The 72,089-nt window shown below is 32.1% G+C and overlaps 2 protein-coding genes across 3 annotated transcripts; both read right to left on the bottom strand.

Annotated features, from left to right (window-relative positions):
* Positions 1–9,251: 9,251 nt before the first annotated feature.
* LOC127721103 (collagen alpha-1(I) chain-like) lies at positions 9,252–13,111 on the bottom strand. Its single transcript, XM_052227782.1, has 4 exons — positions 13,051–13,111; positions 12,530–12,595; positions 11,562–12,206; positions 9,252–9,262 (listed from the first exon to the last, which is right to left on the bottom strand). Exons 1-4 carry the CDS (start codon positions 13,109–13,111, stop codon positions 9,252–9,254), a joined length of 783 nt encoding a protein of 260 aa, XP_052083742.1.
* Positions 13,112–33,282: 20,171 nt separating this feature from the next.
* LOC127721938 (tropomodulin-2-like) lies at positions 33,283–67,502 on the bottom strand. Of its 2 annotated transcripts, none has more exons than XM_052228785.1 (12): positions 67,462–67,502; positions 62,425–62,520; positions 60,530–60,679; positions 57,952–58,108; positions 54,415–54,537; positions 53,539–53,631; positions 52,355–52,485; positions 49,226–49,333; positions 48,705–48,848; positions 47,415–47,562; positions 35,655–36,987; positions 33,283–35,035 (listed from the first exon to the last, which is right to left on the bottom strand). In XM_052228785.1, the coding sequence occupies exons 3-11, from the start codon at positions 60,668–60,670 to the stop codon at positions 36,959–36,961; spliced, it is 1,074 nt and encodes a 357-aa protein (XP_052084745.1). In that variant the 5' UTR covers positions 60,671–60,679; positions 62,425–62,520; positions 67,462–67,502; the 3' UTR covers positions 33,283–35,035; positions 35,655–36,958. The 2 variants fall into 2 exon arrangements, with proteins under 2 accessions (XP_052084745.1, XP_052084746.1); XM_052228786.1 differs by lacking the exon at positions 67,462–67,502 and adding an exon at positions 63,613–63,648.
* Between the last annotated feature and the right edge of the window lie 4,587 nt (positions 67,503–72,089).

Genomic DNA, 72,089 nt, shown 5'->3' with positions numbered 1-72,089 from the left:
TTAAGTACTTTCTAGAATTCTCCTAGAAAAATGTCTAAATTTTTTCTCTTAAAGAATCAATGAATTTTAAATATTAATCTGTATATATTTTTGGAAATGTAAATTTTTACTTCTTTTAAGGCATTATTGTATTCAACAATGTCAGTTAAACTAACAATAAACATAATACAATTACAATAAATGATGCCATAAATATTGATTGTCTATGGTACAAAGGGAGATAATACAATTACAATAAATGATGCCATAAATATTGATTGTCTATGGTACAAAGGGAGATAATACAGGAAAATATGCATTTTACAAAATCTTTAAACATTTTCTATTTTTCTTTAAATTAAGTGTTCTGCTCTTGATACATCATAAGTGTTTCGATATTTTCTTTCTTTTCATAAAGTAAAATATGAAACAAAGTATACCGAGGTGTAATAAGAGAATGTTTAGACCAAAAATTGTGATTTTTTTTCCTAGGATTCTGTTGGAAAATGTCATAAACTGGCTATTTCTGACAACAAATCAAAAAATTTAAAATATCACTTTGTATATCCATGTAGTTTTCAAGTGTAGTTAAATAAAAGAGCAATAAGCTAGCAAGGTGTAGATATCTAACAAATTACAGTCACCATAACATTGATTTTCATATGACCATGGGGATAATATACTAGTCAACAAAAGAAACGATACAAGGCAATGTATTTTCCATATATGATGAAATTGGATACACTGTACCGACGTAAATAATTGCCCAATTGGTCTAATATTTACAGAGTTTTATTTTATTATCAAAACTATTGATTTAATGCAAATACACAAAATTTTTTGTTTCAATTTTTGTTATTTCAAAAATCGTATTTTCACCCAAAAATTCAAAAATCGATATCAGTACTTAAAACTTTAAACTTAAACATGGTCTGTTTAAAATTTTGAATGCCTTTGCAGATGTTTGAATACTTAATTCTCATCTTCGAAATTAAGTGCCGACTTTTGTCATCATTTTCCGCAAATAAATTTGACCCCTGTGTTCAATAACACGGTATTTTTCTCACTTTCCAATTTGGTCAGATTCTTTTAATCATATGCATTTGCTTTGCAAATGAATGTTTTTTATCTGATAATTTAACAGCTTTTTCTTTTTATTATATTTTATGATAAATTGGTGTTCAAACTTGTGTATCGTTTCTTTTGTTGACTAGTAAACAAAGAAATCCAATTATAAAAACAAACTTCTAAAATAATTTGTGCTGTCATATTTTTACTAGAGTTAACTCATCAAAATTAAACTCATATCATGTATTTGAATGTGTCTTTCTATGTAATAGTTATAAATCAATTTTTTCTTGCTTTTTAAAGTTTTTATATATAGATTGTAAAATTCAAGATATTAGGCAAAAATGCAAAAAATTGTTAAAAGTCTTCTTTAAAAGGCAATAACTTTAATAAGAAGTTGACAGACGATTTCGGGCATGCTGACTTATTTGTAGAACTTTTCTTGCTTATCACTTTTTCTCCTAAAGTCTCGATATATATATATATATATATATATATTACAGTTTTCAAGATAATAGGCAAACCAATAAATGTTTAAAATCATCATTTAAGGACAATAACTCCAATAAGAAGTAAACTGACGAGTTTGGTCATATTGAATTTTTTGTACATCTTGTCATGCTGAAAATTTTATTTCCAACCTGCACTATTTATGTTGCGAATGCAAGACATATAAATCCTAGTTTCCGTCGTTGTCGGCCGCGGTGGCGTCAATATTTAGCTAAAGTTGTTTTTTGTTTTAGACATCAATAACTTTGTCAAACCTTCATGGGATTTTATGAAATTTGAACAGAAGCTTGTTGATGACCAAATAACAGTATCAAGAGCAATTTTGAAATATCTATTTTCATTTTACGTATTTTACTGATAAATGGACTCAGTTTTGTTTTGTTTTTTGTCCCCCACGCAATGATTTGCGGGGGACATAGAAATACCGGACATCCATCCGTCTGTCTTTTCTTTTTAGTTATTACTCTTGTACCTTGGAAAGATAAAATATGTGCATCACGGGGGCATTGTAACTCTGTTCTTTTATACAGTTAACAAGTAGTTACAGTCTGGGTTTAAAATTTGTTTCACATTAATTACTTTCGCAAACCTTCATACAATTTTACAAAACTTAGGCAGAAGCTTTTCTTTTGATTAAGAGATAATATCTGAAGTAAACTTCTGAAAATATATATTTTTTTTCAGTTCATTATTTTTCTGATAGATGAACTTAGTTTTTTGCAGTTTACATTAACAGACAGTCTGGGATTGAATTGTTTTGACATGATAAATTTGTAAACCTTCATGGATTGTTATAAAACTTGGACAGACGATAATCTTCAAGACCAAAAAATAGCATCTAAATAAAAATTTGATTTTTTTTAATTCTGTATTTTACTGATAAACGGAATCACTTTTTAGGTCATCATTACACTGTTACACTGACAGCAGCAATCACAGGCGAGACAGGGTTCCACAGAACCCCTTAAAAACTTTTTATTGTAAAGTTTCTATCTATTGGAGAATTATAAAATAATAGGCAAACATTTCGTCATTTTAGGGCAAAAACTCCAAAACGAGCACGTTTGACAGTTTTGACGTAAATAGACAATAGAGAGATATCAACATTTTGAAAATTCATGCCCCTGTCTGCTCTATCTATGGCAGTTTTAAAGATGATAGAAAAAACTTGCATTTTACCCCCTGAGTTCTATTTTTATCCTTGTCGGCCATTTTGGCTTGAAAAGGGGGTGGGTGTTATCGCACACAATGGTGATTGTAGCCAAGTTTGATTAAATTTATCCCAAAAGTTTCAGACGAGCAGGTTTTTGTAAAAATTAACGCACGACGACAACGGACGACTGACGCCAATTGATGGGTTTAAGCTCACACTAGCCCTTATTTTCAAAATTGTACTTCGAAAAAAATTTCAGAGACTGTATTTTTACTGTTGGGCTATCTGTTCCATTTGATAAAAAGCTGGTGTTTACAAAAATATCTAGACATGATTCTTAGACTGTCAAAATGTAGTCACACTTGGAATTCAACTGCCAGACTGGAATGTACAGTTCATGCTGGATCAAAAGACCAAACACTGAAGAAAATCATTTTGCTACCAAATTGTGACGCAACAATTCAAACAATTCAAAAAATATTGCAATATGAATAACACAAAAGATTTTCAATGTCCCCCGCCTACTAAATTTTTGAACAGGGGTCATGTTCAAACTTGACCGGTTTGTTTGTATAAAGTTTTGTATAAATTTTATCCAAATTAGATAACGATTAATTATGATAGAGAGTTTACAATTTAGACCGATGTTCGGACGAACAGCATTTGTATTTTCCCGGCCACAATGTGATGCTGAGAGGGACAACAAGAACAGATATGGGGTAAATGTCGAGGAGACAATATTTCATCTCAGAAGTTAACTAACCAAAATTGTACACCCAAATGTCGCCACAAGATCTGCAACAAATGGGAAACCCCACACCATGTAGTTAGCCCTATATTGACCAGAATGTGACATGGCCTTAAATGCATTTTCATTTTTTTTTTGTACAATATTTCATTACAGTATAATTTAAATTTGCTTTAATTAATCTCACATTTTTGACGGTCACCAATTTTATTATTATACACATTAAGTTCTGAATTCGCAGTATTTTTAATTTTTCTGAATAAAGTCAGAATTCTACCAAATTGTCTTTGAATTTAATTACAAGTAGGTAGTAGGTCTAATCATGATATATTTATTAAAGTATATGGTTTAGGGGTGATCATCTGAACAGTGTATACAAGGGGCACGAATCCCAGCAAAACCATATATGATGTACTCAAAGGTGTTGTCATGCTGATTGAGAATAAATATATGATTTAGAGGTGGGGATATGAACATATTTCAAGCTATTTTACCATCAATGGTTTGTAGGGTGCAGGACATGTCTCTCATGATGAAATAGAAAGGCAATTAAAATTAAATATGGGTTAGGGATGGGGTTTTGAACCCTTTTTTTGATAAATCTTAATAACAACATTATTAAAAGAGGGGGCGGGGCATGACCCCCAGGGACAAACCCTTAGCTGCACTGAAAAGGTCTTGGCCGTTCTGTGGCCTATTAATTGCTCACTAACACCTTATTTTAGCTTTGTTGGATAGCTGTCTCATTAGCAATCAGTCCAGATCTCCATATTTTCATATTGACATGGCAAGAAAGAATATGTTTGGTTTTAGGGTGACATATTAAAAATTAAATATTTGACCTTGACTTTTTATTTTGCTTTGAAGGTCAAAGATCAACGACATCATCCATGGTACGCGACACATTGTATTGAGGTGCTGCACTTCTGTGTCAAATATTAAAATATTGTAATACACCTTCATGCCAAATCAATAAGTCAGCGTCAAAAGATAAATAAGTGTTCATGATTAAATACACAGATTATTGTGAAAAATACGTGAAAATTACACATGTTTATTCAGTTGCCATGGTAACAGTGAAGAAACCCCAGCTCTAAAATTATAAAATTGGTAGCACACATGTAAACCTTCATAGAAATATTTAAAACATTGAAAAAATCAAAGTACTTTAAAAGATTTCGTGTTTTTTTTTCTATCTATTTAGCAAGTATCCAAAAAATGCACCAAATGCCCTTTTCAGACCGGTCAGCCCAAAAATACAGCTTTACTCAAGCTTTAACATTATTGTCAAGTTTTGAAGGTCAAATGATGCTTGTTATAAAAATCCCAGTTAAACATAACAATACATATAAATACCAGTTAAACATAACAATACATACTGTTAATTCAGAAATTATTGCGAGGTTTTTATTAATGCGAAAAATGCGAATAGGTGAGGATCGCAATAATAAGAACTCGCATTCTGATATCTGATACATATATCTGGATGCAAATTTCCCTTAAATCGCAATAATTAATCTCGCATATTTGTCCATTCTTCAAAAATTGCAGTAATTAATGCACGCAATAATTTCTGAATTTACAGTAGCCTATTCAGAGTAACAGAAATGTGACATTTTAGTGGAAATTTTAAGAAATTTAGCCTTTTCCTGTAGATGGCGCTGCAAAATCTAAAAATAGCCTAAAATCAAATTTTGAAGTTAAAATGTTTTTTCTCTTGACTATCATAACATATGTGTAAAATTTCATTTCATTTGGTTGACATGTCATGTGGACCCACGTATAAGCCTTTTGTATGGTTCTATCAAGGACTGGGTGTTATAAATACAAACAATCTGCTATACCAACATGCGGGCAAACAGTCTCAGAGGAGATAAGATGTCATTATGTTACAATACTAGAAAAATCTATCAAAATTAAAAATAAAAAAACAAAGATTGTCAAGTTAAAATAATAAACAGGATGATCAATACCACAAAATATAAAAACAATGGCGTTCCAGTGTTCGGGTGAACATTGTCATTGGCGAAAGGGTTCATTGAGTTAAAAGTACAATGTCAACTCTAACAAGAGTTGTCAAATCCAAATGACAGTATAGTATGGTTAGCTTCATATAATGATATATAATCATACCATGTACGAATACGAATTCGAAAACTATATTAAACCAATTATCGGCCCATAAAATGCATGCTACGTATAATTACAAATAGACATAAGTTAAAAAAACAAAACAATAATGATAATGATTATGATAATATGGATTTAACTATAGCAGATGTTTTCTTGGTGTAAAACAATAATTATACATAACTAAAAACTAATTGTTCAGAGAACAATTGAAGGTCTTTCCACATTATTTTTAAATAATTGATAAGAAGTTACCTGCAGTTTACTTAAAATTACTATTGGTGTCAAATTATAAGTTTATTTCATACTGATTAAAAAATATATGGTTTCTATTTACTTTTGTCTGAAATAAGGGAGATAATTTGTTTCTTCAGGTTTAGAAAATGTCATTTCCAGTGTCATATGATAGCTTTAGTCAATCTGATTCCAAAAATATATGGTTTCTATGCTTTTACTTTAAATAGGGGAGATAAATTTAACATCAGATTTAAAAAAATCACTTCCGGTACCATCTGATTAAGGTTACTCCACACTGATTCCAAAAATATATGGTTGTTTGTCATTTTAATTGAAATCAGTGTAGGAAGTAATTACTTCCGGTTTTCAAAAGGTCACTTCCGGTTGATCTTTTTAAGGTCGTATATCTACCATCCTAATTTAAAAGAAACAGATCTTTATCCAGTATAAATATTGATTGATTGCAAAGGTCAAAATCTAGAACGTCAAACGTACCCTTTTAACCAAAGTATATGTATTGCGACTTGTCGTCACTAACAATTAAGTAAAATATTGTGTCAATATACTATACGGTTGTTGCGAAATAAATCTTCTCGCAAGAATTAAAAGTGGCGGAAGAAAAAAAAATAAAAACCAGAGAACAATTGAAGGTCTTTCCACATTAAATTTCTAAATAATGAATAAGGTACCTGCAGTTTACTCAAAGTTACTATTGGTGTCAAATACAAATCATAGGTTTCTTCATACTGATTCAAAAACTATATGATTTCTATGTACTTTTGTCTGAACAATAGATATGATATACTACATCAGTTTTAGAAAATGTTACTTTTGGCCTCATATGAAAGCTTTAGTCATACTGATTCCAAAAATATATGGTTTCTATATACCTTTGCTTGAAATAGGGGAGATAAATTGCAACTTCCTGTTTAAAAATTTCACTTCCAGTACCATATGATAGGTCACTTCACACTGATTCCAAAAATATATGGTTTTAGGTACTTTTGAATGAAATCAGTGCAGGAAATGGCTACTTCCGGTTTACAAAAGGTCACTTCCGGCTGAGCATTTCAACGTCATACGTCTACCAAACTAATGCAAAGTTCCCATAGCTTTATCGCGTATTAATATGAATTTTTAGCAAAGGTCAAGATCTATAATGTCAAATTAACCTTTGACCTTGACCTAAATTTCAAAGTCATAAAGCAAGGACCTTAAATCAAATGACTATAAGCCCCTTCTGTATATAGTTAATGAGTTATATCCAAATACAGCTAATTCTAAACATAAGAGGGGAGGGAACTCCCATTTAATGTCGACGCACCTTTTTAACCAAAATATATATGTTACGACATGTTGCAGCTAACAATTTAGTTAAAATATTTTGTCGCTATCTGATATGGTTTCTGAGGAGAAGCAATAATTAACCAAAATCAAAATTTAGAACATGACCTTGTCCTTTGACCTTGAACTCAGTTTCATTTTGGTGGACCTTGGACCTCAAATCAAATGACCCTAGGTGTCTATCACTTATGGTTTATCAGTGACAAATACATTTCAATTATATCAATTTCATAAGGGGAAATAACTCTCTTATGGAGTCTCCGGATCGCTTCGGTCAAAAGTTATTTCGACAACCTGAGGATATAACGAGCAATTTTGAATTTTTTTTCGTTTGCGATCAAAAGAAAAACAGTGTTTGGGGAGATAACTCATACAAAGAAAAGTGTTCTGTTAAACGGGTCAGTTTGAAAGGCGTTTTTTTCTGTATTTAGATTTTTGAAATTATTACATATATTTAAAGCAGAATTTTACATTACTTATCGTTGTTGGTCGAATGCTTGTAAATACCGTGTATTAATTTAAAAGCTCTCTGGCGAACAGTCAAACAGTCATAGACATCATTGAGATTTTGTGATCACAAGGTATCATTGTATTACAAAAGTAATTTCTACAAATATTGTCAAATAAAAAGGAAGTTATAGAATGGGAAACTTGATGTACATACAAATTATATTTAATTTTTAAGCTGTATGGATTGTTGTTGCGGAAAGAACCAAATATTCTACATCAGGAATTTATAACCTTAAATGTATTTGGAAAAACCTTTCGAAACTTTGTTTCTTTAATGCTCTTACTTTATTTGGCCTTTTTTAAATTGTTCATTTTTAATTCGAGAGTCACTAATCCTGGTATCTCTAATGAGTTTATTTATATTCATTTAAAAAGTAATAAACAGTAAGTCTAAATTTACGACATAACGATTTCACAAAGAAATCTTGGCCTTTCACGAATATTACAGTTTTCATCTTGGAGTGGTGTAGTTCTCAATGGCTTTAGTATGCCGCATGAGTTTTCTACTTCCGATGGGTAACCAGCATCGAAATTATTAAGTTGTATCGTAACCCCGTAAATGTTGCTGAAACTTTCACCGGTCAACCATGTTTTATCTTTTAGCCCTATCCATACAGATCCAACGCCTGAATAAACAAAATGAAAATGACAAATTAGTGGGTAATATCGGCGTTCTTTTCTAATTAAAACATGCCGAGTTCATCATAATTATGATTTTTATTTTCGGAAAACCAGTTCAATCAACAGTATAGCCACGGTAACTAAGAATTTCTTGAATCTCCAGTTATTTTCATTAGGAAAGTTTACCATTACGAGATTCGCTGTTACCAAGAAACTTTAGGTGGCGATTAAAACTAGGTTTAGAATAATATTTATCTATAGGACATCATCCAACTTTTCATTTTAACTATATAATGTTTTTCAACATCACATGAACATTTTTGGTTATACATTTATCTATTTTTGTGTTAAAAGCAGAGAGAATAATAAAGACACAGACTTTCCAAAAATAAACAAAAAACAATCGCTAAATACTGAAACTTGATTTTTTTTAAGACTTGAAATACATTTATTGAAAAAACTTATGAATGTAATTCACCTTGGGCCATTATTGCAACCAAATATTTAGCGACAATGAACAGTAAGGGTAGTGCATCATTAACTGTAAATTGATTGAGCTTATCTATGGCTGTAGGCGAGTAACATGTTCCTCATTGTTTTCTTTTCCGTCTAGTGTTTTGTTGACTATTTTTTTAATTTTTTTTTTAAGTATTTCTTAATTCTATTTTAGTCCTTCCTTATTCGATTAACGAGTTTTAAATGTCCTCCAGTATTTTCTTATTTTTACTAAAACTTACTTTTAAAGTTTTCTATGATGAAATCCCATTTTGCCTTTGAAATTATGCTTACTAAGTCACCACCTTCTTGTTCTTGACAATATTTTCTAGCGTTCTTCCATGTAATTTCTCTTGTTGATACTAGCTTTATACAAGTGGTCGTTTCTCCGTAATACTGGAATCCATTTGAGCCACACTCTGTTAAAAGAACTGCGTGTATCAGATACTCATATAATTATAGAAATCCTGAAAATATCCAATGAAGCATTATAATCTTATTTTTGAATATATATACAAATGCGAGGTTAGCTAGCTATAAAACCACGTTTAATCCACACTATTTTTTCCGAAAATGCCTGTTGTTTTCACTTGTTCCGTTGATTAATAGAGTTTGATTTTGTCTGTTTTTTTGGACTGTCCCTTTTTGAATATGCCTTGGGGTTCAGTATGTTTGTGAAACTTCTTTTTCTCATTCATATTCAATGCACTTGATGTTTCAATATCGGCTGTCCTGTATTTGCATTACTCAACCCCACTTCAATTCAATCAGTCAAAAGACTGATTAATAAGAATTTTAGGAAACTTGGTGTCTGATACAATCCTTCCTCATAGTAAATTTCAAAAAAAAAAAGAAGCGTGCTCAGAAGCATTAAGAAACCAGTCAAACATAAACGAACAAGGTAGTAAAAAGAGTGAAATACAAATACGCAAATGACAGGTAACAACAGATGATTCGAATCCATTTCACTGTGACAACTATCCATCAAAGTTCAAACCCATACCGTATAGTCGCCCATGAAAGGCACCGAAATGCAAAACATGAAACAATTCAATGGAGAAATCTGACGGCATAATTTATTACAAAACAATTTACGAAAAACAAAAATAATAGGCAAGAACCAAAAACAACCACTGACGTACAGGCTCCTGACTTGGGACAGGCACATATAGAATATGGCGGGGTTAAACATGTTTAAAGGCGCTAATCCTCCTTTTACCTGGGACAGTGGTGTAACGGCACAACAAAAAATCAAACTATGCAAAACAATAAACATAAAACAAATATGAAAAACAGCAAAAAAAGATAATTCATCTTCCAGGAAAAAGATCAGTAGTTTCTTTATTCACACCCACATTTGCTTTTGGGTTTTTACGAGTTGTAATACTTATAAACTTCACTCAACAATATCTAAGTTTATTTTATGGCCATTTTTATGACTTCTTTCTTAAGTCACCAAAATTGTTTAAGCTTGCTGTTTTTAACTAATGATTCTTTTGAAATGATTAACTTATTTTCCTGCTTTTATATGTACAAGTATTTGCCAATTAGTTTTATCTTTACGTGTTTCGCTTTTTCTGACTTGGGCTCCTTTAACGACAACAAAATCGTTATTAAATATTGTAAGAAAGATTGTGTATGAAGCGATATTTACTTTTTTCTGAAAATTCTTAAAAAATCTTTGTTAAAATTAATTCGTATGAAGGTATGTTTTTAAGAGAATTCTCTAATTCCGAGGTTGGGTTTTGTATAATTTTGATCTGTTTTGGTTTTATAATCTCTTGAACACTTGTATTAGGTTTATAATTTCAAATATTTTGGCCTTGAGGATCACCACTGTGTCGATATCTCGGTTGGTGGATTTTTAGTCCACGATGATATAGTCTGGATAGACATTAACTGTCGAAATGCACATCAATTGTTAGTACCGTTATTGTAATTACTTCCACTGTGTCGGTACCTCTGCTCTGTTGGTGGACTGTTAGTCCACGAAGGTACCACTAGCCCGTTAGCCACTACTTCAATACTAACATCAAAATGCTTAAAAAAATGGCAAATCATTTTTCAGTTTGTTTTTTTTTTTTACTCTGTACTTTCTGGTTTCATCAGCTCTTCAACTTTTCTTTTAAGTTTTGGATTTCAAATATATTTGCAACGAGTACAAAATCTATAACAAAAGAAACATCAATCGTCTAAATGCGCATTTGGTGAAGTAAAACTGGTACCTTATTGGTATTATACTACTGGGTCGATACCATTGCTGATTCAATGTGTGCAATGTAATTCCAAAGGAGTATAAGCAGCCAAGTAGCTAGCACTTCAGTACTTGCGTGAAAATACAGATCAAATGTTTTCGAAATTTAATTGTTAGGAAAATTTTGAAAATCATTTTAAATAATGAAATGTATCTCCTTCATTTACAGTTTTGATTCTTTTTGGTTTTGCTTTACTTTTGGTTCGTGTTTGTTTATCAACTTCTCACTTTTTGTTCATTAAGCTTTGAATTTTCAATTACAGTTTGGCCTCGATCATCACTGGGGATATATTAATTGTCGAAATGTGTATCTAGTGTAGAAAAACTGGTACCTTAATTTCTATTACTACCTGTGATGCCCGAATTTGTTATCCAATTGAACCAGAGTAACACATTTTGGTATAAAATCTTCATTCAGGTGAGGACTTGACAAAATAAGAGAAATTCAGATGTTTCCTCCCCCTCCAAATATCAGTCCCTTTCCTATTATAAATATAATTTTTAATTCTTACCTAGGTGAGGAGTTCCAGATGGTCCCGGTGGTCCTGTGGGACCAGAAGGTCCAAATGGTCCTGGTGATCCTGTGGGACCAGGCGGTCCAGAAGGTCCCGTTTTTCCAATAGGTCCAATTGGTCCAATAGGACCAGATGGTCCGAATGGCCCAGTTGGACCAGGGGGTCCTGATTGTCCTGTTGATCCAGTAGGCCCATTTGGTCCAGAAGCTCCAGTGGGTCCAGTATTACCTTGAGTTCCTTGTATTCCTCTAGGCCCTGTTGGTCCGCTAGGACCAAAAGGTCCAATAGGACCAGAAGGCCCAGGAAGTCCTGTTTTCCCAGTCATTCCTTTTGGACCATACTCTCCAGTTTCTCCTCGAGGTCCTGCAGGTCCAGACAATCCTGTTTGTCCATTTAGCCCTTTTGGTCCAGTTGGTCCAGCATGTCCAGTTGAACCATGAGGACCAGAGACCCCAGAGGAACCAATAGGTCCAATTGGTCCAGCAGGTCCAGCAGGTCCCGTTTCTCCATTTGGTCCTGAAAGTCCAATGTGGCCTCTAGAACCGGTCGGTCCAGTTAACCCTTGAGATCCAGCATGTCCAGGGTACCCCCTATTTCCCTTGGATCCGGGAGGTCCAATTTGTCCAGTATATCCTCTTTTTCCTATAAAATATGAATGAAATTAGTTCAATTCACTAGCTATGAATAAAAGGAAATACCGGTTGCTTGGTTTACTTTTCATATTTTCATGCACCATTCGAAAAATTAAGACAACAAATACGTGCAATATATCGATTCAATTTTCAGCATTTTTTTAAACAAGCGATTTTTTTTCGAAAATATTTCAAAAGTTGGACATGGTGGATTTATAAAAGATAAAAAGTATAATTCCTTAAAGTTAACTCTTACCATAAACATATTGATGGAACACGTAATGCATAAAATATATTTCCGCTCTATACATATTCATTTCTAGTACGTCTTACCTTGAGGACCAGGCATGCCATGTCCAGGCAGTCCAGGCGGTCCAGGCGGTCCAGGAAGTCCTATTTCTAAAATTGATCAATTGAAATTGTTTTATGAAATATTATTCTTTACTTTCCTAAATTGCCATTGTCATGTATAATGTTTATATAAAGTTGTTTTTATTGTCATAAAAATGATCTGGCAAAAGCCCTTTTTAAATTGTGGGATATTGGGTGGTGCTTTAAATTAAACAGGAGGATATCAATAAATACGAAATCCTTTATAAAACTGAATAACAACGTGATACATCTAGGCTGATCAATCAGCATGAGGGCATAGTTCTTCATTTCTGTATGTTTAAGGTAATTTCTGTTATTCTTTATATTTTCCCCTATTATCGTCTATTATTTGAATTTTAGCACACATTATTATTTATTCTTTATTTTTTGCCCTGTTTTTTTTCTATATTCTTAAATATTTTATTGTCCAATTTCCTATAGATTTGACTAATGATTCCTTATTCTGTAAACCCCTTCCAGACCATTGAGTCGTATTACCATTTGCGCTATAAATCCTCCTGAAGGTACAATTGGCCACTCCATATTGATAGTACTAAAAAGCACCAAAGAAACCATTGATCACTCCAAATTATTTGTAACGAAATCGAATCAAAGATAACATTAACCACTCCAAATAATCCATACTTCAACTAATGAAAGATACCATTACCCACTCCAAATTATCCGTACTAAACAATCATCAAATATTCCATGCTTATAATTCGATACCCCAGACGAGCGTTTCGTCTTCATTAGGGTAACCAATGGACGTCGAATCAAAACAACTGAATATGTCAGGGAGACTAAAGGCACACTATTAGCAATATATCTATTATTCATCTATACATATCTTTATATATATAGACATATCTTAGAGAACATCAGTTGTTCGACCTGCTAGTCAAATGCGTCAAATATACTTTTTAACTTTTTTTGGTCTTTTGGAAAATGTTGTTTGTGCTGTTTAGACCCCTCTACCACGAAATTTGTTTTGCATGCACACGTATGAAAATTGCTGTTTTTATCCAACGCAATCATAGGTTTGAACGTTGTTTTCAATTTAGACTTGTTTATATTTTTACGTTTGGGCTTGTATTATATTTGGCTTCGGGTTTATATGATCCGTTCATTCTATTTCGACTCTTCAAAATTCAAGAGTCTATCCTAAATTGAGGTCCATTATATGGTCTTCCAAATACAGTTTCGATTCCTAACATCACTGAAGAGACATTAATTGTCGAAATCCGGATATGGTGTACTAATTTTTCACCTTTTGTTTGCGGTATATCATCTTTTCTGCAAGTTTATTGTTTTCTGTTTGGAATTAAATTAATAGTTAAGATCCATTTTGTTAAATCTGGTGATCCGTTTATTTGGCAATCGCCAATGGCAGTTAGCAGGGTTTAAGACCATCCGTTGTTCGACCTGCTAGTCAAATGCGTTTTGTTTAAATATACTTTTTCACTTTTTTGGTCTTTTGGAAAATGTTAAAATTGAGAATGGAAATGGGGAATGTGTCAAAGAGACAACAACCCGACCATAGAGCAGACAACAGCCGAAGGCCACCAATGGGTCTTCAATGTAGCGAGAAACTCCTGCAACCGGAGGCGTCCTTCAGCTGGCCCCTAAACAAATATGTATACTAGTTCAGTGATAAAGGACGTCATACTAAACTCCAAATTATACACAAGAAACTAAAATTAAAAAAGATACAAGACTAACAAAGGCCAGAGTTGTATTTACACCCTCTACCAAGAAATTTTTTTTCTCAAGAAAGTCGACATTCTAAACCGAGACGATCTATTACAGTACAAACCAAAGAAAGAAAACGACAGAGTACCCTTGGTGATTACTTTTTCCAAAGCGCTTCCAAATATACATTCAATTCTCAGAAAAAATCTTAAAATTCTCCATCAATGTAACGGGCTAAAGAAAATATTCCCCGATCCGCTTATCGTAGCATTTAAACGCGACAACAACATAAAAGACATCTTAGTGCACAAGAAGCACAATTTACTATTGTATAAACAAACTAATGGCTGTGGATCATGCGATAAAAACTGTGCATTATGCTCACACATAAATGAAACCAAGGTATTTTGTGACAACACCGGGAAAGAATATACCATTCAGGGACAAATAAACTGTAAAACCGTGGGCGTATATGCAATTAACTGTACAAAATGCGAAAAACTTATATATGTAGGACAAACGGGTGATACACTTTATCAACGGATGCTATTGAACTTTTCAAAAATACGAACAAACAAAACAGACGATCCGGTAGCAAACCACTTCATTCAGCATAATCATTCGATGAAAAATTTAAAAGTTACCGCCATAGAAAGAGTATTTAGAACAGAAATTTAGAGAAAATCTAAAGAAGCCTTTTCGATAAAAAAAATTAAAAACTTTAGAGCCTGATGGACTCAACACAATGTATGAACGATAGTGAAAATATTTATAAATAAAGAAAAAAAAACGTGGCAAATGAACGTCATAGTAGTTGTTATAACGTAATGTATCCAAGCTATGTAATTGTTGTTTCAATGTTGTAATTTATTCCAATGAAGAAGGCCGTTATGGCCGAAACGTATGGAAAATTGTGTTATAGTTTTAATTATACAATCATTCAGAGACTTTATATATAAACATCAAACAGCATGGAATACACACAATTGCAATCTGTTGGAAACATAGAGAGTTGGAGAAGACTAGTTAAGTTATGTGAAAAGAAATGCCGTTACGGAAGTCACCTTTCATTTTTGGAAATCTGTGATAGACTTAAAATCATACCAAAGGGATTTAATTTAAAGTGTACATTAAATGTAGGTAAAGTGGACGCCAGTCATCATGAAAATGTAAATAATATCTTAGAGAACTCTTCATAGCAGATAATCAAAGAAAGTATAAAGGTATGTGCTACACAACTTCAAGAAGTTGATAACAAATTAACACAAATACACAGCAACATCATAAACATTTTTGGAATTGATATCTTACAAGAAATTCAACAGAATCATGAGAATGAATAGTAAAATAGTAGACAAAATTACAAGAACGAAGAGCAAAAAAATCTCAGCATTAAAATATCAAAGCTACGAATTACACAACAACAAAAGATCAACAACAGATATTCAAACTAGAACTAACCCGATTAAAGAGCAAAATATAGACATAATAAAAGACGGGAATTGCTTTTTTAGATGCATCTCAAAATATTTATTCGACACCCAAGAAAGACATGAAGATATACGTCATCATATTTTGACAACAATTTCAACAAACAAAAACTTTTATACGAAATTTATTGACGGTGGTTATGATACCCATATAAATAACACTTCAAAAACGAATGAATACTCCTCATCATGGGCTACGGAAGCAGAAATTATAGCAGCTAGTGAAACATACAATGTTGATTTTTTTATCAAAACTAAAGTCGGTCTCATAGCTAAATGGAACCAATTTTCAAGAAATAAACATTGCAACCATGGCATGCCGTATATTACAATACTACATGAAAACAACAATTTTTCGCTTGTACAAAATATTCCTAGACCGTGTACACGCAATCCTATTAACAAACCTAATTTAGTAAAAGAAACAAATACAAAATTAAGAGACGAATTAAAAGAGTCAAAAGATAAAATAAATAAACAAAACCGCGACCCAAAATGTGAAGTTACTAAATAAATCATCAAAAGAACTAACGAACGCACAAAAAACATTATTGTCGAAAGGTTTTAAGTTTGTGCCAACTAGAAGAAAATTAGACATGGGAAAACTTATAGCCAATTTGAAAATATGGGAAAGAAGAATGCGTCTTCGCGAATATTTTTTTTAAGAAAACGAGGAAAAAGAAAATTGCCAAAACGAATATTCTAAATTCAAAAAATCAAGTAATTTCAAACCCTCACCCGGAAGAGAACGATGGTTAGACGAATATATTCAGACCGCAAAAGATGAAAATTTACAGTAGATTGAGCCGAAAATTTAATATGAATATTACTACAGAAGAAGAAAAGGCAATGCGAGAACTGTTATATGATACAAGCATCGTGATACGACCGAGCGATAAATCCTCCGGCGTTGTTATAATGAACACAAAAGACTATAAACTAGAAGTCGAAAAAGAATTAAATAACAACGATACTTACAAAGCAATAGATAAAGATCTCACACAGAAAAATGAAAATAAAGTAAAGAAACTTGTAGAAAATTTATGTAAAAGAGAAATAATAGACAAAGACATGAAAAAATATCTACTACCGAAAGGAACATGTCCTGGAAAAGTACAAGCAAATCCAAAATTGCACAAAACAAATCATCCGGTAAGAACAATTATTAATGGGGGGAACCATCCGACAGATAAGATCGCCTCCGGGTGCGGTATTTTCTCGCTGTGTTGAAGACCTAATGGTGGTCTTGGGCTGTTTTCTGCTCTTTGGTCGGGTTGTTGTCTATTTGACGCATTCCCCATTTCCATTCTCAATTTTATGAGAAAGACTGAGAAAGACTGAGAAAGACTTGGAAAAACTAAGAAAGACTAAAAAAGACTTGGAAAGACTGAGAATGAGTAAAAAAAGACTGAGAAAGACTAAAAAAAGTCTGAGAATGACTGAAAAACTCTACTAAATTATTTGATGATATATAACATGAAAGTTAGATATATATAAAGGTTAAAACGTACCGAATATCTTTTTCGTATATCTAGCATCACTTTGTAGAGCAACAAGCTCTGCTAGAAAATACCTTAGGCACATGAATATTGACATCTTTCAGTGTGATTGCGCCTAATGCAGAATACTTCCAATTGATCCGTTTAAATGCTTATTCTCATCAAAAAGATTCTGTTGCAAACATTTATTCGTTTGAAAAAATAATTATGTTTTAAGTTTCCTGCAACATGCTACTCTGTGTTTATTCATTTAGAACACATTTTCTCAATTTAATTTTCATCATATAATATTCAATGAATTATGCACAGCATTTAAACATGTGAAATGTAAAGCCGTTAAAATTTTCAAACGGTATAACATTGAAAAATCATGCTTCAAAAAGAAAAGTAGGTAGTCTGTTTAATGTAATTGATAAATAAATGCGTTATTACTTTTATTGTGGAAAACTAGAGTCTTTGGTGCAGAAAGATTTTATTTGTTCGAATATAGCCATTAAAACTGAAATTAGATCTTAAAATTTTTCCATAAGTTGGCTCTGTAAGAGATATTAGTCTACATATATCGTTTATTTTTCATTGAATAGAATTCATTTACTAAGAGAGTCTATCATTCACATTTCTTCACAATCCTGTTTTACAATATTATCGCTGAGGACTGGAATTTTTATCCAATCCTATAAGAACGGAGTGGAGAACGATTGTTAAAACGGTACATCGCTTACCGTCAGCAGTTTTACGCAACTTTAAAAAAAATCAAAAGCATGAAATGATTGAGTGTTTGTTTGCGTATTTTGTTATCAAATTATTATAAGTTCCATAGCAAGTTTCAAATACCTTCATTTCTATAAGGCTGGTTCAGCTATCTTTTCTATTGTGCATTTTGTGTGGTGATGATAATATCGTTAACATTTAAATCTCATATCAAATTGCTAAAGAGAAAAAAGTAAAATAACAAAAATACAGAACTCCAATAAAAATTCAAAAAGGAAAGTCCTTTATCAAATGACAAAATCAAAAGCTCAAACACATCAAACGAATAGAAAACAACTGTCATATTCCTGACTTGATACGTATGTAGAAAATGGTGGATTAAACCTAGTTTTATATCTAGCTAAACTTCTCACGTGTATGGCAGTCCATCTTAAATTGGCTTCTCAATTATAAATGTTATTTTTAAAAAGTTTTTAGGTTCAAAATTAAGGTGAATAGTTGGAGTTTAGAATGAAATTTGTATATATTTTTATTATGTTTCTTGTAAACCTAAGGACAGACGGCTAAACATACATACAGATCTTGCATGGTCACTAAGTAAAAGATAGAGAAGCACAAGCAGAGGACATGAATAAAGGCAACAGTAGTTTACCGCTGTTCAATAGTCACAAATCGATTTAACTGAAACAAATCCGAGTCACAAACCAAAACCGAGGAAACACATCAACTGTGTAATAATGAAATATATATGCTTTACATGTACACGTATGCAAAGGCATCAAGTTATATCCTACAGCCACAACCATAAGATGGCTTAAACAATAGCAAACAGCACAGCAGAAAAAATTAAAGCCTCATGAATAGGGGTCAAATATGCTGAAACAGCAGCTTAAATCTATGAAGGAAAACCCGTCTTGAAGGTACCATTAATAAAACTGAAATAAAAGTAAATGTGTCGGAACGACACGAATGGCCTCGCTCGCAAAAAAGGTCGAAGCCATTTTTAGGAATGGAAATTTAAGAATGAAATTCCGAATTACTGTTTTCACGAAATTTTGAAAGCCCAAAGCCCTTAATTTCGGCACAAATTAGTGGAGAGGAACCAAAAGTAAACTAGATCTGTAACTTATCATAGTAGACTCACATACTAAAAAACAGCTCAATATGTGAAAGCGTTTAGAAACAAAAAGTCTGTATAACTGTTATTTTCACGACGTTTTCGAAGTCCAAAGCCTGTAATTTCGGCACAAATCAGTAGAACAGAACCAGATGTAAACTCAATCTGTAACTTATCATATTAGACTCACATATTAAAAATCGGCGCCATATGTGAAGGCGTTTACAAAAAAAGTCCGTATAACTGCTATTTTCATGAAATTTGCAAAGTTTAAAGCCCGTAATTTCGGCAAAAATCACTGTAGTAGAACAAATGTAAACTCGATCTGTAACTAAGCATAGTAGACTCACATACTAAAAATCAGATTAATATGTGAAGGTGTTAAGAATAAAGTCCGTATAACTGTTTGTTGCGGAAAGACGGAATGACGGAATAACGGAATGACAGAATGACGGGAAGTCGGAAAAGAGTAAAACCATATCTGACAACTTTGTTGCGAGGCCATAAGAAGGCTAATACAACCATCGAAGTATCTGTTTATAAAAATTCCAGTCCACACCAATAATATTAGACAATGTGATTTTAAAGAAGTTTGAATTATGATACACTCTCCTAGAAACAAAATTATTTTTAATTGAAATTAATAACGTGTTGTTTTCATTTTTTACAGCACTTGGTCAATACCTCTGCTGGTGGACTATCAGTAACCGAGGGTATCATGAGCTCAGTTGTCAGTACTTCGGTACTTACATGATTTATAACAAAACGTTTTTAAAATTGTCCGTTTATAAATTTTGAAAGTATGAAGAAACTAAGGTTTCAATTCCCTCAGGCAAAGTTGACCATGGATGGATTTTGTAGGTCCTTTTTGGCTATATAGCTCTTCAACTGTTTCGATTCTTATTCATCCGTGGCTTTCAAATATTCATCTGTGAGCGTTCCTGGTGAAGGTAAATCCAGAAAAGCGCTTCGGACGCATGACATTGATAACGTGTTGGTTTAAACTTTTCTGCACCAAAAACTCAAGCAACATTAAAGGATTTATTTATCATTTACATCAAACAGACTGCCTACTTTTCTCTTTGATGCATGATTTTTCAATGAGTTCCTTTTTAATCTTTTTGTTAACTGATTTATAATTTTCACGGCTATACATTTCATATATTTAAATGCTCTACATAATTCATTCGATATCATTTAATGAACATTAGTGGTGAAAATGTATTTTTAATGAATAAACAAAGAGAAAAAATGTTGTTGAAAACTTTAAAATTATCATTTTTAAAAGGATAAATGTTATGCAAGAGACTCTTTTTGATAAGAAATATTTGAACGGAGCAATTAGAATTATTCTGCATTAGATACACTGATAGATGTCAATATATATGTGTTTTTGATGCTGCCAAACAGATAAAGGACAGGGAACCAGTCTTGGATTCGCATGAATAGAAATAGACGCTTACTCCGTCGACGCAGCCAGTCTCCCTCCTTTTTGTCTCATCCTCAAGGAGATTTGAACATCTGTAAATTATTATCACCTTAACCCAAACCATATTAAAATATCATACTTGTATTCAAAATAAAGGATGGAAAATAATTAAAATACATAAAATTGAGAATGGAAATGGGGAATGTGTCAAAGAGACAACAACCTGACCAAAGAGCAGAAAACAGCCCAAGGCCACCAATGGGTCTTCAACACAGCTAGAAACTTACAAAAGAGAATATATGGGATATAAATCAAGGTGAGATCAACCCAACCACTAGACATTTTGAGACTATCAAATATCTATTAACACCGAATTGGAAGGAGGGGTATACTATTTTACGTCTGTCTGTCCAGGGAAATTCTGTCTCATTTTTCGCAGGAACTACAAATAAGATATTCCTGAAATTTGCCTTCATTGTTCGTATGAAGATGCTATACCGTGGGATGATTCATTTATCATCAACTTCCTTTTTATCGAATACTTATATACGAGTATTCAAACACATATTAGCCATCTATTAAATTTTCGTTGCATATTTCTAGGTAACTACAAATAAGAGCTTTCTGAAATTTGTTGTCAGGCTTCATTCATATGTGAACATGCTTTACCGTGTGCAATATTTTCAGATTCATTGTTCATCAATTTCCTGTTTACTGAATTCTTAAAGGGGGTATCATTAGCATGATTCGTAAGCAGCCAGTAGCTCAAATTTTTACCTATTTGACATGTTTTAGAAGCAAATATTGATTGATTGATTGATTGTTGGATGATTAACATCCAGTGGCAAATATTCCATGCATGTTCAGGACGAGAACAAATTAACAATACATATAATAAGTAGGTCCTGCAATAGAGGCTGTCCGGAAAGAAGGTCGGGGGAAATTTGGAGTGCCATTGAAAGATGAGGGTATATTGGATAGAGCCAGAAGTTTTTCCTTGCAACAGGCCACCTGCAGATCCCTCATAGAGTTTTTGCAAGGTTTCTTAACGTACAGAGAGCGTGGCACTCTCTGTACATCCAGAAGCACGGCGCTGTAAGGTAAACAATAATTAGAAATCAACCCAAAACATCTATAAACTGCAACATGTTGTCTTTAACAATTGACATGTGTCGATAAAAATATAACAAAATCAAGATATGACATAAACAACCAATGAAAAAGTACATAACATTGGACAGGTTCATGACTGTGTATGTTTCATACGAAAAAGGGTTCAACAAAAAGTTCCCTTGAATTTGACAGTTGTAGGAAATAAACCCTGCATTGCATAGCAGAATAATATTTCTGAGTCATAGCATAGACCTTGGGTGATTCAAAGCACCGTTCCTTTTATTTCATGTTATTTGGTGTTTCTATAAAATATTTTTGGAAACCTGAGGTGACATGGTTACTAAAGCTTGTAAACAGGTAAAAAAAGAGGTGAAAACTTGATTGGTTAACTTCAGTTGATGGTTATCATCTTATATGCAATGAAATGTTATGCAGTCAAATTTTTACTGTAGTACTGGACAGGATAAAAAATTTACGCATGCTTAGAATTTATTAATTTGAAACAAAGATGAATATTGCACAATTTAAAAAAAAAAAAAAAACAATGGTGGTATAACTCCTATTTAGGGAAGCTGCACATGCACCTTTGAGCTTGTAGGTACTCTCATTTTTAAAACTTCATGCTATTTAGCTGAAATATAATACTGCGTATCGTTCGTTCGTATTGTTTTATAGTTATGAATATTGAAAAGTTGCTGGGGGTGATACCGCTTTAGTATTTAAGAGTTTATGAAACATTTCATGAAATTTTAAAATAGTGTTTTTCTCCGTCTTTCAGAAAATAACTCGCACCCCTTTCACTACTACAATATATTTTTCTGAGAGTTTGTACCACCGGTAGATATAGCTTTTAATAGCCATATACTAGTATCTGCAATTTCAATTTGACTCGGCAGTCTTTTTGTTGACATGTTAATAATCTGTTAAGCTAAATGTTTGCTGACGTATAAATGTCTTTTCTTTGCTCTGTTGGTAAGTGGGGAGGTATAGAACTCCGTGAAACTACAATTCCCCTTTCGAATGCCTATATCCATGTATCTTCTGATGAAACCAGGGGGCGGATCCAGGCGGGAGCGTGGCGGGCGTTCGCCCCCCTAAAATTTGCAAAGCATGGGTTGTTTTCAGCTTAATAAAGAATATTTCGATAATTTTACCTCAAAAAAAATTAAGTTTGCGCCCCCCCCCCCCCCCCCCCCCACAACATAAAATCCTGGATCCGCCCCTGGAAACTTTCTTGTTGTATTGTTTATATTTTCATGCTGCAGGACATTGACATATTTGTTCTTTTGAATTGTTGGCAAAGTAAACTTCAGATTTGCTTACTCTTCCAGATCACCTAGTATCCATTACGGCAATGATTGGGAGTTTGTACGAGCTTTATTTTTCTTGTTAGTGATCTATTTATATTTGTATTGTTCTTTTTTGTCTAGTGTATACTGATTGTTCGGTTTTTGTCGAGCCTGCGGAATTTATGTCGCGAAAGCAAGACATAGCGATCCTAGATTCCATGATCGTCGCCGGCGTCAACATTAAGGTTCAGTCTGTGGTTAAAGTTTTTTTTAAAACACGAATAACTTTGTCAAACTTTCATAGAATCAAGTTCAGGAAATTTGGACAGAAGCTTGTTTATGACAAGATAAATTTGTAAACCTTCATGGATTATTATGAAACTAGGACAGAAGCTAATATTCAAGACCATGAAATAGTATCTAAAGAAAACGTTAGATTTTTTTTAATTCTGTATTTTGATGATAAATGGACTCATTTTTTAAGTCAACATTACACTTTTACACTGACAGCAGCAATCGCCGGCGATACACAGGATTCCGCGGAACCCTTTACAAATTTTAAAATTTGTCTCTGATATTGACACTCTAATCATACCTGAGAAAGATGCCCTTGATAGTATCTTAATCGGCAAAATGATTGAATTATGTTCACGTTTATTTCCATATACCATAGGTCAATTTATAGGACAGACAAGGAAATCAATGAAATACATATGCAATTTATTTTATTAATTTGGCCAAGTAAGGACATGTACAATAAAGGGCCCAAGTGGTTGTACAGTCAGTGGCGTAGCAAGGCCATTTTTAAGTGTACGCCCGAACCTCATCGAGGGGATTGAGCTCCCTTAGCTCATCCAACGCAGATGACCTCCTAGTACGGGTTAAAAAAAAACCGGAAGTTCGTGCTCTATTGAGAAAGAGAAACCAATATCTGTCAAACTCTTCAATAGCAACATACTTGGTCTGTTAAGAACACGACAAAAGAGATGATTTCAGCTTCAAATTGTGAACTTCCCTTTTATATGTAGCAACATTACAACAGCACCTGCATATGGAGTATATACCTCCCAGTTTATAAGATATTCCAGAGCTTGCATTTCCTATCATGATTTTCTTGATAGAGGGTTGCTGCTTACCAGGAAGCTACTGAACCAAGGGTTTCAAGTGGTGAAGTGAAATCATCCCTTCGAAATGTTTACTGTCGACATCACGAGTAGGTTGACCGTTATGGAATATCTGTTTCACAGAATGCTAATGACGACTGATATGTTCCAATTGTTGATATTACCACAATCCCGTCCTCTTTTCCCCGAATGTGACCTACCGAATTAGACCTATCACTGGGTTTGTACTTACATGAACAACACGACGGGAGCCATACGTAGAGCAGGATCAATCCAGTTGCTTAGACTGAATATGTTTAGAAGGAGATTTGGGGTAAAAAATCAATCCAAAAAAAAAATCAAAACTTTATAGAGATAATTTAAAATCAAGTCTCCATTTCAATGTTGTCGTTCTATTCATTTGTTTGACCTCATCTAATTTACTCACCTTTTTACATGCAAAAATCATTAATGGACACATGACCTAATTAATTTTCATAGATGGTCAGGTGTAACGTAAAAATAAATATTGAACTGTAACATAAAAATGCAAGTGGCTTAGCCACATCGTATCTCAGCAGATAATGAATTGCTTTGAACACTTATTGTTTAGTAAACTGAGTAGAATTCACAGTAGATTCAGACTTTGACAGAAAATGAACAAATATTTTAATATGACACCATTAGATTGAAAAGTACATTTCCTCACCACCTCTTATCCTCAATTACAAGTCATTGATTAAAGAATAAAAAGGCTCGTGTGCACTTAATAAGTTCTTTTTATTTATTTGGGTTAAAATATTTTTTTCTTCAAAATTTATTGCACGCCAGGGCGTTTTAGCGTAAACGTAGCTACGCGCATTGTATATTAATTGTATAACAAACTGTTATCAGAAGTTCTTTTTTTTTTCTTCAGTTTGTAGATCATGGAACACTTTCTAAGGGAGCTACCATTTGATTTTTATGAGGGGCTAGGATGAAATTTGAAAAAAAATGCAGGAAAGGAGTTTTGAGTAAAAAAAAAAAGGCAGGATGAGCAACTTTGCAAAAAAATAAAGGACTGAATGACAATTTATGTAAAAAAGTCAGGATAAACTAATAAAAAAGGCAGGACCGAATAGAGTGAAAAATAAAAAGGAAGGACAGAGATTACAACTAAAAAAACATGCAGGACAAAATTTGTCATCCTAGCCCGCCCCCTAAGACGAAATAAGGCGATTTTCTAGTGTTGACGTTTTCGTTCATTTGAATTTTTAAACTCCAGTAGGAAATGCTTACTGCTTTCTATGCCACCACAAGAACAGTTTTTACCTTCTGTGAGATTTCAATTAGGGGAGCTACCATTTGATTTTTAGGGGGCGCTAGGATGAAATTTGAAAAAAATGGCAGGATGATAATTTATATAAAAAAATTCAGGCCCGAATAGAGTGAAAAATAAAAGGCAGGACAGAGATTACAACTAAAATGCATGACAAAGTTTTTCATCCTAGCACCCCCCCCCCCCCCCATACAAATCAAATGGTAGCTCCCTTAAACAAATGCAATCCAACTTAAGTCTGTCATAAAGTATCTGTCCTTTCCTTTCAACACAATAATAGAAATCTTGTAAGCTAATAAAATTTTGAGTTTTGAATATCTGGGGGAGGGGATGGTTGGGGCAGGAGGATTTTGGAAATGAGTATCTTGGCCTAGTAAGAACTGAATATAGATAATGTTGCACAAGACAGGATGAAAGTGAATATTCTGCAACAAAGAAACAAAAGTGAAAATAAATGTTCACGTGGAACAAAATTAAGCAAGCAAAACAACGGATGAAAATGCAATCCGGAAAACAACTGTTATTACTGTTTTATTTGAACTGTTTTGTTATCAAACAAACTGTAATGCTTTAGTTAACTGCTTTTTATGTATGTTCCTCTTTTTTTTATATATACGCTTTGTATGTCCACTGGAAGAGTGAAAATGGAAAGGGTAGAAAAGTTTTGTGCCTAATTTAAGACCATATTTAAGTCTTCCATAGATATATGATGGTGAACTAAAAGAATACGATATTGCATCATTGCCTTTAGTTGCATTACTGGTATTATTCAGAAAAACAGTTTTGTAGATAAAATGAGCTAAATGTGTGTAAATGATAGTAGGTCAGTAAATTCACAAAACAATTTCTTAAAAAAGTTACAATTTTGTGTTTTTAACATATTTTCACAGTTTATCTCGTTTTAGTTTGCATTTTTTTTTAAACAGAAGAAATTAAAAATAAAAGTTCAACTTTTAAAGTTGGGATTACATTTATCATTGTAGTTTCTGAATAGACTATGTACAATGTACATGTATGTGAAATATCAAATTACATATTTGCTTTCAGTACAATATAAATCAAAATTAGCTAAATCTGCAATATATAGTGTTTAAAACAGCCTGACATACATTTATTTCATTACATTTTCGTCCTAAATATTGGGACTAAAACATGACTATTGGTCAACTTCAATTAAGGCGAAGTGTACGTAATTAACTACTCCACAGATTTTTTTAAAATTTTACATATGGATTCTGCTTGTAAAAATACATCAGAAAATAAAATAAAAAAAGGGGGTAACCGATTTCGTTTTTTAGATACAAGCTGTTAAAATTAACAGCATGATACGCCAAATATACAAAGGATTTATAGGGAAAATCATAAAAATCGGCAGATATTTTTACTTTATCAAGATTTTCTAATTCGTTGGTCCACAGAATTTTTTAAAAATCGATATACGATTCAAAAATGAACGACGAATCCATTGGTGCAAAGAAAGTCCTTAGCAACCGTGCTAGTTTTCAAGCTATATCCTGTGGAAGTTTGATTTTTAGCGGAAAAAAATAAAATATTCGGCGACGTTATTGATGTCTACTGTTACGTCACCACAACTTAACTCTATAACGCTATCTTACCGTACAGTGTCGTAACAAAATCGTGAGTGTGTATAACCCATTTTCCTAATTATTGCAAATGTTCAAGCGTAATCAATTGATAAGGAAATAAACTGACTATTTTTTTTGATATTTCTGCTGCCAAAAAAAAAAAAATGCAAATTGGCAAATAAATATACTGCAAGTGAAAGAAAGTTACTGTATAGACTTTAACTCCATCTTTTCTAAATTAGACAGGGTTCCACATCTTTTTTGAAATGCTTGTATTGTTCTATTTTTTATGAATCAAATATCGAGTTTGAAATTATCCCTGTTAACACAGCATTAACAGAACGATTCTATACATATTTAAATAATCGGTTATAATATTGGGATCGCGTATACACGTCTTTTTATAATCATATTTCTGCATCGCCGCCATGTTTGTATTTTAAAAAAGTAAATATAATGTTCTGCATCTTTTCATCCTCACCATTTCCGGCGCTATTCGAGGATTGCGCACAAAATTTTATTTTATTTGTCAGGTTCACACATGTGCACGTGACACAACTCTGTAATTTTATTTTAAAAATTTCCTGTCTCGATCGCTTTCCCTTTTATTCAACTATACGACAAAGCATGATATAATGTTTGCTGGAGTTTCAGTAATAAGGTCAAAAGAAGAACCCGCATATGAATTTCAGCAAAATAAAATAGATCGGAGTTTTTGATATAACTTCCCGTAGCACAGATCATTCCTAGTGTTCCCTTAACAATGTGTATATTGTAATGCTATAGCATTGTGTAAAGTGTAATGCTAAAGCTTTGTGTATAGTGATATGCTATAAATGTACTGGTGTAATGCTATAAACGTACTGATGAAATGCTATAAGAATGTACCAAGGGCGATGTTACGAGAATGTACCAAGGGCGATGTTATGAGAATGTACCAAGGGCGATGTTATGAGAATATATCCATCCAGTATGATGCTAAAAAAATGTACCTAGTGTAATTTTATTAGAATAACCTAGTGTAATACAAGGAGACCTTACGTTCATATTGTAATGCTATACGAGTTTACCTAGTGTAGTGCCATACAAATTGTGCCTGTATATAATGCAAATAACTCGCTTTTTTGTTAATATAATATGAAAATAAGGAGATGTGGTATGATTGAAAATGTGACAACTATCTGCCACTGTGACAGTTTAAGCAGTTCGGGTGTCTTTTTCTGAGCGTCCGTTCTGGTCATGTTGCAAAAATACTTTTTTGTTTTAAAAATATTTTACCAAGTATCATTCAATATACAACAAAATACCTAAAACTTGAAATTTAAAGATTGAACTATCAAAAAATTAAGTGTCGTAAAGTATATTAATATATTTGGGGATTTTTTCTAGAAAATAAGGCCCATGACCTCCTATTTTTATTTGATATTTCAGAAGTATTAATATAAAGCAATTGTCTCATTGAATGTTAGCCAATTCTATCGTTTAATGTTTCCTCGATAAGGAAAAATTAAGTTTCCCCTATATAAACAATATAAAATAACCCAACTCTCGTTAATCTTAATGTATTATTACGAAAAAACAAGGTCCGTGATCCCCAGTTTTTATATTGAAATTTGAAATTACATTGACCAAGAAGTCTTTTACAGAAGTTTAAGAAAAAATCTATCGTCGATCATTTAGACACCCCAGCTACCTTAAATGAGGTGGATGTAAGCAATTATTATAGGCAACCATACGGCCGTCAACAATGAGAAAAATCCATACCTTATAGTCGGCTATAAGAGGCCCCGACATTGTATACATTATTTTCTTCACCCCCTCCCCCCTTTTCCCCTATCTTATACTCTTATACTCTATTCTATCATAATCTTCAATTGAGACTTGAGAAGAAAATTTTTACTTCAAAATTGTATTCACTTCTTCTGAATGATACACAAAAGCGCAACAAAAGAAAACAAATTTCGCTATCCCTTTTGGAATTTGATAAAGAAAAAAATAACATGTTATATTTTTATCATACATCGTGTAGTTTCAGATTCGACCATGGTTCTAAATTTAGATTTTACTTTCCCCCAAAATTGCGGACGGAATAGAAGACATCTGTTTATTTTCTGCACCTTGAAAAAACTGAATGGATGAGATTGATTTTACTTATTCTGGGATAAATGTTATAGTGCTCAATTCTTAGTTTCTGTGTAATGTTTTGTGGACGGAATCTGATGGGTTTTTTTTTTTTTTTGCTGTTGGCTTTGTTCTTCGACTTATAAATGTTGCACTAGTGGTTGTTTACGACGATTACCCCTTAGTATCTTTTATACTTTTTACATAAATATAAATCATGTCCTAAAATTTTCAATTGCATAAAAAACGGACATGCTAACGTCTTTCTAGTTCAACACACAAATTCACATGCAATATAATTATTCGTTACCTACAATTGTACGCTACACTGAATTTCATTCAAAACTATGGTTTTTCAAAAAAATATTGTGGGGGTCAATTCTAGTTTAATTTTAATGAATTTCATACGAAAAGAAGCAGAATTGTCACTGGTTTATTTGTTTATTTGGTTATAATTTTGTTGTTAGGCGTTTTTACTTTCTGTTGAAATAAACACGAATCGTATTGTGTACCTGCTCCTGTGTGTCTAAAACAAAAACAATGGTATTAGAGTCAGACTTACTCACAATAGGATACTCAGATTTCTGATTGGAGTCATTCTGATAATTTCTTTGAAGTTTCGATATAGAACAGGAATACTCTTTTGGATTCGTTATAGACCGCACGAAAACATTTCTCATTCATGTGCCCATTTTTTCTTTCTTGGAGTAGGGGAGATAACTCGCGAAACTAACGACGCACGTTTTTTATCCCAAATTCCGCTAGAGGCGTGCAATTACGTATACTTCGCCTTAAGCAGAAAGCTGAACATTGAAAATGGCTAATTAACCCAACGTCACTTGACCATGACCTAGGGGACAGGGCCTCACAATAGTCGTCAAACTGATATGTACTGATAGTAATTCAACTTCATACAAAATGTCATTGATCTATCACAAGTAGTTCTCAATCTAACTTAAGGAGAAAGCTTAACGATTGACGTGATGCCGACGTCGACGGAAAAGCAATACCTTTGTCTCGGCTTCAGCGACGAAAGTCACAGACGAGACAATTACTACAATATATTTTAGGAATTGTGGGTCCTCAATGCTCTTCAACTTCGTACTTTGTTTGCCTTTTCAACTTTTTTGATATGAGCGTTTTTGGTGAGTCTTTTTTTTTTGACGAAGCGCGCGTCGGGAGTACACAATTTCAATTCTGGTATCTATAATGAGTTTATTTATAATAATCACTTGGTCGATGCCACTGCTGGTGGAGATTTTTCCTCCGAGGGTATCACCAGCCCAGTAGTCAGCATTTCAGTGTTGACATTAATTACCATTGATATGGTATTAATTAGAAATACACTATTTACAAAACTTTGAATTTTTCGAAATGCTAAGGATTTTCTACCCCAGAAAGAGATTACCTTAGCTGTATTTGGCAAAACTTTTAGGAATTTTTGGTCCTTGATGCTCTTCAACTTCTTACTTTGTTTGGCCTTTTTTACTTTTTTATTCAAGCGTCACTGATGAGGTTTTTTTTTTAGACAAAACACACGTCTAGCGTACAAAATTTCAATCCTGGTATCTATGATGAGTTTATTACTCCAACAATGCATTTTTTTCTTATTAAAAACCAGAACAAAATATTTACTCTTTTTCTTAAATCAATGGATAAGGTTTCTATCATGATTCATTTCGAAGTATTCAATTTACATCATGTCTTTATCAAACATTTAAAATACTATAGTGGTAAAAAATTGTGCATTGAGTTGTGTAATAAGTGTTCATTAGAGTTGAATGACTAGTACAGGATTGTTGGTAAAACATATATACTCTGGATTCATTATTACACTGTCTTATGTAAATCTGATGTCATTCACTTTCTAAATGATTGTCTATGTCATATCTTGATTTTTGGGTTATATTTATTGATACATGTTAATTGTTGAAGACATCATGTTGCAACCTATAGATATTTTTTTTGTGTTGTTGGGTTGCTGTCTCATTGAAGTATACCCTACAGATCCTTTATATCAAGTCTTAGACCTAGTTTAATTTATTCACATCTAGTCTTAGACCTAGTTTAATTTATTCATATCAAGTCTTAGACCTAGTTTAATTTATTCATATCAAGTCTTAGACCTAGTTTAATTTATTCATATCAAGTCTTAGACCTAGTTTTATTTAGAGCTTGACACTTTAAAAAGACACATGTCTATTGTTGAAGACAGTATGCTGATTTTTAATTGTTTTTTCAGTCATTGGGTTTATCTCTCCTTGTAAACCTTGTAAAAAAAATCAATTTGAAATTTTCATCTTTTACATTGACTTTGTAAGTTTCATAAGTTCTATTTATATTATTGATATTGCATCATTTTTGGCTCTTTGCCAAATGGAGTCATTATGTATATCAAATTGAACGTCTTAATGAGCTCTACTCAAAAATGAAAATTGCAAACCCATTTTTCATCCCAGTGGGAAGGGTGGGGTCATTTAGTGCAAAAAATTCAAACTTCTCAGTTGGTTAGGTTGTCGCATATCAAATGAAAGTCCACAAAGAGTACATTTCAAGTATCAAATTGACATCCCCAAAAAATGGGTCGGGTAAGGTCATTCAATGCAAAACATAAATTTTCTTTTAAGATAAGGTTGTTGTATATAAAATGAAAGGTCATAACGTGTACATTTCAAATATAGTTTAATTTAGAGCTTGACACTTTAAAAAGACACATGTCTATTGCTGAAGACAGTATGCTGATTTTTAATTGTTTTTTCAGTCATTGGGTTTATCTCTCCTTGTAAACCAATATCTTCTTTTTTCCACATTCTAGGCATATTTTATCAGATAAACATAAATTCTTGACACAATACACTTTGCACTCCCTTCGTCAATCGTATAAAATTGAAAATTTAAGTCCATATTGACTACATAAATATTGTATACCATGTAAAAAATAAGAGGGCAAGTTACCAAAAAATGAATTAAAACTCGTTTTTTAAAGAAAGACCGACAAAATCATAACAAAATACAAGACTACAAAACACTACATATATAAATGGGGAATGTGTCCATGGGACACAGATGATGCCCCCACTTGCATATAATATAAAAATAAGAAGATGTGGTATTATTACCAATGAGACAACTCTCCACAAAAGACCAAATGACACAGAAATTAATAACTATAGGTCACCGTGCGGCCTTCAACAATGAGCAAAACCCATACCGCATAGTCAGCTATAAAAGGCCCTGAAATGACAAATGTAAATCAATTCAAATGAGAAAACTAATGGCCTATTTTATGTACAAAATAATGAAGAAAAACAGCAACAAACGACAACCACTGAATTACAGGCTCCTGACTCCAGACAGGAACATACAGAATGTAGCCCGGTTAAACTAGTTTGTTGGCGCCAACCCTACCCCTAACCTGGGACAAAGGTGCCAAGGAACAACACAAGAACAAACTTTACAAAACAATAAACGATAAACAAATATGAGAAACAGCAATAACCGACAAGCACTGAATTACAGGCTCCTGACTTGGGATATATAGAATATGGCGGGTTTACACTAGTATAACCTTATAAAGGGACATAACTCAGGAACGGTGAAAGTGACTCTACCAAGTTTTTAACTTGATCTGAGTTTTTATTGTAATAAGCATTGTGTATTAGTTTCATAACATTTGGTTGAGGCTCACTTAGAAAACAGAAACCAAAAATTCAGCAATTTTTCCATTTGTAAGGGGCATAACTCTAGAACAGTAATAGTGATGCCTGATTTGTTGTAATAAGCATTCCTTCTTTATGATTCATAACATTTGGTTGAGGCAAACTTAAGTTAGAGAACAGAAACCAATTTCGGGATGTATGGATGGACGTACAGACGGACAAGGGTAAAACTTAATGCCCCCTCTGCCACGGCAGGATTTGAAAAAACACAAACCCCACCAAAAACCAGGGGTTATTCAGGTGCTCCTGAAGGGTAAGCATATCCTGCTACTGGTTTCCTGGGGTTATATATTAATATTCTATGTCCTTTAGGAAATTTGGTGTCATGATAGACCTTGGATTGTCTCTGTTAGATTTATTCATTACTTTTCTTGACTCCACACGATTTAGTGTTTGACATATCAAATAGACATTTGTCTTTTCTTGAAGACAGAATGTTGTCCTCTAGATCATCTTTCCTTTCCTTTTGTATTGCAGGGTAGGTATGACCCATTCAACATTTAAAATAAACAATAAACACAATGATATAGTTCTTTTTAACTTTTATTTTTCTAGGGATTTAACTAAATTATATTATAGATAAAAAATCTAAAACATTCCTCAACTAAAATAAAATCAATTAAATATGTTCAAATATGACATAATATAAAATGAAACATGGAAAAATAATAAATACACCTTATACATGAATAATAACTTTGTCTTTACTCTTTTGAGACTGTATGTCAGGTTATTGTCACCTGAATGTAGATTTCTCTTATTCCTCTAAGGAAAAATAAATTCAGCATTGAAGTAGTTTAATGAAAACTGACATTACTTGTACTATTGCTAACTTTTAAAACAAGTCCTTTAATGAAAAATTAAATTATTTTTGATATTACTTAGTTTTTATAGCCTAATTTAAATCAAGATTAATTTAACACCAAAAACAAATTTATCATTTACTCTCTGTCTTTTTACCATTTTCTCTGTTATCTATATAATATTTATAGATATTTCAAGCTGCACAGTGCATAGACAATCAATGCAGTAAAGGTTAGATTGTCATAGAACTTTGTGATTAAAATACCTATTAATTTTTTTTCTCACAAAACTTACTTTACAAACAATTAAAAAATGACAAACAACAAAAACAGGATATTTTAGCATATCTGATAGTACAAATAACATATTTGACAACATCTATCAGCATTTACATCTTGTAAAAAAGAGATTCATGTCATATACATTTTCATAGCAAGTATATTCAGTATAAGCTAAGCATACTTGTATTTCCGATCCAAGAATTAGAATATAGTATAGCATATAATATTGTGTATCTACTTTTTATATAAAAAGCAAGCAATGCACAAATTGGCTTTCGTACCAATAAACATTAATTTTCAATATACCATTAGTAGGCATGCACGACATTTCTCTGTGTCCACTTTTTAGTTTATTCAGTGGTGGCAAATACATTTTATCATGAAGGATACAATTTTCAATTTCTTGCATTAAATGGGAAACAAATGTGCTATGTTGGTAACTCATAAAATTTGAAGACTAGACTAGAAAATAAAACCTGACAATACACAATTACTAAATGCCTTTACAAAATAGATTCATAAGAAGATCAGAGGACACTCTTCTTCTTATCACATTTCTTCAGCAAGATATTCTGCCTCATTTACAATTGGCATTGGCTGGTCAAGGAGAGTTCCACGGTTTGGAACCCCCTTTTATATATATTTTTTAAATCCATTAAAAAGCAACAAAAATTAGACTGAATGCTCCATTTCTAGGTGGAAATCTCCCCTACAACAAAATCTTGATCTACACCAATTAAAGTGCCTTCCACCAAATAGTCCCAAAAACAAGCACTTGTGGAACAGCACATGAAATAATAGTTATACAACCATGATGATATCACACTGTTATCTAGTAAATTAATTAACAAAAAATAACCATGTATTTTACAATGCAGATTTACCATCATACAGTCAACATTTCATCATAAATATCCAATTAATTAAATAAAATTGAAAGCTTATATCGAAAATATATCTAAATTTATAAGCACTGCAACTAATAATTTATACAATTCTCCATTTTTAGAATCTTTAGGATTATGGGTAATTGGATTTTTTTTACTCCAAAATGAATTAAAATAATACTATTGGTTGTTCAAAACAGTATTAAACATGACCAATCAAATCCTTTTTGAAAAACATTAGATTATAAAATGGTGAATTGAAATACAAACACAGAGTACAACCTGTGAGAGACAATTTTCCAATTCTGCTTAAGGTAGATGGGGTGTCTAAATTATAATCCATAGAACTTTTTAATAATTTGCCAAAATGTAGTTTATATCATGCTTTTTAAAAAAAAAATAATAAAAAGAATGGGTCACAGGGCTTTTTTTCACGCTACAGGTTGTGCAAAATTGACAGATTTTGTATAGATTATGCATGGAAAACCCAATTTTCTGCCATAAAACGAAAACTACACCATAGAATTTTGAGATAAAATATGAGAAGATAGCTCTAATAGTATGCTTTCAGATAAGAAAAAGAAAAAATGGGGTCACGGGACCCGTTTTCTTGCTTCATAATAAAATAGGTAAATTCCTAACACATTCTATTGTAAAAGTAACTTTATCTGAATTATCTGCCCTTACATTTGAGTTGCCTCCCCTTATGTGGCAAAGTTGGAAAAAATAGAATCAAACAAAAGTATTCTGTTTTTTTTGTAAAAAGCAACCATAAATATGATAAAATATGTCATTTTCTATATTTAAATGAAAATTCTTACACATGAATTACCTACTACTCTCAAAATTTGCACCTTTTATTAAAGATCTAGACCGATTGTTTTCTGGTATTTCAAAATCCAAGATGGAGGAAGACACCCTATCTACCTTAATATAAATTATTTGAAATTTGGAATACATTAATATTTATACTGTTACATTCACTTAATATAAATATCTACAACAGCAATGTTGCAATACAAAATAATAATTCAGCAGTAGCATAAATAACAAGCTTATTGCAAAATATTACTTTTATATATTATATTAAAACTGTTCTTACTCTGAAACATTGCTTTAACAAGTGTAATAACACTCAGCACTGATGCCCATAACTCAAAGATATAAATAAACATGAAATGTTGTACATACAGCCTCTATTTAAGCTTTTCTGTTAGTTTTGTTGCCAGCAAAATAAGTGTATATAAAAATATCTTAACTATCTAAGGTATAATCTGCTTTTTGTGCACTGTAACTTTTTTTTTGGGTGGGAGTTAATATTTCATTATTGTTTTCTCATTTTTCCTATGTGATGCAGAATATTCCAATTCCTTAGACCAAAGTCCCTTTGCAGAAAAGTTTCTGGATTTGCATCAAAATACAAACTTTATTTATGCTAATACAGGTGATAATGGTTCAGCAATCCATGCTTTTCATCTAACATATCCATAATTTTTATAAATAAAAACAACAAAAATAATACAATTCAACAAAATAATCTTGCTTTTTTTTGGGACTGACAAATAAAGTGGCCAAGAAACATATCATCACGTTAGAATGGTCTTTTAGTGAGGTATATTTGCCGATGGCAAGGTGGATATATAATATCTTTAGCACAAACTAAATTATACAAAAATGTTGGTAGTATATAAAACGACTGGCATCAAAGAACACTAAATGAAACATGTTTATAAAGGCCATAATGTATTAATCTTGTCAATGTTGCTCCCATTTACTCATAGGACTATTTTACATGAAAATTTTATGTGACTGTCTCAAGTACAAGTATAAACAAGTCTTTTTCTCAATAATGTAAGCATTACTTATAAACATTTTGAATACATATAAAATTTTCAACATCTACCAAAATTTCACATATAAGAAAATATCTGCAGCTGTTTTGTTTTCTATCTTTTTGCATTTTTGGAAATAAGTATAGTTCCCCTATGCCAAGTCCTACAGCTGGGATACCAATCAACATTATAATACACTACGGTCTGGAAAATAATGGAGAAATATTGCAACTATTCTTAATTTAAATGAATGTCTACATATAGCCGAGACAATGATAGCAGGCAATTGAGTGTTGAACAAATTCCTAGGCATAGCTGTGATGATGATGTGTACCATGAGCCTAAGGCTTGGACGTACATTTATAATAAAAACACTAAAGTTTGTAAAAACATGTGACACTATGACTTTCCAACTCTTTTCTTCCTCACTGAAATAAAGAATGGCACATTATTACCTAACAAGTTATAATATGTATAAATACTGTTAAATGGTTTATGTTCTCACCAATTAAATTTCATGATGTCAAAGGCAACATATTCAGGAGGATTTTATTATCCTGTTTTTCTTGTCTTAAATTCTCATTTGCCTTAAAGATAAAATGGGGAATATTTTCATGATTCAATCTTAAGGTAGATAGGGTGTCTTCCTCCATCTTGGATTTTGAAATACAAGAAAACAATCGGTGTAGATCTTTAATAAAAAGTGCAAATTTTGAGAGTAGTAGGTAATTCATGTGTAAGAATTTTCATTTCAATATAGAAAATGACCTATTTTATCATATTTATGGTTGTATTCTATAAAAAAAAAAGAATACTTTTGTTTGATTCTATTTTTTCCAACTTTGCCACATAAGGGGAGGCAACTCAAATGTAAGGGCAGATAATTCAGATAAAGTTACTTTTACAATAGAATGTGTTAGGAATTTATTTATTTTATTATGTAGCAAGAAAACGGGTCCCGTGACCCCGTTTTTTCTTTTTCTTATCTGAAAGCATACTAGTAGAGCTATCTTCTCATATTTTATCTCAAAATTCTATGGTGTAGTTTTCGTTTTATGGCAGAAAATTGGGTTTTCCATGCATAATCTATACAAAATCTGTCAATTTTGCACAACCTGTAGCGTGAAAATAAGCCCTGTGACCCATTCTTTTTATTATTTTTTTTTAAAAAGCATGATATAAACTACATTTTGGCAAATTATTAAAAAATTCTATGGATTATAATTTAGACACCCCATCTACCTTAAATGCAAAATGGGCAATACTAAACTCCACATAAAAATTTTTTTAGTAGTTGTAAATGTACAGTCATTAAACTATATGATTCATATTTTTTAAATTCTAAAACAAACAAGATGTATTGTGAGCTGTTGCTGAAATCTGATAAGAAAAAAAACAACAAAATGTTCATACATGATCATTATGTGTAAGAATATATCAGCATTCCATAAACAGGAAGTTGAACTTGCTCACATGAACCTTAAGACCAAATTCTGGAACAGGGAAAAGTATGATGAAAATATAAAGGGATGGTAGGACAATTTGACAGAGTTAAAACAGTATACCCCCACTTCATATGAAACAGGGTTATGATTACTGATAACTTATAAATAAACAAATGCAACATGTGTACCTGATAATAAAATTGATTGATTGGTGTTTAATGCCACTTTCAGCACTTTTGTGCTATTTTGTGGCAATGAGTTTTTTTATTGGTGGAGGAAGCCGGAGTGCCTGGAGGGAATCACCAACCTCTGGTAGGAAAACTGACAATCCTAGTCAATTAAGATAGGAGTCGAGCGCACCTGCCACATACAGGATTCGAAACTCACAACATCAGTGTTGACAGGTTGGTGATACAGTAGAGCGACTACTTAGACCACTCGGACACCAAAGCCCCCATGATAATAGATAAAACAAGTCAAGCCATATACTGAATTAATGTAACTTCATTTACAGTTTTTATCTCAATTTTAGTCAACATCCTCTTCCTCTTTCCCCAATTAGAGCTGTTTTCTTAATGCTTGTAGTTTAAAGGTTTGGTTTGCTTGCTTGCTTTGTTTGTATGAATGTTTTCTCAAGCATTGTTATTAAGACTAACATCTGCAATCAATAGATAGGCGGGGCATACATTATACTCAATAACATTTAAGTATAATGTATATGTTGTGTACAAATTGTAATGTTGTACAAATTATAATTTGCAGGGCTCACGCTAGCAGGCGACTGGGGCGACAAAGTCGCTTTCCCATCCGTCACTTCGCTTTGCCCGACCGTCAAAAGCGAAATCTTGTCACCCTGTTGTTCACGATACTCGCTTTCAGTCGCTTTCGTCATCGGCAATATTCAACATTTACCAAGTCGATGAAACAGCAATTTTTCATTTGAAAGTAAAGAAATTCAAAGACATAAACGATTTGTTTTCTTTAGAAAAGAGGTTACAGCATTGATTTTAAAGTTGGTTGCATGTTATTTTCGTAAAAACAATTTTTTTATGATTTCTGGTATTTGTTACTCGAGAGCGTACATCAAATCATTCTAACTTTCGGCAAAATAAGCTTGTTACTTCATTAGAACATGATGAAATTTGCCTGAAATAAATTGGTTATCCTTATATTGCATTAATAAAATGCTCCGCAGGGCGCAGCTTGATACGACCGCAGAGGTCAAACCCTGAACAGTTGGGGCAAGTATGGACACAACATTCAAGCTTGATACAGCTCTGAATTTGGATTGTGATTAAATATTTGACACAGCATAGGTTTCTGACACAGAATGAATGTGGTCCAAGAACTTAAAAATTTTAAATTGGACATTCACCTATTATGGTCCAATATCCAAAATCTAAATACATGGTTAGATTCAGCATATCAAAGAACCCCAAGAATTCAATTTTTGATGAAATCAAACAAAGTTTAATTTTGGACCCTTTTGACCTCAATGTGGAAAAAGTTGATAACGGGGCCCAAAAATCTAAATACATGGTTAGATTCAGCATATCAAAGAACCCCATATATTCAATTTTTGTTGAAATCAAACAAAGTTTAATTTGGGACCCCGATTTGGACCAACTTGAAAACTGGGCCCATAATCAAAAATCTAAATACATGTTTAGATTCAGCATATCAAAGAACCCTAAAAATTCAATTTTTGTTAAAATCAAACTAAGTTTAATTTTGGACCCTTTGGACCTTAATGTAGACCAATTTGAAAACGGAACCAAAAATTAAGAATCTAAATACACGGTTAGATTCGGCATTTATCAAAGAACCCCAATAATTCAATTTTTGATGAAATCAAACAAAGTTTAATTTTGGACCCTTTGGACCTCAATGTGGACCAATTTAAAAACGGGGCCCAAAATCCAAAAACTTAATACACGGTTAGATTCAGCATATTAAAGAACCCCAATAATTCAAGAATAAAACACCATTGAAATTGATCAATTGAAATCAAACAAAGTTTAATTTGGGACCCCGATTTGGACCAACTTGAAACCTGGGCCCATAATCAAAAATCTAAATACATGTTTAGATTCAGCATATCAAAGAACCCTAAAAATTCAATTTTTGTTAAAATCAAACTAAGTTTAATTTTGGACCCTTTGGACCTTAATGTAGACCAATTTGAAAACGGAACCAAAAATTAAGAATCTAAATACACGGTTAGATTCGGCATATCAAAGAACCCCAATAATTCAATTTTTTGATGAAATCAAACAAAGTTAAATTTTGGAAATAAGCAATTTATACGAAGTATCTTCTTTTGCACAATACTGTGCAATTGAATATTTCTTGCTATTGCGCAATACTGTACAATTGACAATTTCTTGCTATTGCGCAATATTGTGCCATTGGATATTTCTTGCTATTGCGCAATACTGTGCAATTGAAGATTTCTTGCTATTGCGCAATACTGTGCAATTGAAGATTTCTTGCTATTGTGCAATACTGTGCAATTGAAAATTTCTTGCTATTGCACAATACTTATTATATAATAATTTACACATCCTGTTTGGTGTGTATCTCCTACCATATCATTATTATTTGCTTTTAAATATAAATCAGAAATAACCAACTTAAAATGGAAAATTTTAAAAGAAAATAAAATGCTCTGCAGGGCGCAGCTTGATACGACCGCAGAGGTCGAACCCTGAACAGTTGGGGCAAGTATGGACACAACATTCAAGCTTGATACAGCTCTGAATTTGGATTGTGATTAAATATTTGACACAGCATAGGTTTCTGACACAGAATGAATGTGGTCTAAGAACTTAAAAATTTTCAATTGGACATTCACCTAATATGGTCCAATATCCAAAATCTAAATACATGGTTAGATTCAGCATATCAAAGAACCCCAAGAATTCAATTTTTGATGAAATCAAACAAAGTTTAATTTTGGACCCTTTTGACCTCAATGTGGACAAAGTTGATAATGGGGACCAAAAATCAAAAATCCAAATACATGGTTAAATTCAGCATATCAAAGAACCCCATATATTCAATTTTTGTTGAAATCAAACAAAGTTTAATTTTGGATCCCGATTTGGACCAACTTGAAAACTGGGCCCATAATCAAAAATCTAAATACATGTTTAGATTCAGCATATCAAAGAACCCTAAAAATTCAATTTTTGTTAAAATCAAACTAAGTTTAATTTTGGACCCTTTGGACCTTAATGTAGACCAATTTGAAAACGGAACCAAAAATTAAGAATCTAAATACACGGTTAGATTCGGCATATCAAAGAACCCCAATAATTCAACTTTTTGATGAAATCAAACAAAGTTAAATTTTGGACCCTTTGGACCTCAATGTGGACCAATTTAAAAACGGGGCCCAAAATCCAAAAACTTAATACACAGTTAGATTCAGCATATTAAAGAACCCCAAGAATTCAAGAATAAAACCCCATTGAAATTGATCAAGAAATAAGCAATTTATACGAAGTATCTTCTTTTGCACAATACTGTGCAATTGAATATTTCTTGCTATTGCGCAATACTGTACAATTGACAATTTCTTGCTATTGCGCAATATTGTGCTATTGGATATTTCTTGCTATTGCGCAATACTGTGCAATTGAAGATTTCTTGCTATTGCGCAATACTGTGCAATTGAAGATTTCTTGCTATTGTGCAATACTGTGCAATTGAAAATTTCTTGCTATTGCACAATACTTATTATATAATAATTTACACATCCTGTTTGGTGTGTATCTCCTACCATATCATTATTATTTGCTTTTAAATATTAATCAGAAATAACCAACTTAAAATGGAAAATTTTAAAAGAAAAAAAAAAGGAAAAAAAGAAAAAAAAAGTAAAAAAAAATCCCCCCTCCCAAATTTTTTGAACCCCCTTATGATTCATCACCCCCAAACTCAATCCCAGCCTTCCCTTTGTGGTATGGTACCTTGCAGTACAATTTCAGAGAGATCCATACACTTGAACACAAGTTATTGTCTGGAAACTAGAAAAATGCTTATTTTTGGCCCCTTTTTGGCCCCCAATTCCTAAACGTTTCGGGCAATTACCCCCAAACTCAATTCCAGCTTTCCCTTTGTGATATGGAACCTTGTAGTACAATTTCAGAAATATCCAAACACTTACACACAAGTTATTGTCATGAAACTAGAAAAATGCTTGTTTTTTGCCCCTTTTTTGGCCCCTAATTCCTAAAATTTTGAGGCAATTACCCCCAAAATCAATTACAGCCTTTCCTTTGTGATATGGAACCTTGTGGTACAATGTCAGAGAGATCCATACACTTACACACAAGTTATTGTCTGGAAGTTACAAAAATGCTTATTTTTGGCCCCTTTTTGGCCCTTAATTCCTTATCTGTTGGTACCATAACCCCCAAAATCAATCCCAACCTTCCTTTCGTGGTATTGAACCTTATGGTAAAATTTCATGGAGATCCATTCACTTAAACTAAAGTTAGAGTGCGAAAACCAATGTGTCTTCGGACGACGCCAGACGACGACGACGACGACGACGCCAACGTCATACCAATATACGACCAAAAATTTTTTTTATTTTTGCGGTCGTATAAAAAGCTTCACATTGTGTCATGCTGCTGATATTTTACAAATCTATATGTAGATAAAATGCTCCGCAGGGCGCAGCTTGATACGACCGCAGAGGTCGAACCCTGAACAGTTGGGGCAAGTATGGACACAACATTCAAGCTTGATACAGCTCTGAATTTGGATTGTGATTAAATATTTGACACAGCATAGGTTTCTGACACAGAATGAATGTGGTCTAAGAACTTAAAAATTTTAAATTGGACATTCACCTATTATGGTCCAATATCCAAAATCTAAATACATGGTTAGATTCAGCATATCAAAGAACCCCAAGAATTCAATTTTTGATCAATCAAACAAAGTTTAATTTTGGACCCTTTTGACCTCAATGTGGACAAAGTTGATAACGGGGCCCAAAAATCTAAATACATGGTTAGATTCAGCATATCAAAGAACCCCATATATTCAATTTTTGTTGAAATCAAACAAAGTTTAATTTTGGACCCCGATTTGGACCAACTTGAAAACTGGGCCCATAATCAAAAATCTAAATACATGTTTAGATTCAGCATATCAAAGAACACTAAAAATTCAATTTTTGTTCAAATCAAACAAAGTTTAATTTTGGACCCTTTGGACCTTAATGTAGACCAATTTGAAAACGGAACCAAAAATTAAGAATCTAAATACACGGTTAGATTCGGCATATCAAAGAACCCCAATAATTCAATTTTTGATGAAATCAAACAAAGTTAAATTTTGGACCCTTTGGACCTCAATGTGGACCAATTCAAAAACGGGGCCCAAAATCCAAAAACTTAATACACGGTTATATTCAGCATATTAAAGAACCCCAAGAATTCAAGAATAAAACCCCATTGAAATTGATCAAGAAATAAGCAATTTATACGAAGTATCTTCTTTTGCACAATACTGTGCAATTGAATATTTCTTGCTATTGCGCAATACTGTACAATTGACAATTTCTTGCTATTGTGCAATATTGTGCTATTGGATATTTCTTGCTATTGCGCAATACTGTGCAATTGAAGATTTCTTGCTATTGCGCAATACTGTGCAATTGAAGATTTCTTGCTATTGTGCAATACTGTGCAATTGAAAATTTCTTGCTATTGCACAATACTTATTATATAAAAACTTACACATCCTGTTTGGTGTGTATCTCCTACCATATCATTATTATTTGCTTTTAAATATAAATCAGAAATAACCAACTTAAAATGGAAAATTTTAAAAGAAAAAAAAAAGGAAAAAAAGAAAAAAAAAGAAAAGAAAAAAATCCCCCCCCAAATTTTTTGAACCCCCTTATGATTCATCACCCCCAAACTCAATCCCAGCCTTCCCTTTGTGGTATGGTACCTTGCAATACAATTTCAGAGAGATCCATACACTTGAACACAAGTTATTGTCTTGAAACTAGAAAAATGCTTATTTTTTGCCCCTTTTTGGCCCCCAATTCCTAAACCTTTCAGGCAATTACCCCCGAACTCAATTCCAGCTTTCCCTTTGTGATATGGAACCTTGTAGTACAATTTCAGAAATATCCAAACACTTACACACAAGTTATTGTCATGAAACTAGAAAAATGCTTGTTTTTTGCCCCTTTTTTGGCCCCTAATTCCTAAAATTTTGAGGCAATTACCCCCAAAATCAATTACAGCCTTCCCTTTGTGATATGGAACCTTGTGGTACAATGTCAGAGAGATCCATACACTTACACACAAGTTATTGTCTGAAAGTTACAAAAATGCTTATTTTTGGCCCCTTTTTGGCCCCTAATTCCTTAACTGTCGGTACCATAACCCCCAAAATCAATCCCAACCTTCCTTTTGTGGTATTGAACCTTATGTTAAAATTTCATGGAGATCCATTCACTTAAACTTAAGTTAGAGTGCGAAAACCAATGTGTCTTCGGACGACGCCGGATGACGCCAGACGACGACGACGACGACGACGACGACGCCAACGTCATACCAATATACAACCAAAAAATTTTTAATTTTTGCAGTCGTATAAAAAAAGGAAAACAAGAAAAAAAAATCCCCCCCCCCCCCCAAATTTTTTGAACCCCCTTATGATTCATCACCCCTAAACTCAATCCAAGCCTTCCCTTTGTGGTATGGTACCTTGCAGTACAATTTCAGAGAGATCCATACACTTGAACACAAGTTATTGTCTGGAAACTAGAAAAATGCTTATTTTTGGCCCCTTTTTGGCCCCCAATTCCTAAACGTTTCGGGCAATTACCCCCAAACTCAATTCCAGCTTTCCCTTTGTGATATGGAACCTTGTAGTACAATTTCAGAAATATCCAAACACTTACACACAAGTTATTGTCATGAAACTAGAAAAATGCTTGTTTTTTGCCCCTTTTTTGGCCCCTAATTCCTAAAATTTAGAGGCAATTACCCCCAAAATCAGTTACAGCCTTCCCTTTGTGATATGGAACCTTGTGGTACAATGTCAGAGAGATCCATACACTTACACACAAGTTATTGTCTGGAAGTTACAAAAATGCTTATTTTTGGCCCCTTTTTGGCCCCTAATTCCTTAACTGTTGGTACCATAACCCCCAAAATCAATCCCAACCTTCCTTTCGTGGTATTGAACCTTATGGTAAAATTTCATGGAGATCCATTCACTTAAACTAAAGTTAGAGTGCGAAAACCAACGTCATACCAATATACGACCAAAAAATTTTTAATTTTTGCGGTCGTATAAAAACGTCATATTTTCTTCCAAATAGCGTGTCAAACATCGTTTATTTTTGTAAATTTTTCTTCGTCCGCCATTTAAACTTTTTGGCAAATTATTGTTCAACTACAGATTGGAGTCTCGATTTCATCGGAAACGGACCAGCTATGACCGATATTCAGATTCTTGCGATAATGACTACAGACGCATGAATGGCACAGCTGACAGAAGAAAATTGATCCCAAAAGGAAAAATTAAGCATTCCACACGCATTAACATACTTTTGGTTCGATCTACTTGATTAATGTATATATTTCCATGTATATGCATTGTTTCAATTTATAAATTAAAGTTGCTAAACTCTGGGACTATTACACTAATATAATTATATAATGTCCAAGCTTAACTGTGTTAAATAAAACTGTTAAATTTAAATATCTTTTTATTGAGAACTACTTAATTTCATAAACATGATGACAGAGTAGTTTTTTATTGAATTTTAATTGATATAACAACTTTCTTTTCCTTTTTGATATAAAAAAAAATCTTTTTTATTATTGCCAGATATTTAATTGTTTTTTTCTGACAAGAGGACTAATATGATTGTGCAACTAGATATGATAAAACAAGCATTCAGAAATCTAGTTTATACAAAATAACAGACAAACCTACCAAAAAATTCTTCAAATAATTTACCAAAGAATGTCTTTTAAAAAATGAATTATCTCCCTTTGTACAGAAATATGGTTTAACATAGTACTCTTAACATTAGATATGGTCCAGAGTTATGGTCCATAACTCTGGACTAAATCATCAGACCGTAACAAAATTCGAACTTGATCTATAACTTGTCATGGCAAAACTATATACAAGATATCAAATCAATATCTTTTAGAACGAAGAAAAAAAGTGTGGAAAACTGATTTGCTGGACTGACGGATGGACAGAAGGACGGACAGACGGACAGAGTGCAAACCTAAAGTCCCCTTCGACTTCGTCAGTAGGGGACTAATTAAACAACTTTGAATTTTGAACTGTTACTTAAATTGTATACCCAGGTACAAATTGAACAATATAAAAAAAATAAGATACATATGGCTCTTTGTATTATAGTAAAAACCAAACATTGTAGTGCTGTGAGCGAACGAGCACTTCTCTTTCAAATCTCACTTCTCCCTCTCAGTTTCAAAAAGAGAAGTCACTTCTCCCTATGATTCTGAAGTAGTGTGAGCTTTGATTTGTACAGAATTTTTGTACAAGTTATCAGTGTTTTATGAACAGCTTAACACAAATGGATGATACAAGCACTCAGTCTTTTGTTTCACATATTTCTGTCATATATCCATGACTACATGATACAGTCTAATACTGAGAAATGATACAAAAAACATTATAAGAACACAAAAAGACTTTTTATGGATATGATTTTGGTATAAGGAGAAAAATAAAAATAGAATTTAAACCATTCAGGTGTCCTTATTTCCAGTTTTAGGACAAGAAGAATAGCACTAAATGTTAGGTTGAAGTATATAAATTTGAATTTAAGACATTAAGCTGATAAATTTTAGAAGATAAACTTTTATCATATGGTGCAAAAAGGTACGTGTCAAAAAACTTATAACTTGTACAAAAACCCTGTAAAAATCATAATTTGTACAAACTTGCATCTTGTACACAACATATACAAGCTGAAGCCCCGCCTATCTATTGATTGCAGATGTCAATCTTAATTCCAATGCTTGAGCAAACATTTATACAAACAAAGCAAGCAAGCCATTTAAACCTTTAACTTACAAGCATTAGGAAAATAGCTCTAAAAGTATCATAAATTTCTTCAACATTTACTAGAAATAAAGTGTTTTTCCTAGAAAATCAGCCTAGGAATTTCTTTACCTTTGAAAACAGCCTTCAATCAATTTGTGTGAATATCTTAATTGTCAGAAGGCATGAAAACATGTGAAAATTTTTAGAAAACTTTTAACTAGAAACAAAAAGGTGACAGACTTGTTAAACTTATAAGCAATGTTCTATTAACTATTTTTGCATAAAAAGGGGTGTGGGTATAAGACAGGACCTAATATCAAGATATTGTTCATACTTACATTCATCGTTATTTACTTGTATTTTTTCATGAATTCTCACCCTAGCATCAGGAAATTCACAGGCAATACCAAACCGTAATATTGTAGGATTTTCTTCTACTAATTTAGTTAGCTGCATTTCTACTTTATTTCCTAGGACTTCTGGTTTCTGAAAAAAAGTTTATTGTAAAATCAAAACAAAGAAACCAGACTTGATCTAACTATAGAGTCACATACTTTTCAATATTCTGAAAACTGTCAATTCAGAAATTATTGTAAGGTTCTTATTAATGCGAATATTGTGACTAGATGAGTATCGCAATAATAAAAACTCATGTTCTGAATTTGATACATATATGTGTATGTGGATTTTCTTGAAATCGCAGAAATTATTCTCCCATTTTCTTCCATTTTTCAAAAATCGCAATAATAAATGCACGCAATAATTTCTGAATTTACAGTATAAGCCATTCTTTTCTGCCCATAGTGCATTCGCATTGCGATAGATTTTGAAACATTAATGTGTTGAATTTTCTATTTTGCTTGATGTAGAATCTAAGGGTTGAAAAACAAAAGACAGCCTTTCTAGCTACCGGGTATTTAAAAATATAATGCATCTACTTATTTACTAGATACATCTTTCAGACTTATATAAAGCTCAGCATTAAATAACTGTTGTTCAGTTCAAGGCTATTGAATATAAATGTTTCAAAGAGATATATATATTTTACAAAACCTCATGCATCTTTTCATTAAAATACAATAAAAAATGTTGCTGAGTTCCTGTTTAGCTCAAATATTAGATGATCTAATTCACTCTTATACTATAATCTGTTGTTTTTTACTCAGTTCCATTATCACTCTTTAACTTAGAGTGTTTTGTCCTGATTTAAAATCATGCTTTACTGCAGGGTTTGTTACTCGTGCTGTGCGGATGCAGTAGAATTTCTCCCCGTGCCTGTTGTGTATGCCCTTATATTTTTAGTTAGGGTTACTCCCCGCATTCTGTATGTGCATGTCGCAAGTCAGGAGACTGTAATTCAGTGGTTGTCATTTGTTTTTGTATATAATATTTGTTTTTCGTTCATTATTTTTTACATAAATCAGGCCATTAGTTTTCTTTTTTAGTAATTCTAAGTTTTATAACTGTCTTATTAAGTATATAACCCTGGATCTAACTAATCAATTTTAACTTACCTGATTAGTAATTCTGAATTCTATATATATATAACTGTCTTATTAAGTATATAACCCTGGATCTAACTAATCAATTTTAACTTACCTGATTAGTAATTCTGAATTTTAACTTACCTGATTAGTAATTCTGAATTCTATAACTGTCATATTTTTATTAATTGCCTTCATTATTTCCAGTATAGCTTCACCAGATATAAAATTAGATTCTATATTTAGATTCTTTAATGTTTTGTTGTCTACTAAGGCTTTAGCTAAAGTCTGAAAAAGAAAGGAAACAAATAGGATATGTATTTGTATTTTATTTTATCTTACAACTGCATATACATCTTAAGGTGGTACATAACACTACAGGGAGATAACTCTGTAAAAATAAGTTGAACGTTTTAATAACGATCTATTGTTAAGGAAAAATTCAGCTTCTCAATGCACAAAATTAGTGTTTGTTAAACTGCTATATATCCAATGAAATTTTTCTGATAAAGTGTGTGGTTCAAGTTTTTTGAAATTTTTATATGTTGTCAAAAGGTCAAAGTAAATATTTTGAATACCATGTATGTTTTAATAGGATAGCCCTTTCATAATACAGATTTCTGACAATAAATTTTTCGAATGTTGTACCATTAAAATAAATTTACCTTAGCAACTTTATCTGTAGCTGCTGTACTAGCAATTTCTAACGTCTCTAACTGTGTGTTTGTTTTCAGAGCATCACATACTTCACATAATCTTTCTAGGGATATATTCTGAAATATTGTATACATTGTTAATTCACTATTTCTGAAACTCAAAGAAATCTGAGCAATCCTGTGAACACCTTCATTTTGACCAACCCTAAAATGACAGGTCTGTGTCCTTGTTTTTGAGATGTAATCAATTGAAAATGTGGCAGGAAATTGTTCTCTCCAAATTGGTTCATATATTTAACATTGGCACTTTTTTTCTTTCAAAAACAATGAAAAAATAACAAGGATAATATAAGATTTTCAAAAATGGATTTTTAAACTATATGTTATAAAATTATGAAAAGAAAAGTAGGGGTTAGTGGACAAAATTTGTATTGGTATTACATGGATAAAACTAGAGGATTCCAAATATCTGACAAAAAGTCAAAAACAAGAGTACTCATCCCTAATTGACATTAACCATGATCTCCTTTAATTATCATTATTTAATATTGATGACTCAGTAAGGTAAGGTGCGAGTTTAGGTCATTTTCATATTGGACCTGAAAATAGCATGTGGCCTAGTTAATTTCTGAACTTAACTTACAGACCAGGTTGACCTACATAAGATTGAAAAATTTTGTGCTGAGATCTTTGCCAGTCTCTGATTAATTTATTGACAACAATTAGCAATTTTGAAAAAAATCAGAACATGGCCAGAAAAAAACCACCGACCTAACCATCCTATTTTGAAGTTACCCTCATCCTGAGTTAGAAATGGTAGGTCTTTCTTTTCTGCGTGTCTAATAATTCGAGAAATGTCTAGATAAATTTTGGTTAGAATGATTGGAAATTACGGAGTTAGCTCCCCTTTATTGTTAATTTCTAGTGCATTTCAACCAAATTATATCTTGAAATACCAGAACAGGACAAGGAAAAGAATGTTATATTCGTGCACCATTATATATTTTGAACATAAATTAATGTCAAGTTAAGTGGGTTTTTGTTTGTCATGTTTTCACCACTGCCTGATTCTAGGCAGATTGGCACTTAAAGACTGTATGTTGACCTCTAGAGTTCATTTAGTAATGTATATCATTAGGCTGCTGTCACTGACATACCGTATTTTCCGGATTAAAAAGCGCACCCCTAAATAAGGCGCACGGCCGTTTTTGGGGGTGAGGATTGTTTTTTTTCCTTACATAAAACGCACCTGCATATAAAGCGCACCCTGAAGAAAACGTACATGCATTCTACTGACCTTAGCGTAATGAATGTTCACTCCTTCTTGTAACTCACTCCGTAACATGTTTCATTTTTATTTTCAGATTGTTGAGAAAGTTGAAAGACATTTTGTATATATTTATTTGTTTCATATTAGAATAAATAAATGTTAATAAAATAATTATAATTTTCTTATTGTTTTTATCATGCCAGATTCATTAGTTGTTTTTTGTCAACAATGGCCATGTGTTGACAGCTTGGGTGTCCATTGAACCTTGTTGTTTTGATTAAAATTAGTTCGGTGTTGATTGCTCATTTATTGTTTGAATTGGAATCAAGGATTTTAATTAATCTTGAAAAGTTACCCAAGCCATAAAACTGCCATTGTTTACCTTGATTATGACCTACTTAATTACCTGTACCCACGTGTGAAAACTGTTCACCCATAAGTCAGGAAAAAAAATTATTAAATTAAATCTAAGGAATTTTATTGTTGTTTATAAAATAAAAGTTTAAGTTTTATAAGTAACAAACATTTTTTAATTTAAACTTGGTTGAAAACTACAACAAAACCATTCAGTTTCTGCAAGTCATTGTCTATTTTTAACTGAAAGTGAGATGGGCCACGGAAAGGGGAATTCAAATAAGACGGCGATATATAAATGTCTTAGCATATTGAATTATGAAAATTAATATTCATTTTTTTTATTTCTTACACCAATATGTGGCTACAATATTTCATAAAGATATTTCATTTTGAAACAATAAAACAATAAGCAGTTACTCCTCAATAGTATATCCTGTATGGTACCTCTTTTCAAACAAGCTTATCTTTCTTTGTTTATGAACACTTTAAAGGGTTCATTTCAGCACATGGTTATCACCATCGTCATTAAAAGAGACTTCAAATATTGGAAAGAAACACAATCACTTCCTTTATTATTTCTAAAGAAGATTTTTATTTAAAAACACATTACAACAACATACAATTACATATTTATTGTAAATACACAACTAATATCCTGTATGGTACCTCTTTCAAACACGGTTATCTTTCTTTGTTTATGTAATAAACACATGGTTATCAACTTCGTAAGCCAACAATGAAATAAAGAACAAATGATAAAGTATATATATTTTTATTCATTACAAAATATGCCACATGAACAATTTATCAAGTCACTGCAAGCACTTGACAATCTGACGGTCTCCATAAAAAAAAATCCAGATATATATTTTTTTTCACGCTTGCCCTGAAACTGAAAAAAATACATACACAAAGCGCACCTGAGTATAACACGCAGGGACAATGACAGAGAAAAAAACCTGCGGCTTATTTAACGAATTTAACGGTATACCAAAAGGATGTCAAAATGACAGCAAACAGGGTTTTTCAAACATTTAATACTGTCATTGTTAAATTAAACAAGGGATATAACCCTGAATAGTAAATTAAATATGGACATCCTGCCATCACATTTGTAATGAGAAACAACATATTGAAATTTAAAAGAATCAGATAAGGCATTATCAAGTTATCTCACCGAATCGACATATAGTTCAATTTTCCAATCAATCAAGGCCATAATTCCTAAACAGTGATATGGGGGGTAGGAGGGGTTCTCATCCCAAAGTCCCAAGAAAATAAATGCCAAATCTCCATTTCCCATGAAAATAATGTGTCTGTTCCCTCATCGCGATATAATTAGATGCTGAATTCCTGAATTCCCAGCAACTTAACTTGCTCCCACAAATTTAACAACTCAATCTTGAATTCCAAAAAATTCAGAGAATTCCTCCAGCCCCTGGGGATATAAAAATTGTCAAGCATGAAGACTGATGTTGACATTATTATGTCATAAAGATTTGCTCTCTTACCTTAATATTATTAAGATTAAGGTGTTTAAGACTAGAATCGTTATCTTTCAGCTTCTGTAAAGCCTCTACGACATCTGTTTTGTTTTCTGGTTCATTTGGCATCAGTTTCAGTTCCTGTGCCTTGGCTACACCTGGAAACAAAAAAGAAACTCTTTAGTTAATAAATGTGCAGACACTCTCAGCTTTTATCTATTAAAGCAAAATAAAAATGATAAAAAATAGAGTTCCAATGTCCCCCGCATTGCACATATTTTATCTGTCCTAGTACAATAACAAATAAAATTTTTTTGTTCTTTAAAACTTTTTATAAATTTATATCTAAAGAAAAAGAGGCTTCAAAGCGCTTACAATGCAATTTTTCATATAATTAATATTTCCAAGGGCATAACTGGTAAAATGTAAGGGCAGTTTATTTTTGACGCTTTGAACATATATTTTTGAGGCTTTTTTTCAAAAATGTTGAGGCAGTAAGACATTATTTTCAAGTTTCAATATTATTCTGACAATAATTTGTTTCCCTAAAATTAAGAAGTTGCAAATAACTATGTTTGAGAAACAGCTTGAAAATAACAAAAGCTTACCAGTACATTTACACATGAACTTCAGATGTCTTCCATCCACTTAACCATTATCTAAATTTCTCTAATGACATACCATCTAATTTTGGTAGGTTTTCAAAGTAATTTCATTTTATGCAATTTCTATAATTGGAAAAGTCTGTCTCTTCAATGGAAAATATCCATTTTTTTTTTATCTTTCTTAACCAAGTGTAAGACATTTCCTCCATCATGTCCATTAGGCCTTCATCAGTTCCTAAGTCTCCCTTCAACTCTACACCATTGTCACCTTAGCCACATTGAAATGAAAGAGAATGACTTTTTCCTACAGGAATTTTTTTATCAAAGTGAATATTCAAGCAAACATTTCAGCCTAATGAAACTCTTCATTTGTCCATTGAAAAATATCTAATTCCATTTTAGACAATAAGATTGGAAATTTGAGGGACTTTAATGGAAACTCTTCTGGTTGTTATGAAAATATAACTGTTTGCGTAGTAGAGTTATCTTACATTTAAAAAATCATTTCCCAAGTTACTGCGATTAGGTCATTAAAAAATATTTTTTTAATTCTTGTGATGAACTTCAATTAAAAAGTTTTCAACAGGTCATGTGACTACATCCTACCTTTAAATCCACCGAACTGTCCTGAGATTTCTTCTGTTTCTAATGAAGCATAATACTGTTGTTGTGTTAACATACTGTGAAAACCCAGGACAGCTAAAAACAGCAATATTAAATATATGTTAAAAAAACTATGAAAATCCAGTGAAGCTATCAGGCTATAAATGACAATCATAAACATCTTGACACACACATTAAATTAGATTTTGTGAATTGTATGGCAAATCAAGTTTGTAAGAGTATATTTTCATGTTTTTCTGTCAACAATTCTGATCTTTCTAAAAGATTAAACTGATACAGATGAAATTTATCAGGATTTCATCTTAACATTAGCAAAAATTCACTCGTCATGAAATTTTCCACTTTTCAGTAGGCAAGTGTAATGATAATAAAATAAGACTCATTTTAAAGACAGTTTTCCTCTGTACTAATCCCTTCACTTCCAATGGTAGTTTTGTGGTAGCATGTTGGTTGACCGTTATGGAATATCCGTTTCACAGGTGATAACGGATATGTTCCTAATTTCATAACTACAATCCCGTCCCCTTTCCCCCCGAATGTGACCTAACAAATTAGACTTATTACCAGGTTTGTACTAACATAAGCAACACGACGGGTGCCACATGTGGAGCAGGATCTGCTTACCCTTCCGAAGCACCTGAGATTACCCCAGTTTTTGGTGGGGTTCATGTTGCTCAGTCTTTAGTTTTCTATGTTGTGTTTTGTGTACTGTTGTTTGTCTGTTTGTCTGTTGGTCTTTTTCTTTTTCAGTTTATTTTTGACTTCCCTTTGGTATCTTTCGCCTCTTTTATCTTTGGCAAGTACATAAAATAACGTTCTGTTCCATGTATCCCTAACCAATCAACACACAAGTTTTACCTGCCAAATCTACCAATTCCTCTTCAGAAGCTTCCTTTAACAGGTCATCCCATTCTGTGTCTTCTTTAGCTTCATCTTCTGTCATCTTTTTCTTTGGTTCTTGCTTAGGTTTAAATGCTTTTCCTGTTAGAATAGTAGATTCAATTATCAGAATTATGTGTTTACTATAAGTATCCATTTACATTTACAGGCAAAATCTTACACTCTATTTGAAAGACCAATTTCATGGTTTAATAGATATTTTCAATCTTTCAGTTTCTGTGCTTGATGAAAAAACACTTATCTTCTCTGAAAATCTTATTAAAAATGAAAAATCTAATAAGCCGCCATTCAACTTTCTTTTTTTTTTTTTTTAGCTGGGTCACACTGTTTTAACATTTTTCCATAAGTTATAATAATCATGATAATACAATGCTTTTATTACATATCTCAAGTTAAAAAATAAAATTTATTTTATTTTGGAAATATTGGAAGCCATGCTTGGAAAAGTATTCTTTTATATTGATATGCATGAAAAATGTGGAAAAAACATCCTTATACTGTAAACCAACTAAATTTCATGAGCAACTTATTTTCGTGGCTTTGGTGAGAAGAAAAAATAATGCAAATATAAATGGTCACAAACATGTAAACTTGGATTTTCCTTGATATGAATATATCAAATCAGAAAATCGTGAAAATGAATTGCTGTAAAGTTTGATAGAAAGAACTATAAAACATGAATAAGTATTTGCAAAAATATTAAAGTTGGTTAACAGAAATTACCGGTATACCATGCATACATTGTGATAGCAAAAAAAAAATGAAAAGATTACGCAAGTCATTTTGTTTGGACTTCCTATGACATCCAATACCCTGTATGATAAACGGTTTTAGCTGAAAGACCTCTATCTGCCATTCAGTGGAAGACCATAGAACAGTTATTGCCATTCTGCAACGATTAATGAAATAAACTGTAGACACAGAGATATTTCTCACCTTTTTGTAAATTTGATAGTATAATGCAAATATTGAATCCAAATAGCAATATTTAAATATGTCAACTATGCAAAACATTTAAAGTCAATGAACAATGACTTAAGGTGCAGAAACAAATAACCTCCATGGAAATGAGAAACCCACTGCTTATAAAACTGCATACCAAATACAGTACCATTGACTTATCATAACATGCATAAGTGATCCACTTTACACTAACCTAAACTTTAACTTGTAAACAATGTTAAATTTTCAAAGTCAATAACCATGATAGGGGTGGGGCCAAATAATCTCCATGGAAATGAAGACTTGCAAATACTAATACCATCATTGACTTAACATTAGTGGTTCCTCTTGAACTGATCTAATCACAAACTTTAACATGTAAACTATGCAAAACTTTCAAAACCAATAGATATGACAGAGGTGTGGAGCCAAATAATCTCCTTGGAAATGAGATGTGCCAACTCTTATGCATCTGCATACCAAATATCATTGACCTTCTTCTAGTGGTTCCTCTTAAACTGATTTAATCACAAACTAATATGTATATTAAATATGCAAAAGTTTCAAAGTCAACAGACCATAACTGAGGGGACTGGGCCAAAAAATCTCCATGGAAATGAATTCTGCCAATGTTAATACAAGTGCATCAAAATATCATTGACCTACCACTAGTGGTTTGCCTAAAACTGACCTAATCACAAACTAATACATGTTAAGTAAGTAAAAGTTTCAAAGTCAATAGGCAATGACTGAGGGGATTGTACCAAATAATCTCCATGGAAATGAAATGTGCCAATGCTAATACCACTGCACACCAACTATCATTGACCTACCAATAGTGGTTCCCCATAAACTGACCTAATCACAAACATTTACATTGTTGACACTGCTGCCTCCCTCGGAAACAGCACACCTAAGTCACGCATTTTGACTACATCAAGGCGAGACAAAAATCACTGCCATTCTGATATTCACTATTTCACTGTTCACTTTCACTGATAATACAAAATTGAAAGCTAACATCAAGGCAAGCACCTTAAAATTAAATTTTCCTCTTGGTCAGATCAGGAATGTATACATTGTGGATCCATTCTATTATCATGGTAAAATTTGGTTCAGAATATTCTAAAGCTTTTCATTTTTGTTTCAAAAAGCCATGAAGAATTTAGAATCTGTTGATGATCTTTAAATTTTAGTTTCCCCCGCAAATCTATAAAAATTGCAGGTATACCCAAAAATACAATGAATCCACATAAAATGGAAAATCGGACTGGATCTTTGTGGATGGGACCAGATCTTTGTGGATCGGACTGGATCTTTAAGGATCAGACCATACTATACCTTCCGGTACCACTTTACCTTTGTATTCTTTTCCTGAGAGATAGGAACAATGCTACTTAAAACTATGTAGTTATATAATAACAGAGTTTAATTCAAGAGTAAATGGAATTTTTGGTATCGCATTTGTTCACAAAATGTGTATTTATTTATCATGTTTATTTGTTTGTTGTGATTAAAAGTAATATGTATATACATATGTATGAGCATAGATTCCTCCATTATTCAGAGTATTTTTTCAGTAAAAAATTGGACATTGCATAGACTTGGATTGCAAAGAGGATACCAAAATGAACTGTAATGGAAACGATAAACTTGAATGTAACCATTCCATTGCAACAGAAGCCGGATACCAGGAGACGTTGCAACAGAAGCAGGATACCAGGAGACATTGCAACAGAAGTAGGATACCAGGAGACTTTATACATGGACAATAGCATATTTCTTCTGTTTATTTGTACACCTGTATTTATATAGCAATATTGTGAATTGCTGCATACATTTTTTTAAGTGCAATTAATGAATTAAGGGGTACCCAACACTTTGAATAAAATAGATATGGCTCGTTTAATTTTCATTAATTTTGACAAAATATTTACTTTGACCTGTTGACAAAAATATAAAGATTTCAAGAAATTTGAACCACACAATAGACTATTTTCATATTACAGACTTTTGACTCCGGATTATATAATTTGTCGACTGGTTACCTTGGACATCATGGTACCAAGTCAGGTAAGAGCGAGCTAAAGAAGTAAAACCAAGCTTTCAATCGGTACAATTTTTGGGGAAAATTACCTGGTTAATATTTTTTTTTCACTACAAAATCATCGGAAAACAGTTAACTTTCCCCTCAAATTACACCGATTATATGTTTGATTTTATTCATTTTGGTTGCTCTTACTTGACCGAGTACCATGATGTCCAAGGTAACCAGTCGACAAATTATATAATCCGGAGTCAAAAGTCGGTAATATGAAAATAGTCTATTTACAGGAATAATTTCAATGGATATATAGCAGTTTGACAAACACTAATTTTGATCATTGAGAAGCTTGATTTCTCTATACTAACAGTATCTGATTAAAGCATTCAGTTGATTTTTAGGGAGTTAACTCCCTTAGGTGTTTTGTACCCCTTAATACTGGATCCTCAGATATAATTTTCTGTGTTTTGGACCAATTTTGTAAAGTTGGCCTTTAATTTCCTTCCTACCCTTTTTTTCTCCAACATATGGTTTAATCAGTTCCCAGTCCTTTTCATTTTTAGCCTTTTCCTCGAGCCACTTGAGTAATTTCTGCCTGCTGAAGGGACCGGTAGCAGTTTTGTCTGTCTGGTTCTTCATTCTTTCAGATGGGGGTAACAGTGAATTCTGAAATGAAATACAATCACTATTTTATAGCAAGAAATATTCGAAATTCTAACTGACCAATCACATTCAAGTAGTTGTAGATATTCAAATCTATTAACAACCATTGAAGATATCATTGTTAAAATTCAATATTATAGTGCAATTAGCAAACAAACACTTCTCTTTTAAGGCTCAACACTTATTCATATCAGTATCAAAAAAAGAAGTCACTTCTCTCTATGATTATGAAGAAGTCAGGGCTCACACTACTTGAGAATCATAGGGAGAAGTTGACTTCTCTTTTTGAAACTTATAGAGAGAAGTCTATGTCTATGAATTTCTTTACTTATAAATGAAAAATTGCTATTCATGGACTTGGTAAAAATAGAAAATTGCTTATTATGAAAGTGACTGAAAGCGACTATTGTGAACACCCAGGCGACTAGATATCTCTTTTGATGGTCGGGAAATGAGCAGTGACGGACAGGAAAGCGACTTCTTCGCCCCAGTTGCCTGCTAGCGTAAGCCCTGGAAGTGTCATTCCTAATTTATCATGTTCATAGTTTTTTTCTCTCAAATTCTATTCAATAATCACAATAATTTTGAATACAAATTATGCATATACATGTAATTCATGATATTGTTTCATCCCTAAAACTAAATAAATAGGGTCCTGATAAGAACATTAAGCTTCTTCAACAAATTAAGACCATTTTTGTTTTTTACTGAGCTACTACAACATGTACAAAGGTATAACTAGGAGCTGTGGTGGCTGACATTAGTAATCTGAATACATAATACTTTGACGTCATAATACACATGTTTATGATCAAACAATTTTTGTGAATTTCATGTTCAATCAAAAATGTGACTTTTTATTGATTTCTTATACATGTGCAGATGCTGACATTACAAATCTTAAAATAGATAAACCAATAATACTTAAACCATTCATAATGGAAATTGGAATACCCTAATAAAAGTATATTCAGAATATTTCATTAGACATACATAGGTTAATTTATATACATTTTTTAATATATTGATATAATTACATTTTATATTACATAATGTTACATTACATTAGTACATATGTTTTTTTTTCACCATTTCAAAATCTAAGGAATCCTATATTTATTTTTCTGAAAATGTATATTTTAAAATATTGTGATTGGTTTTAAAAGTCCTAACCATATACAATTGAAAACCAGTCAACATTGCAACATGTTTTCATTTACATGATTAAGGTGTAAGAATAAATTGAAAATACCCAAAATGGTAATAATAGATTCTGAAATGGCACATTGTTTATGCTATGATTTAATGTACATTTCAACCTTCAATGTACATGAACACTGTAAATTAAGAACAATTTTTCAGCTATTTTTGTTAATGCAAATATTTTAAGAGGATATATTACACAAAAATAAAATCTTGCATTTAAAATTTGGATAGCATCAACTGCATGCAGCTTTTTCTCAAATACCAATAATTTATCTCTCGTTTTTATTGCATCGTTTAAAAATCACAGCAATAAATGCACATGTCATACAAAGTTTTGAATTTACAAGATATGCAACATCAAAGGCCAAGATTTGAAAATACTTTTTGTAGTTTTCATGAAACTTCAAAATTGTACTTTATTTGGCACTAAAATGTAAAAGGTTGAAAGTACATTGAAACAGATAGCATAATATTTTTATATATACATTTTTACCTCTAAAATAAGGTGAGGGCTCTAAAATAATATATAAGAGAATGCTAATCAATTGAATATACATGTGCAATAATAATTAATACACACAAATGAAAAATGTATTTAATTGTTTGTGTCAGTCAGTGGTAATACTTCAACAAGTAATTCTATAAACTTGCAGATGTAAATAACTTTTGCTTGTATAAGCAACTTTGTCAGATAAAATTTGTTTTCAAGGTTTGAATTATCTCCCCTTATTCTTCAAAAAAATTAACTTATGCTCTTCAATTTCATTCTTCATTTGGACTTTTAATTTGTTGATTTGAGCGTCACTGATGGGTCTATTGTAGATGTAACTTGTGTCTGGCGTACATTAAAACTATACGCTTGGTATTTTTGATGAGTTTTTTTTTATACAAGTCATTTCTTTTACAACCTCTGTAATTCTAAAGATAAAGATGACATGTTGATAAATCTTTAGTTTTATGCATTGTATTTATTGGCTTGTTGTTTATCAATCCATCTTTTTTCTTAGGACATGGAGTTCATGATGTTGTTTGTCTTCCATCTACTTATGTTGCCTCTTATTGTCCCCTCCTCCTCCCCCCCCGAAATATATACGGTAATTCCTCTGAGAAATTTGTGCCAATATTTTTTGTAAATCTTTGCAAAATTTAGCATTGAGTTAATTGAAGATTTGTAAGTCCAAATCGATCTTCCTAAAAAAAACATTTATAAAAACTTACATCAGGGTCAAAATCTCCATTTAATTCCTCTAATTCTTCAGCAGTAAGCTTCCCAAGGAGGTCATCAAGATCATCTAAGCTTATGTCTGGTACCACACCCTTCAAATTAGGGAACTCTGATAACTCTGGTTGCTCTGACATCCTGACTATCTATAAATATACAGATATATGTGGCATAAGAATAAATATACAAATATGTGTGGCATGAGAATAAATATACAAATATGTGTGGCATGAGAATAAATATACAAAGATATGGGTCATGAGAATAAATATACAAATATATGTGGCATGAGAATAAATATACAAACATATGGGTCATGAGATTAAAACTCTACACATTCATGATCAGGACACGTAAAAATTGTTTTCCCACTTTGCATAAAACTTAACTAGATATATAGTCAGCTCCTGTAAAACTCACAAAATCCTTACTGGGAAATAGATTCTCTCACTTTGAAGTGCCAATCTGCCTAAGAATCAGGCATTTGTGAAAACATCATAAACATGACTTGTTACCTAAAACCATCTCAACTTCATATAAATTTAAGTTCAGAATGTATAATGGTGCGCTATATAACATTCGTTTCCTTTTCCTGTTCTGGTATTTCAAGAAATAATTTGGTTGAAATGCACTAGAAATTAACAATTATGGGGAGACAACTCCGCAATTTGCTATCATTCTAACCAAAAGTTATCTAGATATTTCTCCAATTACCAGACACGCAGAAATGAAAGACCTACCATTTCTAACTCAGGATCAGGGTAACTTCAAAATAGGATGCTTAGGTCAGTGGGTTTTTTTCGGCCATGTTTTGAAATTCTTCTAAATTGCCTGATTCTTAAAAAGATTGGCACTTAAACTTACATAGGACCTTTGACCGTTTTTGAAGACTGATCAATGAGGGTGGTAAAGGGGGGGTGCTTGCACGGAAAAAACGTGAAATAAGACATAATTTCACGTTGAACGTGAAATAATTTCTGTCATGAACATTGCACGAAAAATAAAGACTGTTGTGAACCTTTTGTGACTGAGTCACTGTCTTCTTGTATATAGAAACTCTCTGTTTTACTTGTTATTCCCGATTTAGTATACACATTTATGATGTAAATGGTTTACGGCTTTTAAAAAAGTATTTCTTGACGATCCCTGCCAAGTATTTGAATTTTATTTGATAAATACCGAGCACGCAAAATAAGCATTTGAAAATCACGATGCACGTAAAATTAAATAAGCAGAACACGTTGAACGAGGCACCTGTCTTGCACGACTGAACGTTAAATAAAAAAGTAAAAACACGTTGAACGTGAAATAAAAAACGGCGATAACCTCTAGCTGTAATTTGGTTTTTTTTGTGTTGTTTGTTTGCTGTCTCATTGATGCATAGTTAGTCCCTGTAACCATAGTAACTCACATCTCCTTTTGTTCATACATGTACATGTACTTATATATATTTTCAGGTCATTTGCATTGAATCTATAGATCTTTCAATAACTGTAAATGTATAAAAGACACTAGACCTGGAAATTTTTTACAATTTGTCAAGGGTCCAGTAAGTATCACTGGTTTGAATTATAATACACATGCACCATACATGTAGATAACCTAGCATATAATTTATGTCTTTTGTGTAACTTTGAACGACATTAATGGTATTAAAGTACAGAATTTACTTAAGAGTAATGGAGGTTGAGTGTTTAATCCCTGACAATTGCAGACAACCAATGTCAATGATAATTAAGTATTCTTTGACCTCAGCTTCTAAACTTGTATGATGTCTCTATACTAAATTCAGTAGTAATATTTTTACAACTTTTTTTTCATTAGTAATGGTGAAAAATTTGGTGAATAAATAAAATTGTGAAGATAAAAACATTGTTCTATATTTACTTACATATTAATTTGATGTTAATGTGTTCTTTAGTTCCACAAAATGCCTTTTAAAAATATTGTACTGTTTTTTACCAATTCAATACTCCTTATTCTTTACCTGAAAAAAAGGAAACTATAATGAAGTCTGTTGGTGTATATAATGTATAATATAGACTAGCATGACTAAAGCAGTATTTTGTAAAAATAGACCACTTTCGAGTTATGTCCTTCACCAGAAAAGTTTGTCAATTATGCATGCCTGATAGACATGATAGAGGGAAACGTCTGTATCCCTGCACTATTGAAGTTCATCAAGTGTCTTCGTGATCGTCATTATACAGGATCAACTAGAAATAATTGTTGTTTTGTAGGTACATAATCACGATTCCCTAATGACAGCAGTGCTGATTATCAATTATAAGAATTTAATTTGCTGAATAATTCGTGCAATATAGCATCATATTTTTTCAAACGCTCGCTCAACATGGGAAGGAAGTGACTATGCCCCTAAACGCACGAATGATGTTCAATAAAACCAAAGTTTTCGACGGAAATGTAATGAACTCAAAAGTGGTCTATTGGAACATGGACTTTTATACCCAGTATCTTTGACATATGCTGTGGATTCATAATTATGTGCTGCTAAAATGCATGGAACTAATTTTTATGGATTTTTAGGGTCTTAGTGAACATGAATTTTAAGTGTTCAACCTAAATGCAAACTTTCGATAATCTATAAAAACCAAGAAATCAAGTGTCCAATAAAATACAACTACAAGTATTCTTGAATTCACAAAAAACTGGTACCAAAGAATAAAAATAAATCCATAGTAAATAATCAGCAAAAGTAGTGCAAATATTACAGGGGTACAGTAATTACCACCCCTAAATTTTCCTTTCTTAATTCAAAAGATTCCAATTTTTATATGATCATAAGAAGTTCAGATCAATTAAATCTAAACCCAATTTAGGGGTTAAAGACCTGCCTCAATACTCCTTTTTTTTAAAGGCTGAACTAGCAAATACAGATAATTTAGCATGTTGGATTTAAAGACGTGTCTTAATTCACATGTTTAATTAAGATTACTTAACTTATCGGCGCTAAGACAAACTTTCAATGTATATATTCTTAAAATACAATTTTTGATAAATATCAAGAGCATTTTTTTTCATTAAATATTCAATTTAAACCTGTATGTAAATAATTTACCTGTCCATCTTATAATCCCCCAATGCATATATAACATATATATACCAGTATACAATATATAAGTATATACCCAAGGTAAGTAATAAATAAACAGCAGGTGATTATAGCTTTTCCCTACAATTGTAAACGTCAACACTAGTTTATTTGTTGACTAAAAGGCCATGTAAACAAACTAGGCATTTAAACTGGTGAAATCTTCATCATCATAGAGTGTGACCAGAGATTATTAAGATTTGAGATTTTAAATCTTAAAACAATAAGGTGTTATACAGTGTACATGTAATGGAGGTTTCAAAGGGTTATCTTTTTATGTATTGAAAAGTCAATATTTGCCTTGTTTAATTAATATTTTTAAAAAAAGCACTGTTAAGTCATGTAACTGCATGAACTGTAAGTCTAAAAGTAATTTTCAAATGGCAAATAAAGGTAAACAAAGGATATGTAAATTCATGATACAAAACTATAGTACCTTCATTGTTAATTCACTTTTTTATTTCACATTCTTCAATATTGCTTTATAGGGGACTCCACCCTTTATCTTATATAAACGATTGAACATAAAACAACAGGTGCAATGGCATGACAGAGTACTTTCTTAAGGTCATTCAGTAGTTCAAACAAATGGGATTACTGCCATTCATTTAATCCTATTAGTTCCAATAGTCATGTCTATATATGGAACTAGTAGTAATTGATCAATTTTTGGTGTTTAACAGCACTTTTAGCACTATTAATTTAAGATATAAGATGTGGCATGAGTGCCAATGAGACAACTTTCCATCCAAGTCACAATTTGTAAAAGTAAACCATTATAGGTCAAAGTACTGCCTTCAACACGGAGCCTTGGCTCACACTGAACAGCAAGCTATAAAGGGCCCCAAAAATGACTAGTGTAAAACCATTCAAACAGGAAAACCAACGATCTAATCTATATAAAAAAGATACAAGAGAAACACGTATGAACCACATCAACAAACAACAACTACTGAACAAAAGGTTTCTATTGGCTGTATCATGGAGACCAGTTTTTATTGGTGGAGGAAGCCAGAGTGCCTGAAGAGAACAACTGACCTTCGGCAGGAAAACTGGCAATCCTTGTCAATTAACAGTGCTTGGCAGGTGTGGGTTGGAACTCAAAACCACAGAGTTGACAGGCTATTGTACATTTAATGAAATACTTAAACAACTCAGCCGCCCAGGCCCTAGAAGCAATAAGTGAGGTAAATTTCAATGAGAAAGCAATAACAACACAAGTTAATAAAATATCTCTATTTACTTAAAGATAAAAATACAGTCAACCAATGATGAACAAGCACCTCAACATTAACATGATTAAAATAATTGTTCTTTATTTTCCCACAAATTATGGACCATAATAATACAGTCATGACCGCTCAAAGCATTTTGAAGCGGTAAATTCAGAAAAGTGCTTTGGACGCATGAAATTGATAAAGTGATTATATAAAATTGCAAATGGAAACGGGGAATGTGTCTAAGAGACAACAACCCTACCAAAGAGCAAAAAACAGCCCAAGGCCACCAATGGGTCTTCAACACAGTGAGAAAATCTCGCACCCCCGGAGGCAGGCTTCAGTGTACTAGTTCAGAGAAAATGAACGTCATACTAAACTGAAACAAATTAAAATAAATGGGGAATGTGTACATGGGACACAGATGATGCCCCCGCTTGCATATAACATGTAAAACGTTATAAAGGGCCATAACTCAAGAACTGTAAAAGTGACGCTACCCAAACTTGATCTTGATCTGAGTTTTGTGGTAATAAGCATTGTTTATAAGTTTCATAACATTTAGTTGATGTAAACTTAAATTAGAGAACAGAAACAAATATTTCAGCAATTTCGAGATTTGTAAAGGGGCATTACTCTAGAATGGTAAAAGTGATGCCAACAAAATTCGAAATGATCTGTGTATTGTGGTAATTAGCATAGTGCATAAGTTTCATAACATTTGGTTAAGGCAAACTAAAGTTAGAGAACAAAAACTAATATTTCAGCAATTTTTACATTTGTAAAGGGGCATAACTTTAGAACAATGAAAATTAAATAGTGACACCCACCAAAATTCAAACTTGATCTGTGTTTTGTGGTAATAAACATCGTGGATAAGTTTCATAACATTTGGTTGAAGCAAACTCAAGTTAGAGAACAGAAACAAAAAAAACAGTAATTTTTTCATTTGTAAAGGGGCATAACTCTAGAACGGTACAAGTGACGCCACCAAAAATCAAACTTGATCTGTGTTTTGTGGTAATAAACATTGTGGATAAGTTTCATAACATTTGGTTGAGGCAAACTAAAGTTAGAGAACAGAAACGAAAAATTCAGCAATTTTTCCATTTGTAAAGGGGCATAACTCTCGAACGGTAAAAGTGATGCCACCAAAATTCAAACTCGGTCTGTGTTTTGTGGTAATAAGCATTGTGGATAAGTTTCATAACATTTGGTCGATGCAAACTAAAGTTAGAGAAGGGAAACCAATTTTGGGACGTACGGACGGACAAGGGTAAAACTTAATGCCCCCTCCGCTACAGTGGGGGCATAAAAACATACAAGACTAACAAAGGCAGAGGTTCCTGACTTGGGACAGGCGCAAAAATGCGGCCGGGTTTTACATGTTTTGTGAGATCTCAACCCTCTAGCCTTATTTTAAGGTCTATTCATTATCTGTCCTGATATTGCTATTCTGCAACAAAGGGGAAATAATTGAGAAAGGGTAAAATATATTACTGTGGATTCATTATTATTCGTTATACCAATTTACCGATTAGTTGTTTAAAGGTAAACCACAAATTTAATTGAGCAAGGAATTTTGTATCAATTTTTTATAGGCTTATATGCAGACTTTTGGCAAATCAATGAAATTAAATATCATCAAATATACAATTTTTCATCATCCCACAAAAATTGCTACCCACAAAAACAAACAATTCTACAGTATTAATTTTGTTTAATTTCATGGTATTTTCCCTTCGTTCTACAGACTTCAAAATTAAGCTACTTAACATAATCTCAGGCATTTATTTTACTTATAATTACTTATGTAAATTTCAGATTTTATTTTATTTCAGTTAGAAATGCATCTGTAAATGCATGTTGACAAAGTGCACTCTATAGACGTAATTTTATACAAGAAGGATACGTAACAATTGTTTTTTTTCTATTTGGACTTTGACATTGTACAGGCTATTTTACTCATGGTAAGTCTTTTGCACACATTTAATATTTTTAAAACAGTGATCAAGACAATGTATCTTGCAGGCATCCAAGGAGGTTTATACTTGCAATCATAAATACGGATGATACAGGGAGGAGTGAATTTAGTATGACTTTCATTGACTTTTGTTGAGATGTCCAGTAAAAAATCATCAAAAAACATGAACAATCAGAGCTGTTATTAAATAATATATATGTCAAATGTGTGTCAGCAATTAGATTTCATTTTCACATATTTATTAAACCACCACATTCTAATTTTAATGACAGGCACCAACCATCCGATTGTTAATTGAAATAACTCTCTTAGTAAAAAAAAATCAAAAACAATTTCATGTCAAAATTATGTAAAATCAACATACATACATGACATATATTCACTAGCACGTGCTTACAGATTCCTGTCTAGTGTTTTGCACTAGCCAATATAATCTATTCTTAGTTCCAAACACACCCAAATAATCTTAATTACACATTATATCAATGATTTACATATTTTCTATAACAGAGAACAATAGTCTAAGATGAAAACAGGTCACATTGTAGTATTTTTTATTTTTACATTGTTTTGTTAAGCATGTAAAGTATCACAAAAATAACTAATTTATCCTACCTGAAAAACTGATCAGAGACTGATAATGGATGCCAATTTGACCTCTTACTTGCCAAAAATAATCAGTTGCTATGGTAACAGAATGTAGCATGTGTGTGATATAAACATGTAATAAACAACATGTTGTTTACCTCTGATTAAGTAATCTTGACCTTCATCTAATCATCTTATGTATCATTAACACTTAATCACATTTTTATGGGGAAACCTGGAAAATGGAAATGCCAAAAAAAAAGAAACAACAAGATTTACATTACCAAGGTCATGAAGGACTTGAATTTCTCAAAAAAGATTTCAGATAATTAGCAAGATCTGATTGTATCAAATCTTTTTCATTATTTTCTTTTTGAATAAAACAAAAAAAAATATAGATTTGAATGAACATCTATTTTCCTGATATATTACAATTATTAGACCAGCCCTATTTCATGTATTTTTTCTTTCAAAACCAAAAATAAAATTTTACTTTGTACAATTATATTATTTCAATATTAAATAACTCTTTTTTTTAAGTTGAATTATTCAAGAATTGCACACATTTTTAAATGCTACCTTTTAATTGGAATTATAATATAGCAGCCATGGGTTCAACATTTAACATGTTTAACAATCTTTTTTGGAAAATTTAAGGAAGTTTTTAAATGAACTGTTAAGAAAACAATATCGTTTAACTTTTTAACATAAAATTATTTGCAATGAATGCAGTACTAGAATTGATCAATTAATTTGTGTACAAAAAAATAAAAATTGCCTTGTTATGGGCATGTATTATTATCATGGCTTGAGTAAATTTTCACTTCTATGGCCCATTTGTCAAGCCATTTTACTTAAAATGGAATTTCATTTACTTAGATCACTAAAACAATGACTTGTGTTTGTTTGGAAATTATCATTTATCATTATATATATAACCATGAATCAAGTTGACAATATGGTTGATCATCATTGTATCAAAACAACATATAAATGTTTTGCCAACAAGCATGACAAGGGACTAGTTAAAGACAGCAACTTGAGACCAAGTAAACCTTCGCATTCATATTGATGACATTGTCATCTCTAATTTTCAACTGTCAGTAATCCTTGACTGGTAAATTTTTTCATGGGACTCACCAATTTTTTTAAAAACACCATTTTCAAAAATGTTGAGTCCAAAACCTTACTTACCATCTCAAAATCCCACTAAGAGTTATTGGCAATGATACTAGCTTATCTAAGGTGTCAAACTTAATGTAAAAAAACTTCTGTCATATCAGCATAAAGCATTATATGTACTGAATTCAGTCCTGGATTGTCCGCATTTTACTCCCAAATTAAAATTGCTAGGCAGGGGTGCAGATTATGGAGTACGATAAGCAAGAAATAGGGGAAAAACATGATTTCTCCATGTTTGTAATTGAACTAGTAGAGGGCACCCAACATTGTAGACTAGCAAAACTAGATAAATATAATTCATTTATGACTAAAATCTCTTTTTGGTTGATTGTCTTCATTTTCATAATCATTATTATTGTTTACAGTATCTCACTATCTTCTATAATTTTTTCCCAAAATGAAAAAGGGTAAGAATTTACATTTAAGGGCAATAACTCCTGTAAGGAATAGACTAATAAAATTGAGAATGGAAATGGGGAATGTGTCAAAGTTACAATTTCGTCTATGTTGATTATTTTTGCCATTCAGTTTTTCTTTATCAGCCAAATTTTCACAAAAAATGAAATAAATGGTAAAACAATCATCAAAGGGCAATAACATCTATTGAGAGTAAACTGACAATTTCCATAATTTGTTGACTTGTTTGTAGATCTTCTCTTGTAGACCATCAGTGTTCTCCCCAGGATTTTTGGATAGCACCAGGGTAACGCGTGTGGACTTCTTGGTAAAATATTTCATGCAATCAGTTGTGTCGCGTCGCACCACTTAGCTCTAGTTACTGTAGTTATTATGTCTCTTGTTTTGTTTTAACACTGTGGTACTGTGTTATGTAGACATTGATTCAGAAAATTATTGGTAAAATAGAAGTAAATAAAAAAAACAGCTTGTATACTTTAATATTTTTTTTAAATAAATAAATTATGATTCATAATAAAATATTCATCTGAATTTAAAGTAATTAAATCTTTTATAAAATCCAAAATCAATAAAAATAAAATATCATTCAAACGAGAACAAAAATGTTCAATTTAAAAAACTTTCTAGTTTCTAGAAAAAAAGTTGTTGTATGTGAAAGGATTCCTGTCATAAGAAGATATAAAATTAACAAGAACAATTGCAAATATTGTTTTATTATTTGAACCAGTTTCTATCTTAGATTTTAATAAAAAGAAATTTTTCATAAATTTTAGAACATTTTGCCATAGATTTCATGTAAATATTAACCTTTCTTGTCTTTGGTGATAATCAAACATAGATACAGACTTAATACTGCCCTAAAATCTAAATCTTTATTTGTCATGAACCATTTAAAAAGAATTCTTAAATCTATAAATTTATCTTTGGTCTATATATCTATAAGTAACCATATTCAATGTAAACAACTAAGTCTCCCTATTTTCCCGCCTAAATGACAGGAAGTAGATATAAATAGATTTAACATGTGCTTATGGATAAAATTGGAAGATTACTTCTGTTATTCATTAATTATGGATATAGATATCCAGTTTGAAGGTACAGTCATGCATTTTATTTATAAAATATAATAGATTGCAATTAACTGTAAATAAACTTGAATATTCTACGTGAACTAACTGGGTCATGTGATATGTACAGACAGATACTACAGCTTGAAACCCGACTATCATGCAATAACGGTCATAATTAAAGATAATATTGGCCATGGTTTAATCAGAGACATATAATACTATAATATAAGAATTGGGAAATGTATAGTTGTCCATTATACGTAATGAGCCACCATTATGATGTACAAAAAATGTACCTATCGGGTCAAGACACTGTTTGTGTACAAAGTATTTGCCAACTTGTCACAGGTCAGTGCTTGGGTGGAGAGTGAAGCCATAAAATAGTTATCTGTGATCATAAAGTTATGTTAATTAAAACACAAAAGAATCATGATACAAGTGTTAATTACATCGATTAAATCCAATCAACAAGGTTAACCTCATAAGGTAAATCGATCACGTGGTGTAAACAATCTGTGTTGAACTGGTTTGAACTGGTCAAATTTCACCTGGAATTTTATAACGCACGGAAAAGATTTAACAAGTCGTTTAAAACTTTACCGATTTACGATTTTTTAACTGAAAATTTTAGCACCACGGAGAAAAATTATACATCGCGGTAAGAACGATACCACCACGGTAAAAAATTATACATCGCGGGCCCGCGGTCCTTTAAGGGCCTGGGGAGAACACTGGACCATTTCTGCTATTTTAATTTCTATCTATCTAGTATAGTATTTTAAGATGACAGGCAAAACATTAAAAATCGGTAAAAATTGTCAGCAATATATAACTGATATACTTATTTGTAGATCTAGTCTTGCAGATCATTTTTGATATTTAAAGTTGTTATCTTAATCTCTTCAAGATAATAGACAAAACCCCAAAAATTGTCATTAAAGGGTAATAACTACAATAAAGAGTCAACTATTCTGGCAATATTGACTTATTTGTCGATCTTGTTTTGCTGATAATACTTGCTATTTAAAGTCGTATGAAATGAGTTTCTGGTGATTATAATGTTCAGGAAATTATCGAATCAATGCATACATACATGACATATATGATAGAGATTTTTGTTGTGTTTTTTCAATTTTGTCCATGCATTCCAATTACAAATGACATGAATTGAATGAATTAGTTAGTTAAACTTTGTTATAACAGTTGTTAAACGATTTGGTGTATTAAAATTTTTCTTTGAGTTCTTTCAGATCATTCGATTGATAAGCATGATAAGTATAGATTATCAGTGATTTTGCTAGCGCTCGTCATTTTCGTCAGTACGAAACGGTTTTCAAAATAACGAAAGTATTTCAAATCTATTTCGTTACTTAAATTTGGAAAGCATAAAAATATTTTCGCATGAAAATACTATAATTCTATCTGTCTTCATGTTTCTGACAAGTTTATAACCCTCAGCTAATTAACGTTTACAACAGGTGTTATAAGTTGTGATTACAGGTAATCTGCTTATCAGATGGGTCACTAATCCGTTAATTATAAATAAACCTTATAATAGACCATCATAATTATTTTTCCAAGTAAAATCAGTCAGTCGGCATTTCAATTTCAATATTTCTCAAATGACCACAATTTGCAATTCTTTTATCGTAGTTTCGTCATTGAACAAAATTGTTCCTCCCCGGACAGTTCGCATTTCAATTTCAATATTTCTCAAACAATCACAATTTGCAATTCGTTTGTCGTAGTTTCGTCATATGAATGTATTTTTGTCATATTTGCTATATCTGTGATTCCTGGTTTAAAAAAAATGGAACCCAACTTTTGTTGATCAGGAACAATGAGGAATGTCCCCTTAAAATAACTGAAGTGAAATTGTGACATAGATTTCTGAATCCTTAACATAATCTTCATATCTAAGCACCACATCAGTCAAATCATGCAATAACTGCCTACATGTATCATACCTAAGTCCTTCAAAGATGT

Source organism: Mytilus californianus, unplaced genomic scaffold (genome assembly GCF_021869535.1).
Source record: "Mytilus californianus isolate M0D057914Y unplaced genomic scaffold, xbMytCali1.0.p SCAF_12, whole genome shotgun sequence".
In the NCBI taxonomy this organism is placed as follows: Eukaryota; Metazoa; Mollusca; class Bivalvia; order Mytilida; family Mytilidae; genus Mytilus; species Mytilus californianus.
Note: the sequence above shows the minus strand (reverse complement) of the source record. Positions and strands in the feature narration are given on the sequence as shown.

Excerpts from the sequence above, each read along its gene's own strand:
- LOC127721938 (XM_052228785.1), bottom strand. The coding sequence starts at position 60,670 with ATGTCAGAGCAACCAGAGTTATCAGAGTTCCCTAATTTGAAGGGTGTG. Across the intron at positions 58,109-60,529 it reads ATGGAGATTTTGACCCTGAT|AATTCACTGTTACCCCCATC; the intron begins GTAAGTTTTTAT and ends ATTTCATTTCAG. Across the intron at positions 53,632-54,414 it reads GGAATTGGTAGATTTGGCAG|CTGTCCTGGGTTTTCACAGT; the intron begins GTAAAACTTGTG and ends TGCTGTTTTTAG.
- LOC127721103 (XM_052227782.1), bottom strand. The coding sequence starts at position 13,111 with ATGGAGTGGCCAATTGTACCTTCAGGAGGATTTATAGCGCAAATGGTA. Across the intron at positions 12,596-13,050 it reads AATGGTAATACGACTCAATG|AAATAGGACTTCCTGGACCG; the intron begins GTCTGGAAGGGG and ends GATCAATTTTAG. Across the intron at positions 12,207-12,529 it reads TGGCATGCCTGGTCCTCAAG|GAAAAAGAGGATATACTGGA; the intron begins GTAAGACGTACT and ends CATATTTTATAG.